The sequence below is a fragment of the Taudactylus pleione genome, unplaced genomic scaffold, assembly GCF_031769625.1.
Source record: "Taudactylus pleione unplaced genomic scaffold, aTauple2 ptg000390l, whole genome shotgun sequence".
NCBI classification, from domain to species: domain Eukaryota; kingdom Metazoa; phylum Chordata; class Amphibia; order Anura; family Myobatrachidae; genus Taudactylus; species Taudactylus pleione.
The window spans coordinates 1,842,763-1,914,851 of NW_028284791.1; the positions used below are offsets into that span (position 1 = coordinate 1,842,763).

General features: G+C 47.5%; 2 protein-coding genes across 3 annotated transcripts; both read right to left on the reverse strand.

Annotated features, from left to right (window-relative positions):
- Positions 1 to 11,753: 11,753 nt before the first annotated feature.
- Positions 11,754 to 46,999, reverse strand: LOC148507640 (odorant receptor 131-2-like). Of its 2 annotated transcripts, none has more exons than XM_088445821.1 (2): positions 46,940 to 46,999; positions 11,754 to 12,833 (listed from the first exon to the last, which is right to left on the reverse strand). In XM_088445821.1, exon 2 carries the CDS (start codon positions 12,794 to 12,796, stop codon positions 11,858 to 11,860), a length of 939 nt encoding a protein of 312 aa, XP_088301947.1. In that variant the 5' UTR covers positions 12,797 to 12,833; positions 46,940 to 46,999; the 3' UTR covers positions 11,754 to 11,857. The 2 variants fall into 2 exon arrangements, with proteins under 2 accessions (XP_088301947.1, XP_088301949.1); XM_088445823.1 differs by having other exon boundaries at positions 46,947 to 46,987.
- A 23,503-nt stretch (positions 47,000 to 70,502) lies between these two features.
- Positions 70,503 to 71,441, reverse strand: LOC148507641 (odorant receptor 131-2-like). The gene has a single exon (XM_088445811.1). It carries the CDS (start codon positions 71,439 to 71,441, stop codon positions 70,503 to 70,505), a length of 939 nt encoding a protein of 312 aa, XP_088301937.1.
- Between the last annotated feature and the right edge of the window lie 648 nt (positions 71,442 to 72,089).

A 72,089-nucleotide genomic window follows, 5' to 3' on the forward strand; every position in this document is an offset into this window, starting at 1 on the left:
ACCCAAAACACGGAAGGGTGGTTTTGGCAAAACCAATCCAGATCCAAAACACGAAGAAAGATCCAGATCCAAAACCAAAACACAAAACACGAAAAGTGGCCGGTGCACACCCCTACTATGCAGTGTGGAAGCTTCGGTGCCGGCAGGTGACGATACTCAAGATGGTAAATGGTGAGAATCCACAAAGTAGCAGATAGAGTCACAGAGGACATGATCACAGGACACAGGAGTAAGCCTGGAAACTAGAACCATCCTGGGTAGAATGATGTTTTTCAACCAACAGGTTGCTCACAAGAACTGGCTTAAATAGGAGGTAGCCAATAGCCATTGTTCTAGCTGACCAGGTGAGCACACAGGTGCATTAGTTAATCACAGGGAGGCATCACTGGGATGTCTTGAAAACTGAAATAAATGCCTTCCTGTGTCTGAAAGGATTGCTAAGACCATGACTTGTTACATGGGGAAGCTGATGTCACCCCCTAGAGCAGCTCTGAATGATTAGTTCTTGTGCTAACCGAGGTCTGCTGTTACCCCAGACAAACTTCCCCACCAGACTCTGCAATTCTCCATGATAGGGTGTGTTTGAAGCAGATAAAGTACTTTTGGAAATACACTAATACCACTTTTCCAGCAAAATTCCGGGTCTGACCCAGAGTTGGAACAGGGTTCCTATCCGGATCAGACCCGGAATTCTGCCGATGCCGAATCGGGATATTCCCGAGTCGGCGCCGCTCACACCGCAGTCGGGTATGCATAGACCCGGCTTTTCCGGTGTGTAAGTGGTCGTTTGGAGATGACGTCATCTCCAAGCGTCACTGATGCCGGACCAATCGGTCGGCTAGCAGTGCACTCCAGGTCATCGTGACCCAGAGTGCGCTGTTCTCATAGCAGGGTTTCACGGGCTACGCCCGTGTTAAACCCTGCTAGTTACCTGGGTTGGATTGCCGGGTCACTCGACCCGGCAATCCAACCCTCTCCCCTTTTACACCAAGGAGCTGCTCGGGTTAACCCTTCAATAACCCGGGTTTTAACAGTGTTCATCCTGCCTAATCATGAGAGGCGTAATGACAACCACTTCTTAATGTCAGCTTGAAACTTATTTTTCAAGGGGGAAAAACGAAAGCTGAAAAAGGTTAGAGATACTGTAGTATTGCACAAAATGACCCTGAGGTATTTAAACTGGGTGCCAGTGAAACGGAAATGTCCCCTGAAGCCCTGTCACTACATGATCAGGTGTCCAGATATTTAAAGCCACTGATTTGGTAAAGTACATCAAGAAAGTAAACCTATAGAACTTGTGCATGAGACCAGGGAGAGAGGGCTGGAAATGTAGGTGCGGAGGTCATTGGCAAATAATATCAATTTATGTTCAGGATCTCCTACCTGAAACCCTTTAATGACTTCATTTTCCTGGATCGCCCTTGCCAAAGCCTCTATACAGAGTACAAATATTAGAGGGGACAGCGGGGAGCTTTGTCTGGTGCCACTTTGCACTTTTCATCTGTTCACATTGAGGGATTTATCACCTAATAGATATACTGGCTGCTGGTGTAGGAATTGAGCTATTTTGTGCACACACACACAGACAAAAATATTTTCAGAACTAACACTGTCGCTGTGGTCATTTTATTTTATTTTTAATATTTTTTTTTCATTTTTTTCCATTATATCTCATATAGATTTGTATGTGGATTATGGTCCTGATTCAGAGCCAGACGCTCTGACATAGCGTTCGCTCTGAATCAGGGCAGTCCCTCTGTTTTTTTTTAGCGGCCTCCTGGCCGCTCGCATAGCTGTGGGTGACCACCCACAGCTATAGCGAGTGGCCAAAAAAATGGTCGCGATGGTCACGACCATCACGACCATCGGGCTTGCGACGAGACCCTTGTGGTAGTGTCTCGTTACCGCAAGCCCTGGAGTGCTTTCGGCTCTATCAGAGCCGAGAGCACTCCCACTGACATCACTTGTGATGTCAGTGGGGCCGGCCCCAGACGGTAGGCGATCCCTCCATCTGGGCAGCCAAGCCCCCGGCACGGCCACCAAAGGGGGCGTGCTGTCACTCACCTTCGACAGCACGCCCCCTTTGTAGCGAGACCCGGAGCGACGGCTTGGCCGTCGCTATCCGGGTCTCGCGCATGCACACGACAGAGCCGGCTCCCTCGTGCGCATGCGCACTGGGCCAACATCGACCCGCTTGCGAGCATTCAGCGCTCGCGAGCAGGTCTGAATCAGGCCCAATGTTTAACAGTAGATGTGATATATATCTACATGTATTTTAGAAGTACAAGTGCCAGAATACAATTATATGTATAATAAATGTTATTTATTTATCATATGTATTTGGGCATATTTTCAGGTTATCTATGATTAGTATTTTATTCTTTACCTCATCAGCGCTGTTCATTTAGTTAATTTCTGTAGATCTTCGGATATCACCCTAGTATGAAGATTGTTGCAGAGATACCTCTGTTGTCTAGGGGACTGATTTAGAGATTGACGGTAATCACCCGAGTGTAGGGACGCCCACTGCTGCCTTCCAGCTATCATTCTAACTCCCTGCTACATGCTCCTTCCTCCCCATCTACCCCATCTGTGTCACACCTGTTTGTCTTCCCCTCCCTTTTAGAATGTAAGCTCTCATGAGCAGGGCCATCTACCCTCTTGTGCTTCTCCCTACTTTAGTTTCATCTACTTTTTCCTCACCACTAGGGCACCTAACACTTGGTTGCTTATGCTCTGTTGCTTATCTGGGTGACATGGTCACTAATGTAGCAATATATATTATCCATGTCCTGTATTGTATTGTTCTATAAGTCGGTTGTCTACAATTTGCTTATGTACTTTGTAAGGTGCTGCGGAACACTTTGGTACGGGTTTCGTACCAAATGGGGCATGATGTCGAGTGACAGCACGCCCCCTTTGGTGGGCGGGCCGGGGGCGTGGCTGCCCAGACAGAGGTGTTTCCATGGGAACACCTGCCATCTGGGGCCGGCCCCACTGACATCACAAGTGATGTCAGTGGGAGTGCTTTCGGCTCTGTTAGAGCCGAAAGCACTCTGGGGGTTGCGGCAACGAGACCCTACCACAAGGGTCTCATCGCAAGCCCGACGGTCGTGATTGTCTAGACCATTGTGACCATCTTCCTGGCCGCTCGCTATAGCTGTGGGTGGTCACCCACAGCTATGCGAGCGACCAGGAGGCCGCTCTAAAAAAACAGAAGGACGGCCCTGATTTAGAGCAAGCGCTGGAAGTCTAGTGGCAACCCTGTGCAAATGTGTAGCGCTGACCGCACTCACTGAGGTCGGCGCTACACTGGATAACTAGGGTGGGCCGGTACCATGGCCGGCAGCGCCTCCCCCCCCGCGCTGCCGGTCTCACACGCCCTGCCCTAGTTATGCCACTGCCTGCAGCGTCACAGTGCTTATATGGATACACTGGGATATGGCCTGCCGCATCACAGTACTTATATGGATACACTGGGGTATGGCCTGCAGCGTCACAGTGCTTATATGTATACACTGGGGTACGGCCTGCAGCGTCACAGTGCTTATATGTATACACTGGGGTATGGCCTGCAGCATCACAGTGCTTATATGGATACACTGGGGTATTGCCTGCAGCATCACAGTGCTTATATGTATACACTGGGGTATGGCCTGCAGCATCACAGTGCTTATATGGATACACTGGGGTACAGCCTGCAGCATCACAGTGCTTATATGTATACATGGGGGTACTGCCTGCAGCGTCACAGTGCTTATATGTATACACTGGGGTACGGCCTGCAGCATCACAGTGCTTATATGGATACACTGGGGTACGGCCTGCAGCGTCACAGTGCTTATATGGATACACTGGGGTACGGCCTGCAGCGTCACAGTACTTATATGGATACACTGGGGTATGGCCTGCAGCGTCACAGTGCTTATATGGATACATTGGGGTACGGCCTGCAGCATCACAGTGCTTATACGGATACACTGGGGTACGGCCTGCAGCGTCACAGTGCTTATACGGATACACTGGGGTACGGCCTGCAGCATCACAGTGCTTATACGGATACACTGGGGTACGGCCTGCAGCGTCACAGTGCTTATACGGATACACTGGGGTACAGCCTGCAGCATCACAGTGCTTATATGGATACACTGGGGTATGGCCTGCAGCATCACAGTGCTTATATGGATACACTGGGGTACGGCCTACAACATCACAGTGCTTATATGGATACACTGGGGTATGGCCTGCAGCATCACAGTGCTTATATGGATACACTGGGGTACGGCCTGCAGCATCACAGTGCTTATATGGATACACTGGGGTACGGCCTGCAGCATCACAGTGCTTATATGGATACACTGGGGTACGGCCTGCAGCGTCACAGTGCTTATATGGATACACTGGGGTACGGCCTGCAGCATCACCGTGCTTATATGGATACACTGGGGTACAGCCTGCAGCGTCACAGTGCTTATATAGATACACTGGGGTACGGCCTGCAGCGTCACTGTGCTTATATGGATACACTGGGGTACGGCCTGCAGCATCACAGTGCTTATATGGATACACTGGGGTACGGCCTGCAGCATCACAGTACTTGTATGGGTACACTGGGGTACGGCCTGCAGCGTCACAGTGCTTATATAGATACACTGGGGTACGGCCTGCAGCGTCACAGTGCTTATATGGATACACTGGGGTACGGCCTGCAGCGTCACAGTGCTTATATGGATACACTGGGGTACGGCCTGCAGCATCACAGTGCTTATATGGATAGACTGTGGTACGGCCTGCAGCATCACAGAGCTTATATGGATACACGGGCGTTCGGCCTGCAGCATCACAGTGCTTATATGTATACACTGGGGTACGGCCTGCAGCATCACAGTGCATATATGTATACACTGGGGTACGGCCTGCAGCATCACAGTGCATATATGTATACACTGGGGTACGGCCTGCAGCATCACAGTGCTTATATGGATACACTGGGGTATGGCCTGCAGCATCACAGTGCTTATATGGATACACTGGGGTAGGGCCTGCAGCATCACAGTACTTATATGGATACACTGGGGTATGGCCTGCAGCATCACACTGCTTATATGTATACACTGGGGTATGGCCTGCAACGTCACAGTGCTTATATGGATACACTGGGGTAAGGCCTGCAGCATCACAGTGCTTATATGGATACACTGGGGTATGGCCTGCAGCATCACAGTGCTTATGTGTATACACTGGGGTACGGCCTGCAGCATCACAGTGCTTATATGGATACACTGGGGTAGGGCCTGCAGCATCACAGTGCTTATATGTATACACTGGGGTATGGCCTGCAGCATCACAGTGCTTATATGGATTCACTGGGGTAGGGCCTGCAGCATCACAGTGCTTATATGGATACACTGGGGTAGGGCCTGCAGCATCACAGTGCTTATATGGATACATTGGGGTATGGCCTGCAGCTTCACAGTACTTATATGGATACACTGGGGTACGGCCTGCAATATCACAGTGCTTATATGTATACACTGGGGTAGGGCCTGCAGCATCACAGTGCTTATATGGATACACTGGGGTACGGCCTGCAGCGTCACAATGCTTATATGTATACACTGGGGTAGGGCCTGCAGCATCACAGTGCTTATATGGATTCACTGGGGTACGGCCTGCAGCGTCACAGTGCTTATATGTATACACTGGGGTACGGCCTGCAGCATCACAGTGCTTATATGTATACACTGGGGTACGGCCTGCAGCGTCACAGTGCTTATATGGATACACTGGGGTACGGCCTGCAGCGTCACAGTGCTTATATGGATACACTGGGGTAGGGCATGCAGCATCACAGTGCTTATATGGATACACTGGGGTACGGCCTGCAGCATCACAGTGCTTATATGTATACACTGGGGTACGGACTGCAGCATCACAGTGCATATATGGATACACTGGGGTATGGCCTGCAGCGTCAGAGTGCTTATATGTATACACTGGGGTACGGCCTGCAGCATCACAGTGCTTATATGGATACACTGGGGTACTGCATGCAGCGTCACAGTGCTTATATGGATACACTGGGGTAGGGCCTGCAGCATCACAGTGCTTATATGGATACACTGGGGTAGGGCCTGCAGCATCACAGTGCTTATATGGATACACTGGGGTATGGCCTGCAGCGTCACAATGCTTATATGGATACACTGGGGTATGGCCTGCAGCGTCACAATGCTTATATGTATACACTGGGGTACTGCCTGCAGCATCACTGTGCTTATATGGATATACTGGGGTACGGCCTGCATCATCACTGTGCTTATATGGATATACTGGGGTACGGCCTGCAGCGTCACAGTGCTTATATGTATACACTGGGGTATGGCCTGCAGCATCACAGTGCTTATATGTATACACTGGGGTATGGCCTGCAACGTCACAGTGCTTATATGGATACACTGGGGTAAGGCCTGCAGCATCACAGTGCTTATATGGATACACTGGGGTATGGCCTGCAGCGTCAGAGTGCTTATGTGTATACACTGGGGTACGGCCTGCAGCATCACAGTGCTTATATGGATACACTGGGGTATGGCCTGCAGCGTCACTGTGCTTATATGTATACACTGGGGTACGGACTGCAGCATCACAGTGCTTATATGGATACACTGGGGTACGGCCTGCAGCATCACAGTGCTTATATGTATACATGTGGGTATGGCCTGCAGTGTCACAGTGCTTATATGTATACACTGGGGTACGGCCTGCAGCATCACAGTACTTATATGGATACACTGGGGTATGGCCTGCAGCATCACAGTGCTTATATGGATACACTGGGGTATGGCCTGCAGCATCACAGTGCTTATATGGATACACTGGGGTACGGCCTGCAGCATCACATTGCTTATATGTATACACTGGGGTACGGCCTGCAGCGTCACAGTGCTTATATGTATACACTGGGGTACGGCCTGCAGCATCACAGTGCTTATATGGATACACTGGGGTACGGCCTGCAGCATCACAGTGCTTATATGGATACACTGGGGTACGGCCTGCAGCATCACAGTACTTATATGGATACACTGGGGTACGGCCTGCAGCGTCACAGTGTTTATATGGATATACTGGGGTAGGGCCTGCAGCATCACAGTGCTTATATGGATACACTGGGGTAGGGCCTGCAGCATCACAGTGCTTATATGGATACACTGGGGTAGGGCCTGCAGCATCACAGTGCTTATATGGATACATTGGGGTATGGCCTGCAGCATCACAGTACTTATATGGATACACTGGGGTATGGCCTGCAGCATCACAGTGCTTATATGGATACACTGGGGTACGGCCTGCAGCATCACAGTGCTTATATGTATACACTGGGGTAGGGCCTGCAGCATCACAGTGCTTATATGGATACACTGGGGTACGGCCTGCAGCGTCACAGTGCTTATATGGATACACTGGGGTATGGCCTGCAGCATCACAGTGCTTATATGGATACACTGGGGTACGGCCTGCAGCATCACAGTGCTTATATGTATACACTGGGGAAGGGCCTGCAGCATCACAGTGCTTATATGGATATACTGAGGTACGGCCTGCAGCATCACAGTGCTTATATGGATATACTGAGGTACGGCCTGCAGCATCACAGTGCTTATATGGATTCACTGGGGTACAGCCTGCAGCGTCACAGTGCTTATATGTATACACTGGGGTATGGCCATGCAGCATCACAGTGCTTATATGGATACACTGGGGTACGGCCTGCAGTGTCACAGTGCTTATATGGATACACTGGGGTATGGCCTGCAGCGTCACTGTGCTTATATGTATACACTGGGGTACGGACTGCAGCATCACAGTGCTTATATGGATACACTGGGGTACGGCCTGCAGCATCACAGTGCTTATATGTATACATGTGGGTATGGCCTGCAGTGTCACAGTGCTTATATGTATACACTGGGGTACGGCCTGCAGCATCACAGTACTTATATGGATACACTGGGGTATGGCCTGCAGCATCACAGTGCTTATATGGATACACTGGGGTATGGGCTGCAGCATCACAGTGCTTATATGGATACACTGGGGTACGGCCTGCAGCATCACATTGCTTATATGTATACACTGGGGTACGGCCTGCAGCGTCACAGTGCTTATATGTATACACTGGGGTACGGCCTGCAGCATCACAGTGCTTATATGGATACACTGGGGTACGGCCTGCAGCATCACAGTGCTTATATGGATACACTGGGGTACGGCCTGCAGCATCACAGTACTTATATGGATACACTGGGGTACGGCCTGCAGCGTCACAGTGTTTATATGGATATACTGGGGTAGGGCCTGCAGCATCACAGTGCTTATATGGATACACTGGGGTAGGGCCTGCAGCATCACAGTGCTTATATGGATACACTGGGGTAGGGCCTGCAGCATCACAGTGCTTATATGGATACATTGGGGTATGGCCTGCAGCATCACAGTACTTATATGGATACACTGGGGTATGGCCTGCAGCATCACAGTGCTTATATGGATACACTGGGGTACGGCCTGCAGCATCACAGTGCTTATATGTATACACTGGGGTAGGGCCTGCAGCATCACAGTGCTTATATGGATACACTGGGGTACGGCCTGCAGCGTCACAGTGCTTATATGGATACACTGGGGTATGGCCTGCAGCATCACAGTGCTTATATGGATACACTGGGGTACGGCCTGCAGCGTCACAGTGCTTATATGTATACACTGGGGAAGGGCCTGCAGCATCACAGTGCTTATATGGATATACTGAGGTACGGCCTGCAGCATCACAGTGCTTATATGGATATACTGAGGTACGGCCTGCAGCATCACAGTACTTATATGTATACACTGGGGTACGGCCTGCAGCGTCACAGTGCTGATATGGATACATTGGGGTACGGCCTGCAGCATCACAGTACTTATATGGATACACTGGGGTATGGCCTGCAGCGTCACAATGCTTATATGTATACACTGGGGTACGGCCTGCAGCATCACAGTGCTTATATGGATATACTGGGGTACGGCCTGCAGCATCACTGTGCTTATATGGATATACTGGGGTACGGCCTGCAGCGTCACAGTGCTTATATGTATACACTGGGGTATGGCCTGCAGCATCACAGTGCTTATATGTATACACTGGGGTACGGCCTGCAGCATCACAGTGCTTATATGGATTCACTGGGGTACGGCCTGCAGCCTCACAGTGCTTATATGTATACACTGGGGTATGGCCTGCAGCATCACAGTGCTTATATGGATACACTGGGGTAAGGCCTGCAGTGTCACAGTGCTTATATGGATACACTGGGGTATGGCCTGCAGCGTCACAGTGCTTATATGGATACACTGGGGTACGGCCTGCAGCGTCACTGTGCTTATATGGATACACTGGGGTACGGCCTGCAGCAATCACAGTGCTTATATGTATACACTGGGGTACGGCCTGCAGCATCACAGTGCTTATATGGATACACTGGGGTACGGTCTGCAGCATCACAGTGCTTATATGGATACACTGGGGTACGGCCTGCAGCATCACAGTGCTTATATGGATACCCTGGGGTACGGCCTGCAGCATCACAGTGCTTATATGTATACATGTGGGTACGGCCTGCAGTGTCACAGTGCTTATATGGATACACTGGGGTACGGCCAGCAGCGTCATAGTGCTTATATGTATACACTGGGGTACAGCCTGCAGCATCACAGTGCTTATATGTATACACTGGGGTACAGCCTGCAGCATCACAGTACTTACTGTAGGCGAAAACTCGGATAGGTAAATGAAGTGAATAGCAAAACTAGTCAAAAGTACAGCAAATTTTTGGAAATCAGGCTGTACCCCATAACAACCCTAACTGACCCTGGGAATCAATATAGAATAGTAGTAGTAGTAGTAGCCCTAATAAAAGTATTTAGTGATCTTATATTGAGTCAAAGCACTGTTATATGCATATTTGCATAAGTGTGGAAAAATGATATAAAGCAATGTTTTTTTGAGAAAAATAAGTACCGTAGTTGAATTTGGGGTACATGTAAATGGGTGCTACTATATTTTGGTGTCTCTAAAGAGAAGATTTAGAAAATCAAAAAAATACACCTGCTGCAGCCTCCTGTAATCCTAAAAACTCCTGTCTCAACCTTATAGTCTCCCAAAGTACCCGGCCCACTACTTTTTACCCATTTTCTAACATTTTTTTACATTTTTCACCCCAATAATGACAAGCCGTTTTAGGGTGTTTTAAGTTTTCTGTTTTTCTTTCTTGCCTTATTAGTCATTAGAGGAGGGGGTGCCCAAAGGGTTCTGAATCAAGTCCCCACATTTGTACCCCAAAATAGAGATTTTGCACCTAATTTCGCCTGCCTCTGGGTGGAGAAACTTATTCGCCTGTTTCTGCCTATGGAGTTTTCGCGCAGGCGAAAATGTCCTGGAATTGAATAGGGCGATACTTCGGAAACAGGCGAAGAGAACAAATCGGTGAAAACTTTTCGCCCATCGCTGCTTTTTGCCTCTAATTGAATACGGCCCTAACCTCCTGGATTTTAATAAGATGAGACAAGAGCTGTATAAGCTTGAGGCTATATGAGTCCTTACTTCTTTGTAATTGGTCAGAATGTTGTCCACTGTTGCTAGGTAGATTATTTTATTTATTTATTTTTTCTGGTTGGTTGGTTTTGGCTAAGGGTGCCCACACACATAGCAATATTTTATTCCGACGCATTGGAACGACAGATCATGTAAAGTATGGCCAAATTGTGAGAAATTCGTGAGTCCCCACTCTTGATCACAATGCGTTGCGCATCCCCGCTGGTCGTACATCGCATCATCAGATCTCCCGTGCTGTAGGGCAGATCTGCCAATCTGGGACCCAATGCACTGGAGAAAAGTCTGAATGCACGATAGATCGTTTGAAGATTGGACACTTCAAACACCAAATCGTGTGCAGGACTGCTGAGGAGAGTTTTCAAGGGAAATCGTGCACAATGTTGGATCGTGAGCACATCGCTGTGTGTGTGGGCATCTTAACACAGAGCTCTAGGGAGTTGCTATATGAGGGCCCCATTTACAAACAAAGGGAAATACCAGCGGGAATTTTCGTTTAGTATCACAGTGATACAAATGAAAATTCCACTGGTATTTAGTAATACTTACCCCTCTTGCGAGGTCCCGCGAAGTCCAGCGGAATCCTCGTCCTCAACGAGGTCCTCTGCTGGGCTGCTGGCAGCCTAACGCTGCCAGCAACGGGGCTCCAGGGTCATGCGCATGCGCGATGGTCCATCTGCGCATGTGCATGACAGGGAGACCCGGCAGTGCCTTGAAGGCTTCGTTGACACCGCCGGGTCTCCATTGCCGGAATCAGATAATACCTGGAATCTGATTGGTTGCTATGGGCAACATCAATTCTTAATAGAATTCCCATCTTAGTAAATTTACCCCTTGGTGTTGTTCCCCTATTCAAATTTTGGACTGCGCTGGAGGCACCACTGTACGCAGGTGCATCGCAAATGTTTCAGGCCAATGTTTTTCAGCCTTAGAAAATTGCAGCCATTTTGTTTCAGATATGCAGCAATAAAAATGACACTTCACCACAATAAACATTATATTGATAAATTCAGATTATTTACACCCAAAGCATATAAAACTGTTCCAGTATATTTTATTTTTAACAAATATAAAAAAAGAGGTGCATACCCCTGAATACCACCACCCCCTCCAAAAAAAAAACCATTGAATACATTTCGTCATTATTCACTTTTTGTATACATTCTAAATCCTGAGATGTTTTTGAGAGTTCCAATGGCCTTATGCTATCACTACATTTGGGATTGTCCTAAGGCGTTTACACAGCACTAATCTCCTTATGTATCTACCGAAGACTTCTTCTCTTATTCCATAAATTAAGGGACTAATGCACCGTGGAAGACACATGAAGAAGAAAAAGTTGATTAAGGGTAACATGTAGAGGTATTTGCGGAGGTACGCTTCTGTCAGGGGGTAGGTGAACGCGGTCAGGCACAGGAGGAGCTGTAGTACATGGAGCATGACGGTTCTCCCAGCCTTGGAAGCAGAGGACTTTCCTGAGTCCACCTTCACAGCCACCAGCATGATCTTGATGTAGGTGAACACGATGATCAGCCCCACCAGGGAAAACGTTAAGACATGGACCAGTGCCCACAAGGTGCTTTGTGCTTGGCTGATTATAAACACGGATTTTAAACAAAGACAATGAAAATAAAAAAAGTCTTGTTTCACCGAAGAGGACAAAATAATGAAATCTGCAACATTAGGCATCAACCCGATTATCCAAATTACTGCAATGGCCAAATACGATTTCTGTCTGGTGCAAAGCGCCCCGTGCCTTAGCGGGAAACAGATGGCAACGTACCGCTCCAGGCACATGACCGCCAGGTTACAAGGAGTCACCGCTAAACCTAAAGAGGTCATCATGACCAGTATGTAGCAAACGGGAGCAGGGAAATAAATTAAATACGCTGACCCGAAGAATAATAAGATTACTAGTACGAGATACACGGTGTCATTGATGAGCATGTGGATAAATAGGATGTAGCGAGCTTCCTCCTGCATGTGAGAAGAGCTGAAGTAGACACTTAAGATTATCACCTTTAAGAAGATGAAAATGCAGAAACAGAGCAGTATCAGGCTTAACAGGACCAGGTAGAGTGGGTCTGAGTGCAGGAAAGCAGCCTTCAGTGCAGTGGTAATCACCGTATAATTCACCATAACTGAGCGCGCTGCAGCTGGATTTTAGTTTTTGAGACTAAAATAAAGAAACATATTTTTATTAAGGATTATTACACTACACAAAGCAATTAGTATAAAGAGCAATTCATCATACATAGTGATTACAAAACATTTTGTTTTTCACAACAATTATTTTCACACCAGGTAAAGGACAATTTGTACTTACAGTGAATCTGCTGTAGAATTATTTGATCAAATATATGAGGAGTTTAAGTAGAGGGGGGCAGGTGGGGCATGTGCCCTGGGTGGTGAAGGGAGGGGGCACCAGTGTGGGAGTTGTAGGCAGCTGTGATTCGAGGAGCAGGGGGAGCAGAGAGGGCGGTCAGCATGTAGTTACCCCCTGCCAAGGACTGTGCTCTGCAGCAATAGGCTGCACAGCCCCTGTCTCCCCGTCTGTCTCTGCTTGGCCCCTCCTCCTCCTCATTGTAAGACGCTTCGATGGGAACAGGACTGTTATGGTAGAACTGAAGACCATTATGTATTGCCGAGAAGCAAACTGGGTGTGGCTGAGAATTTTTAAGTGACATTGTGTTGGATAATGTGGTGCAGTCAAAGGATTTATATGCTTATGTTTATTTAGAGGGAAATTAGTGTTCTCTGGGCCTGATTCAGCACGGATTGCAATTGCAATCGCAGCTGCGTAATCGCACTCAATGAAACTGCAAAAATATGCTAATGTCTGCCACCGCTCAGCCAGCATAGAGACGCCCACAGCTGCTTTCTCACATCCGCCTGTGTTAAACTCCCTATGGTAGATATGTGCACTATACCTTACAGACTTAACACAACTAAAAACTTATCTAAAAATAAACACATGGACAGCAGGAGTTGGATTTAAAATTAAAGGTCAAATTTATTTGACATTAGATTATTAATAATTAATTAATAATTAATAAAATATTAAATTTGGGTTATCGAATTAGATAATTAGAAGTTGCCAATTGAAACTGATAGTGAGTTTAAAGTTAGTATGGTGACGGACAGCAAAGAACGGACACTCCAACAAAACACACGCAGACCAATCACATCACTTGTTGGTGTTCAACTCTCCAGCATAAAGCACGCCCGGACGGGCTGTGTCATCTCCCTGTAGGGACGTTTCTGGCCTATCATTGAACCAGGAGAGCGCACCCATCTAATTGGTAGAACTAAAAGCACATTACCGTTCTTTCCACCACAACACACATAACAAACAACACACCACAAACAGGGAGGGAGGGTGGGATTTCCAGAAACAAAGAGGCTGAGCCTTTGGATAACAGACCTAATATACCAGCAAGGCCAAACCCCCAAGGCACCCTATAGGCTAAGACTAATGATTGACACCAACATCAAAGTTCTTAAAGGTATACTGCTCCCACTACCACGGGGTTTAACCTGGCTCAGTAAGATTGCACCTGCCTTACGCTGTCCTTCTCTGACCACTCCCCCGTCACCCCAAACGCTCACAGCCTGTCACTCACTCTGCGATGGATTCCTGTCTGTGTGCGTAATTGCAGTGCGATCACAGTACGCGCGCAATGCAGTGCATACGCATGTGCAGTACGCAACAATCGACCTGTCTCCGTACGCGGTTGCAATTGTGATCCATGATGAATCAGGCCTTCTGTGCTGAGTACTAGTTGTATAAAGGTATAATGTTGCATATGAGGAGTAAAAATTGTTAGAGAGGAGCACTCAGAGCAGCCTCTGTCGGCAGCCCTGGAGCCACGAGGCACTAGGACCCAGTGGCTCTCTCTCCCCAGAGGTCTGACCTCTGCTATGCGCTTCTCAGCATATGCAGTTACGCCACACATTTTTCTTCTGTGGCGTCCTATCTGTTTGGATGTGCCCCAGAGCTTCTCTTTTACATGGAGGACATGCAAGACCCCACAGTGACCCATTTCCCTGTAGGACCGCCACTCAGTACAGAGGGCCTGATTCACTACCGTTTGCAACTGCGATTGTAATAGCAATTACACACACAGTCTCACTGCGATAATATGCTAATCCATTGGGATCGCTATGCCGTCACAGCACAACATAAGGATGCCCACTTTACCTTACACACATCCATAATGTTTAGCAAGACTGTGAAACCATCGGTACAATCAAGCACCATCGCAGCCTCACGCACACTTGCACAAGCTCTGACCTTACCCAGAAATTGCTAACCTCATCGCACGCTACTATGCGTTAGGCATCACAGTGGATAATTTTATGCACGCCCCTGCAACGACATTCAAATGCACTGGGACACCTGCTTTTCACCGACCCGCCCTCTCTGACACCAACCACAAAAGGTCCTTCCTGGCAATCACCCTGCGATGGGTCTGCATAGTCACTGCGATCGCAGTCCCGATCGCAGTGGCCGGTTCATGCACACGTAGTGCGATGCATATGAATGCGCAGTACGCACCAATCGGATGTTTGCGTGCGTATTAGTAGTTGTGGTCCTTGCTGAATCAGGCCCAGAGAGCTTCCTACTATAATCCTGCAGGGTGTATGTGCACATACACCTGGTGCACCACAATGCCCAGCAGGGTGTGGTACTCCCAAGTTTGTTCCCAAATAGGGGTCCCCCAATATTTTTTTTATGTATGTACACATAGATATACTGCAGCCCCATTCCACATAATAGGCAGGTATAGTGAAATTTGACTGACCTTGCTCTCCCTGAACCCCACTGAGCATGTGCAGACAGGGAGGTAGAAAGTGCCCCTTGGTCGGCGACCCATTTTAGGAGGGAAAATCCTGCCCCATGGATTGGTAGCTTGGGTGTCCAGGCAGAGATCCCTGTAGGCAGACTGTTTCTGAGTCCCCCCTGTCCACTCATAGATGCCGGACCGACAGGGAGGAGAGTGAGGGAGAGGTTATAAATTACCTTCCTCTAGGCTGTCAGTGCTGAGTCTGGGAGGAATTTCTGTAGAAAGAGTCTGTGGAAGAATATCTGGAAAAGGAGTCAGGGAGGATTTGTCTGTGGAGTGCCCCTGGATTTATAAGATAGGGGTACAGAAACCCCTCTCCTTTAAACTGTATTACAAATACTGCACCTGGTATGCTGTCTGTAATGAGTTGCTGTGGAGTGTACATGGATCTGTACAAATAGGGGTGCAGTAACCCCTCTCATTTACCCTGGATTACAAATACTGCACCTAGTATGCTGTCTGTAATGAGTTGCTGTGGACTGCCCTTGGAGCTGTAAAACTAAGGATGCTATAACTTTTCTGTTTGCCCTGGATTACAATTACCAGACTTCATATTAGCCCGGAAGGCTACCTATCCAATCTGCCAGGGGAGGTGCTCTGATGCTGGATGTGGGTCCCTGGAGGAAGCTTGCCTGGGGATTTGCATAGAGCACCCTGCTTTGGAAGAAGCCGCCTCTGAATAAAGGACTGCCTCCCTAAGTGCCTGTTATCAGGAGTCACTGCGCATGCTGGGAGAGAAGAAGAGCTGCCTGGGAAGGAGGTCTCATCGCTCCATCATCGCGGATGAAACCCCAGCTGAGGAAAAGGTCCCACCAGTGACGAAAACCCTGCTGGCACCCGCACAGGCAGAAGAAAAGACAGCCCCAGAGGAAGAGTGCTTCAGGACCCCTCCTGCTGCTGTGTGTGTTTGCTGGACAGAGCCCCTGTGGAAAGGGATTTTCACCTGTTGCTCCTTGTAAAATACCTGCCGGAGGTCTGCAGCTGGGAGCTCTGGTGCGGTGCTGTGCATCCCGGAGTTGCCCTGGACATCGGAGGAGGCTGAATAGCCACTGCCAGGGGTGAGATCATACCAGAACCTCCCTATACTCTGTCCCTCCACAGCTCCTCTCTTCCCTCCATTAAGGCCCTGCCCCTCTGTACACCTATCCTATCTGGGTCCCCTGGGTCTATTGCATTATCCTTTACCTTGTGGCTAAACATGATTAGACTGGGAGACTAGGTTTTGTGTAAAAGCTGGGACTGGGGGTTAGTCTCCCACACAACTGGGTGTAGAAAGGAGTAATAGTGTTTTAAATTAGGTAAAGTGTGTGTGTAGTGATGAAATAGGGGGGAAGTATAAAGATAGGTCACCCCCTCTTTTCCCCAAGAGTTGCATTGGTGGTCATTTACTTTCCTGTGAACCTCTGGCTCATGTCCAGGAGGGGACCTGCCTTATGGGTGTCGGCTCATGTCCGATGCCACTGTGCTTGCAGCTAATTATTTTGCATAGACTATTTGTTGTTACAGCTGGTGCACTACAAGAACCTATCCAACCTACATGTGTATAATCCTGCTTGGAGCTAATTATTTTGCATAGACTATTTGTTGTTACAGCTGGTGCACTTCAAGAACCTATCCAACCGGCAGGTGCATAACCCTGCTTGCAGCTAATTATTTTGCATAGACTATTTGTTGTTACAGCTGGCTCTCTACAAGAACCTATCCAACCTGCATGTGTTTTCCCACGTTTTTCTCAGCAAAAAGGGAGTGTTAACCCAGACTGTATTTCACAGCTATAGACTGCCGGAGCACCTTTGATTCAAGCTAGACCAGCAGGTTTCATTTTTAGGTCTCTCATTTGTTTTTTTGGTAAAGCAAAATTCTGCAGGAATTGTGGTTCTTGTTGGTTTCACATTGCTTGCCAGCTGGGGTCACCGGTAGATGACGGGGAGGTAATAAATAAATACCTTGTCATTGAATAGTGTAATTAATTTAATTCCATCTGTATGTGGTTAAAATCTCCTGTCGTTTGTTGTTAAATATTAACAAATAATAAAATTGAGTTGCACCTTCCCTCCTGACTGGTCATTGTGTCTGCAAAAGGCGAATTCAGGCTTGTCTCTCTGTCACAGTGTGTCCTATCTGAACACGGGGAAATCGGCCACCGAAGCAATCCGAACACACCTGAACCTGGTGCTAGTGGTGCAGCAATGTACAAACCAGTCAGTACATCACATAAATTTTTGGCGTCAACGAACAGGATACGGAGATTCCACACAAGCCTACCCTTACAGATACAATGGAGACCAAACAGTCATCTCCAAGCAGCAGTTCCCAGGAGGGGACCAGCCTTACCCCTATCACTATGCCTTACTACTTTGGGGCCCCATGGCTGCCATGTTATTCCGGTGAAGTGGGAGATAAAGGAACAGGGAGTCTGAAAGACTTCAAAGCAAAACTAAGGTCCATGTTCAGATTATACTCGCTGACTGAAGCACAGAAAGTGGAAGTCCTGATAGGACAATTAAAAGGGTCAGCTTAAGAGAAGTCACATCCTGGCCAAATCGTGAAAAGAACACAGTCGAACAGATATTCGAGAGGCTAACAACAACCTTTGCAAAGAAAACTATGTCAGAGCTGAAGATGCGGTTCTATGCCAGGACACAGCAACATGGAGAATCACTCCGTGATTATGCCCTTAGTCTTCAGGAGGCGTTGAAGGCCATTCAGCAAGTGGATGAAGACGAAGTGAGAGATGCTGATAAAACCCTAATTGAACAGTTCACAGAAGGCGTGAGGGGAGAACCCATGAAAATCCAGCTACGATTATTGCGGCGGCAAGATCCAGAAGCGACCTTCTTGGACTTTAAAGAAACGGCCATCCTTGTTGTAGGTGAAATTACCAGATCAAGAAATGGGGAACGGGACCCAGTAACAGGGTCAGCGGCCCAAAGCAATCAGCAATCTAAAATGGATCCATTAGTATCCTTAAGCAAACAAGTACCTGAAATTGCTAAGGAAATACAGTCCTTAAAAGCCGACCAGCAGGAAGATTCGATCGGATGGAGAGCCGAGAGGAGGCCATACAGAGAATACTGGAGAAACCCAGGACAAAGGCCCATGGATCAGTTTGACCAACAGGGGCGCCCTATCTGTCGGCGATGTCATCAAAGCGGACACCTGGAATGTGAATGCTACGCGGAGGCGTTAAACTCTGAAGTCCTGAGGCCGAGGACCAACCCTCAGGAAGAACAGAGACAATAGGTCCACTCTTAGCAGAAGAGCAACCCAGAACTATGAATCCACGCAATACTACATCCACAAGCATAAGAAGAATGCTGGGTCAGGTGGTGTGGTTTAACGTACAACGCGGATATGGTTTTATAAACCCAAATAACCTCACGTCGGATGTGTTTGTGCACTTCACGGCCATTAAGAAGAACAACCCCAGGAACTACCTGCGCAGTGTGGGAGATGGAGAGATGGTGGAGTTTGAAATTGCAATTGGAGAGAAAGGTGCTAAAGCCATAAATGTGACTGGTCCTGGAGGTCTTCCCATACAAGGCAGCCGATATGCAGCTCGTCGCAACAGGCGTCATTCTAATAACAGAATGCATCGCAAACGGCGGTCATACAGAAGAAACCACAATGTTCCAACTCAGTCACAGGAACATCCACCACAAGTTCCCAGTGTGTCCACTCCCAGTGAAAGGAAGGAAGTTAAGAAGATAGACAAAGGAGTAGGAACAAACATTGTGTGGTCAGGGATAGAAGACTTGGTGAACAACCAAGATACGGAACTGTCTGCACACAAAGAGATTGTACTTAACCCAGGAAAAAGGCAGCACATGAGACAGATCGCCTGCTTCCCTGTCAAGAGCCAATGCATGAGAGCCAACTGAGGGTGAAAGACAGAGATGCTGGTATGGCCTCATGCAAACAACCAGAGTTGCTGACCACAAATCAAGGAGGAGGTCCAGATCAGGTAGCTGACTCATTTGTGACAAAGAGGTCAAGTGTCCCTGCAGACCCGACCATTAGCAATCCAATGGATGTGCTACTGCTCACAGACTTTCCAGTAACATGGAAGAACGTCAACACTCCGGGCCCCAAAGAAACAATTCCTGAAGCCGTGACAGGAGAAGAGGGACTCAGATGTTCTGAGAGAAGCACAAAAGGGGTCTTACCTCTTAGATATAGAGACTGAATCTAGTGTTACGTGAATATAATTTGTTACGTGAAAACTGCATTGTTACTTTGCAAAGCAAACATCCTTACTAGAGGTAATATTGTGTAAGACACAAATTGCTACTGAATATTGTTTGAAATTGTGAAGGTCAATATGTGAGGACACGTATAATTTTAGGGGGGAAGTATGTGGTACCCCCAAGTTTGTTCCCAAATAGGGGTCCCCCAATATTTTTTTTATGTATGTACACATAGATATACTGCAGCCCCATTCCTTATTATAGGCAGGTATAGTGAACTTTGACTGACCTTGCTCTCCCTGAACCCCACTGAGCATGTGCAGACAGGGAGGTAGAAAGTGCCCCTTGGTCAGCGACCCATTTTAGGAGGGAAAATCCTGCCCCATTGATTGGTAGCCTGGGTGTCCAGGCAGAGATCCCTGTAGGTGGACTGTTGCTGAGTCCCCTCTGTCCACTCATAGATGCCAGACCGACAGGGAGGAGAGTGAGGGAGAGGTTATAAATTACCTTCCTCTAGGCTGTCAGTGCTGAGTCTGGGAGGAATTTCTGTAGAAAGAGTCTGTGGAAGAATATCTGGAAAAGGAGTCAGGGAGGATTTGTCTGTGGAGTGCCCCTGGATTTATAAAATAGGGGTACAGAAACCCCTCTCCTTTAAACTGTATTACAAATACTGCACCTGGTATGCTGTCTGTAATGAGTTGCTGTGGAGTGTACATGGATCTGTACAAATAGGGGTGCAGTAACCCCTCTCATTTACCCTGGATTACAAATACTGCACCTAGTATGCTGTCTGTAATGAGTTGCTGTGGACTGCCCTTGGAGCTGTAAAACTAAGGATGCTATAACTTTTGTGTTTGCCCTGGATTACAATTACCAGACTTCATATTAGCCCGGAAGGCTACCTATCCAATCTGCCAGGGGAGGTGCTCTGATGCTGGATGTGGGTCCCTGGAGGAAGCTTGCCTGGGGATTTGCATAGAGCACCCTGCTTTGGAAGAAGCCCCCTCTGAATAAAGGACTGCCTCCCTAAGTGCCTGTTATCAGGAGTCACTGCGCATGCTGGGAGAGAAGAAGAGCTGTCTGGGAAGGAGGTCTCATTGCTCCATCATCGCGGATGAAACCCTAGCTGAGGAAAAGGCCCCGCAAGTGACGAAAACCCTGCTGGCACCCGCACAGGCAGAAGAAAAGACAGCCCCAGCGGAAGAGTGCTTCAGGACCCCTCCTGCTGCTGTGTGTGTTTGCTGGACAGAGCCCCTGTGGAAAGGGATTTTCACCTGTTGCTCCTTGTAAAATACCTGCCGGAGGTCTGCAGCTGGGAGCTCTGGTGCGGTGCTGTGCATCCCGGAGTTGCCCTGGACATCGGAGGAGGCTGAATAGCCACTGCCAGGGGTGAGATCATACCAGAACCTCCCTATACTCTGTCCCTCCACAGCTCCTCTCTTCCCTCCATTAAGGCCCTGCCCCTCTGTACACCTATCCTATCTGGGTCCCCTGGGTCTATTGCATTATCCTTTACCTTGTGGCTAAACATGATTAGACTGGGAGACTAGGTTTTGTGTAAAAGCTGGGACTGGGGGTTAGTCTCCCACACAACTGGGTGTAGAAAGGAGTAATAGTGTTTTAAATTAGGTAAAGTGTGTGTGTAGTGATGAAATAGGGGGGAAGTATAAAGATAGGTCACCCCCTCTTTTCCCCAAGAGTTGCATTGGTGGTCATTTACTTTCCTGTGAACCTCTGGCTCATGTCCAGGAGGGGACCTGCCTTATGGGTGTCGGCTCATGTCCGATGCCACTGTGCTTGCAGCTAATTATTTTGCATAGACTATTTGTTGTTACAGCTGGTGCACTACAAGAACCTATCCAACCTACATGTGTATAATCCTGCTTGGAGCTAATTATTTTGCATAGACTATTTGTTGTTACAGCTGGTGCACTTCAAGAACCTATCCAACCGGCAGGTGCATAACCCTGCTTGCAGCTAATTATTTTGCATAGACTATTTGTTGTTACAGCTGGCTCTCTACAAGAACCTATCCAACCTGCATGTGTTTTCCCACGTTTTTCTCAGCAAAAAGGGAGCATTAACCCAGACTGTATTTCACAGCTATAGACTGCTGGAGCACCTTTGATTCAAGCTAGACCAGCAGGTTTCATTTTTAGGTCTCTCATTTGTTTTTTTGGTAAAGCAAAATTCTGCAGGAATTGTGGTTCTTGTTGGTTTCACATTGCTTGCCAGCTGGGGTCACCGGTAGATGACGGGGAGGTAATATATAAATACCTTGTCATTGAATAGTGTAATTAATTTAATTCCATCTGTATGTGGTTAATATCTCCTGTCGTTTGTTGTTAAATATTAACAAATAATAAAATTGAGTTGCACCTTCCCTCCTGACTGGTCATTGTGTCTGCAAAAGGCGAATTCAGGCTTGTCTCTCTGTCACGGTGTGTCCTATCTGAACACGGGGAAATCGGCCACCGAAGCAATCCGAACACACCTGAACCTGGTGCTAGTGGTGCAGCAATGTACAAACCAGTCAGTACATCACATAAATTTTTGGCGTCAACGAACAGGATACGGAGATTCCACACAAGCCTACCCTTACAGATACAATGGAGACCAAACAGTCATCTCCAAGCAGCAGTTCCCAGGAGGGGACCAGCCTTACCCCTATCACTATGCCTTACCACTTTGGGGCCCCATGGCTGCCATGTTATTCCAGTGAAGTGGGAGATAAAGGAACAGGGAGTCTGAAAGACTTCAAAGCAAAACTAAGGTCCATGTTCAGATTATACTCGCTGACTGAAGCACAGAAAGTGGAAGTCCTGATAGGACAATTAAAAGGGTCAGCTTAAGAGAAGTCACATCCTGGCCAAATCGTGAAAAGAACACAGTCGAACAGATATTCGAAAGGCTAACAACAACCTTTGCAAAGAAAACTATGTCAGAGCTGAAGATGCGGTTCTATGCCAGGACACAGCAACATGGAGAATCACTCCGTGATTATGCCCTTAGTCTTCAGGAGGCGTTGAAGGCCATTCAGCAAGTGGATGAAGACGAAGTGAGAGATGCTGATAAAACCCTAATTGAACAGTTCACAGAAGGCGTGAGGGGAGAACCCATGAAAATCCAGCTACGATTATTGCGGCGGCAAGATCCAGAAGCGACCTTCTTGGACTTTAAAGAAACGGCCATCCTTGTTGTAGGTGAAATTACCAGATCAAGAAATGGGGAACGGGACCCAGTAACAGGGTCAGCGGCCCAAAGCAATCAGCAATCTAAAATGGATCCATTAGTATCCTTAAGCAAACAAGTACCTGAAATTGCTAAGGAAATACAGTCCTTAAAAGCCGACCAGCAGGAAGATTCGATCGGATGGAGAGCCGAGAGGAGGCCATAAAGAGAATACTGGAGAAACCCAGGACAAAGGCCCATGGATCAGTTTGACCAACAGGGGCGCCCTATCTGTCGGCGATGTCATCAAAGCGGACACCTGGAATGTGAATGCTACGCGGAGGCGTTAAACTCTGAAGTCCTGAGGCCGAGGACTAACCCTCAGGAAGAACAGAGACAATAGGTCCACTCTTAGCAGAAGAGCAACCCAGAACTATGAATCCACGCAATACTACATCCACAAGCATAAGAAGAATGCTGGGTCAGGTGGTGTGGTTTAACGTACAATGCGGATATGGTTTTATAAACCCAAATAACCTCACGTTGGATGTGTTTGTGCACTTCACGGCCATTAAGAAGAACAACCCCAGGAACTACCTGCGCAGTGTGGGAGATGGAGAGATGGTGGAGTTTGAAATTGCAATTGGAGAGAAAGGTGCTAAAGCCATAAATGTGACTGGTCCTGGAGGTCTTCCCATACAAGGCAGCCGATATGCAGCTCGTCGCAACAGGCGTCATTCTAATAACAGAATGCATCGCAAACGGCGGTCATACAGAAGAAACCACAATGTTCCAACTCAGTCACAGGAACATCCACCACAAGTTCCCAGTGTGTCCACTCCCAGTGAAAGGAAGGAAGTTAAGAAGATAGACAAAGGAGTAGGAACAAACATTGTGTGGTCAGGGATAGAAGACTTGGTGAACAACCAAGATACGGAACTGTCTGCACACAAAGAGATTGTACTTAACCCAGGAAAAAGGCAGCACATGAGACAGATCGCCTGCTTCCCTGTCAAGAGCCAATGCATGAGAGCCAACTGAGGGTGAAAGACAGAGATGCTGGTATGGCCTCATGCAAACAACCAGAGTTGCTGACCACAAATCAAGGAGGAGGTCCAGATCAGGTAGCTGACTCATTTGTGACAAAGAGGTCAAGTGTCCCTGCAGACCCGACCATTAGCAATCCAATGGATGTGCTACTGCTCACAGACTTTCCAGTAACATGGAAGAACGTCAACACTCCGGGCCCCAAAGAAACAATTCCTGAAGCCGTGACAGGAGAAGAGGGACTCAGATGTTCTGAGAGAAGCACAAAAGGGGTCTTACCTCTTAGATATAGAGACTGAATCTAGTGTTACGTGAATATAATTTGTTACGTGAAAACTGCATTGTTACTTTGCAAAGCAAACATCCTTACTAGAGGTAATATTGTGTAAGACACAAATTGCTACTGAATATTGTTTGAAATTGTGAAGGTCAATATGTGAGGACACGTATAATTTTAGGGGGGAAGTATGTGGTACCCCCAAGTTTGTTCCCAAATAGGGGTCCCCCAATATTTTTTTTATGTATGTACACATAGATATACTGCAGCCCCATTCCTTATTATAGGCAGGTATAGTGAACTTTGACTGACCTTGCTCTCCCTGAACCCCACTGAGCATGTGCAGACAGGGAGGTAGAAAGTGCCCCTTGGTCAGCAACCCATTTTAGGAGGGAAAATCCTGCCCCATTGATTGGTAGCCTGGGTGTCCAGGCAGAGATCCCTGTAGGTGGACTGTTGCTGAGTCCCCTCTGTCCACTCATAGATGCCAGACCGACAGGGAGGAGAGTGAGGGAGAGGTTATAAATTACCTTCCTCTAGGCTGTCAGTGCTGAGTCTGGGAGGAATTTCTGTAGAAAGAGTCTGTGGAAGAATATCTGGAAAAGGAGTCAGGGAGGATTTGTCTGTGGAGTGCCCCTGGATTTATAAAATAGGGGTACAGAAACCCCTCTCCTTTAAACTGTATTACAAATACTGCACCTGGTATGCTGTCTGTAATGAGTTGCTGTGGAGTGTACATGGATCTGTACAAATAGGGGTGCAGTAACCCCTCTCATTTACCCTGGATTACAAATACTGCACCTAGTATGCTGTCTGTAATGAGTTGCTGTGGACTGCCCTTGGAGCTGTAAAACTAAGGATGCTATAACTTTTGTGTTTGCCCTGGATTACAATTACCAGACTTCATATTAGCCCAGAAGGCTACCTATCCAATCTGCCAGGGGAGGTGCTCTGATGCTGGATGTGGGTCCCTGGAGGAAGCTTGCCTGGGGATTTGCATAGAGCACCCTGCTTTGGAAGAAGCCCCCTCTGAATAAAGGACTGCCTCCCTAAGTGCCTGTTATCAGGAGTCACTGCGCATGCTGGGAGAGAAGAAGAGCTGTCTGGGAAGGAGGTCTCATTGCTCCATCATCGCGGATGAAACCCTAGCTGAGGAAAAGGTCCCGCAAGTGACGAAAACCCTGCTGGCACCCGCACAGGCAGAAGAAAAGACAGCCCCAGCGGAAGAGTGCTTCAGGACCCCTCCTGCTGCTGTGTGTGTTTGCTGGACAGAGCCCCTGTGGAAAGGGATTTTCACCTGTTGCTCCTTGTAAAATACCTGCCGGAGGTCTGCAGCTGGGAGCTCTGGTGCGGTGCTGTGCATCCCGGAGTTGCCCTGGACATCGGAGGAGGCTGAATAGCCACTGCCAGGGGTGAGATCATACCAGAACCTCCCTATACTCTGTCCCTCCACAGCTCCTCTCTTCCCTCCATTAAGGCCCTGCCCCTCTGTACACCTATCCTATCTGGGTCCCCTGGGTCTATTGCATTATCCTTTACCTTGTGGCTAAACATGATTAGACTGGGAGACTAGGTTTTGTGTAAAAGCTGGGACTGGGGGTTAGTCTCCCACACAACTGGGTGTAGAAAGGAGTAATAGTGTTTTAAATTAGGTAAAGTGTGTGTGTAGTGATGAAATAGGGGGGAAGTATAAAGATAGGTCACCCCCTCTTTTCCCCAAGAGTTGCATTGGTGGTCATTTACTTTCCTGTGAACCTCTGGCTCATGTCCAGGAGGGGACCTGCCTTATGGGTGTCGGCTCATGTCCGATGCCACTGTGCTTGCAGCTAATTATTTTGCATAGACTATTTGTTGTTACAGCTGGTGCACTACAAGAACCTATCCAACCTACATGTGTATAATCCTGCTTGGAGCTAATTATTTTGCATAGACTATTTGTTGTTACAGCTGGTGCACTTCAAGAACCTATCCAACCGGCAGGTGCATAACCCTGCTTGCAGCTAATTATTTTGCATAGACTATTTGTTGTTACAGCTGGCTCTCTACAAGAACCTATCCAACCTGCATGTGTTTTCCCACGTTTTTCTCAGCAAAAAGGGAGCATTAACCCAGACTGTATTTCACAGCTATAGACTGCTGGAGCACCTTTGATTCAAGCTAGACCAGCAGGTTTCATTTTTAGGTCTCTCATTTGTTTTTTTGGTAAAGCAAAATTCTGCAGGAATTGTGGTTCTTGTTGGTTTCACATTGCTTGCCAGCTGGGGTCACCGGTAGATGACGGGGAGGTAATATATAAATACCTTGTCATTGAATAGTGTAATTAATTTAATTCCATCTGTATGTGGTTAATATCTCCTGTCGTTTGTTGTTAAATATTAACAAATAATAAAATTGAGTTGCACCTTCCCTCCTGACTGGTCATTGTGTCTGCAAAAGGCGAATTCAGGCTTGTCTCTCTGTCACGGTGTGTCCTATCTGAACACGGGGAAATCGGCCACCGAAGCAATCCGAACACACCTGAACCTGGTGCTAGTGGTGCAGCAATGTACAAACCAGTCAGTACATCACATAAATTTTTGGCGTCAACGAACAGGATACGGAGATTCCACACAAGCCTACCCTTACAGATACAATGGAGACCAAACAGTCATCTCCAAGCAGCAGTTCCCAGGAGGGGACCAGCCTTACCCCTATCACTATGCCTTACTACTTTGGGGCCCCATGGCTGCCATGTTATTCCGGTGAAGTGGGAGATAAAGGAACAGGGAGTCTGAAAGACTTCAAAGCAAAACTAAGGTCCATGTTCAGATTATACTCGCTGACTGAAGCACAGAAAGTGGAAGTCCTGATAGGACAATTAAAAGGGTCAGCTTAAGAGAAGTCACATCCTGGCCAAATCGTGAAAAGAACACAGTCGAACAGATATTCGAAAGGCTAACAACAACCTTTGCAAAGAAAACTATGTCAGAGCTGAAGATGCGGTTCTATGCCAGGACACAGCAACATGGAGAATCACTCCGTGATTATGCCCTTAGTCTTCAGGAGGCGTTGAAGGCCATTCAGCAAGTGGATGAAGACGAAGTGAGAGATGCTGATAAAACCCTAATTGAACAGTTCACAGAAGGCGTGAGGGGAGAACCCATGAAAATCCAGCTACGATTATTGCGGCGGCAAGATCCAGAAGCGACCTTCTTGGACTTTAAAGAAACGGCCATCCTTGTTGTAGGTGAAATTACCAGATCAAGAAATGGGGAATGGGACCCAGTAACAGGGTCAGCGGCCCAAAGCAATCAGCAATCTAAAATGGATCCATTAGTATCCTTAAGCAAACAAGTACCTGAAATTGCTAAGGAAATACAGTCCTTAAAAGCCGACCAGCAGGAAGATTCGATCGGATGGAGAGCCGAGAGGAGGCCATACAGAGAATACTGGAGAAACCCAGGACAAAGGCCCATGGATCAGTTTGACCAACAGGGGCGCCCTATCTGTCGGCGATGTCATCAAAGCAGACACCTGGAATGTGAATGCTACGCGGAGGCGTTAAACTCTGAAGTCCTGAGGCCGAGGACCAACCCTCAGGAAGAACAGAGACAATAGGTCCACTCTTAGCAGAAGAGCAACCCAGAACTATGAATCCACGCAATACTACATCCACAAGCATAAGAAGAATGCTGGGTCAGGTGGTGTGGTTTAACGTACAACGCGGATATGGTTTTATAAACCCAAATAACCTCACGTTGGATGTGTTTGTGCACTTCACGGCCATTAAGAAGAACAACCCCAGGAACTACCTGCGCAGTGTGGGAGATGGAGAGATGGTGGAGTTTGAAATTGCAATTGGAGAGAAAGGTGCTAAAGCCATAAATGTGACTGGTCCTGGAGGTCTTCCCATACAAGGCAGCCAATATGCAGCTCGTCGCAACAGGCGTCATTCTAATAACAGAATGCATCGCAAACGGCGGTCATACAGAAGAAACCACAATGTTCCAACTCAGTCACAGGAACATCCACCACAAGTTCCCAGTGTGTCCACTCCCAGTGAAAGGAAGGAAGTTAAGAAGATAGACAAAGGAGTAGGAACAAACATTGTGTGGTCAGGGATAGAAGACTTGGTGAACAACCAAGATACGGAACTGTCTGCACACAAAGAGATGGTACTTAACCCAGGAAAAAGGCAGCACATGAGACAGATCGCCTGCTTCCCTGCTTCTCAAGAGCCAATGCATGAGAGCCAACTGAGGGTGAAAGACAGAGGTGCTGGTATGGCCTCATGCAAACAACCAGAGTTGCTGACCACAAATCAAGGAGAAGGTCCAGATCAGGTAGCTGACTCATTTGTGACAAAGAGGTCAAGTGTCCCTGCAGACCCGACCATTAGCAATCCAATGGATGTGCTACTGCTCACAGACTTTCCAGTAACATGGAAGAACGTCAACACTCCGGGCCCCAAAGAAACAATTCCTGAAGCCGTGACAGGAGAAGAGGGACTCAGACGTTCTGAGAGAAGCACAAAAGGGGTCTTACCTCTTAGATATAGAGACTGAATCTAGTGTTACGTGAATATAATTTGTTACGTGAAAACTGCATTGTTACTTTGCAAAGCAAACATCCTTACTAGAGGTAATATTGTGTAAGACACAAATTGCTACTGAATATTGTTTGAAATTGTGAAGGTCAATATGTGAGGACACGTATAATTTTAGGGGGGAAGTATGTGGTACCCCCAAGTTTGTTCCCAAATAGGGGTCCCCCAATATTTTTTTTATGTATGTACACATAGATATACTGCAGCCCCATTCCTTATTATAGGCAGGTATAGTGAACTTTGACTGACCTTGCTCTCCCTGAACCTCACTGAGCATGTGCAGACAGGGAGGTAGAAAGTGCCCCTTGGTCAGCGACCCATTTTAGGAGGGAAAATCCTGCCCCATTGATTGGTAGCCTGGGTGTCCAGGCAGAGATCCCTGTAGGTGGACTGTTGCTGAGTCCCCTCTGTCCACTCATAGATGCCGGACCGACAGGGAGGAGAGTGAGGGAGAGGTTATAAATTACCTTCCTCTAGGCTGTCAGTGCTGAGTCTGGGAGGAATTTCTGTAGAAAGAGTCTGTGGAAGAATATCTGGAAAAGGAGTCAGGGAGGATTTGTCTGTGGAGTGCCCCTGGATTTATAAAATAGGGGTACAGAAACCCCTCTCCTTTAAACTGTATTACAAATACTGCACCTGGTATGCTGTCTGTAATGAGTTGCTGTGGAGTGTTCCTGGATCTGTACAAATAGGGGTGCAGTAACCCCTCTAATTTACCTTGGATTACAAATACTGCATCTGGCATGCTGTGTGTAATGAATTGCAGTGGACTGCCCTTGGAGCTGTAAAACCAAGGATGCCCTGGATTACAATTACCAGACTTCATATTAGACCGGAAGGCTACCTATCCAATCTGCCAGGGGAGGTGCTCTGATGCTGAATGTGAGTCCCTGGAGGAAGCTTGCCTGGGGATTTGCATAGAGCACCCTGCTTTGGAAGAAGCCCCCTCTGAATAAAGGACTGCCTCCCTAAGTGCCTGTTATCAGGAGTCACTGCGCATGCTGGGAGAGAAGAGGATCTGCCTGGGAAGGAGGTCTCATCGCTCCATCATCACGGATGAAGCCCCAGCTCAGGAAAAGGTCCCGCCAGTGACGAAAACCCTGCTGGCACCCGCACAGGCAGAAGAAAAGACAGCCCCAGCGGAAGAGTGTTTCAGGACCCCTCCTGCTGCTGTGTGTGTTTGCTGGACAGAGCCCCTGTGGAAAAGGATTTTGCACCTGTTGCTCCTTGTAAAATACCTGCCGGAGGTCTGCAGCTGGGAGCTCTGGTGTGGTGCTGTGCATCCCAGAGTTGCCCTGGACATCGGAGGAGGCTGAATAGCCACTGCCAGGGGTGAGATCATACCAGAACCTCCCTATACTCTGTCCCTCCACAGCTCCTATCTTCCCTCCATTAAGGCCCTGCCCCTCTGTACACCTATCCTATCTGGGTCCCCTGGGTCTATTGCATTATCCTTTACCTTGTGGCAAAACATGATTAGACTGGGAGACTAGGTTTTGTGTAAAAGCTGGGACCGGGTGTTAGTCTCCCCCCCAACTGGGTGTAGAAAGGAGTAAAAGTGTTTTAAATTAGGTAAAGTGTGTGTGTAGTGATGAAATAGGGGGGAAGTAAAAGATAGGTCACCCCCTCTTTTCCCCAAGAGTTGCATTGGTGGTCATTTACTTTCCTGTGAACCTCTGGCTCATGTCCAGGAGGGGACCTGCCTTATGAGTGCCGGCTCATGTCCGATGCCACTGTGGGTGATGTATAAAGTATTTTATGTCTAGCTTTAAAGTAAATGTAATGCCATGTGATATGTATTTGGCTCTGTTTACTGTTTGACTCATGTGTTAGCTAAAGTGGTTGATAGTGGCCCTCCGTGGCCCTTTATCTGTTAAAGTACTCTGTAAAGTCGTTCACTGCTCGCTGTGTTATTATTGTCAATTCTGATTAATATTTTGCTTACATGAAATGTTTGAATCTTTACTATATTGGGGTTAATATAAATTGTCTCTTATACACTGCTTGGCCCGGTATCCATTCAAAATCCATTCATGCTGCTGTAATTTATATTACTTGTGCTGTCATCTCATTAGCAAAAGATGTATGCTTACTGTGAATTTGTTGCTTTGTCAATTCCCGTGATGTAATGTACATTACTTGTTTATTTAGCCCTGTGTAACCCCGGCTGGCAATTCTGGTGATAGTAATTTGTGGCATAGGCAATTAGGAAGACTGTTGTCCCTATTTTCTAAAGGCTCAAGGACTGTGTTACATTATTGCAAGTGGCCGGTGAACTACTGCTACCAGCATAGCCTCAGTTGTCTTTATTTTCTCAAGGCGCAAAGACTGTGTAAGTTACTGCAAGTTGCAGGTAAACTACTGCTATCTGCATAAACTGTTAGCCGTTTTCAGCTGATAAACTGTATTTTTAAACTATTTGTTGGTACAGCTGGTGCACTACAAGAACTTATCCAACCTACATGTGCATAACTCTGCTTGCAGCTAATTATTTTGCATAGACTATTTGTTGTTACAGCTGGTGCACTACAAGAACCTATCCAACCTACATGTGTATAATCCTGCTTGGAGTTAATTATTTTGCATAGACTATTTGTTGTTACAGCTGGTGCACTACAAGAACCTATCCAACCGGCAGGTGCATAACCCTGCTTGCAGCTAATTATTTTGCATAGACTATTTGTTGTTACAGCTGGCTCTCTACAAGAACCTATCCAACCTGCATGTGTTTTCCCACGTTTTTCTCAGCAAAAAGGGAGCGTTAACCCAGACTGTATTTCACAGCTATAGACTGCCGAAGCACCTTTGATTCAAGCTAGACCAGCAGGTTTCATATTTAGGTCTCTCATTTGTTTTTTTGGTAAAGCAAAATTCTGCAGGAATTGTGGTTCTTGTTGGTTTCACATTGCTTGCCAGCTGGGGTCACCGGTAGATGACGGGGAGGTAATAAATAAATACCTTGTCATTGAATAGTGTAATTAATTTAATTCCATCTGTATGTGGTTAATATCTCCTGTCGTTTGTTGTTAAATATTAACAAATAATAAAATTGATTTGCACCTTCCCTCCTGACTGGTCATTGTGTCTGCAAAAGGCGAATTCAGGCTTGTCTCTCTGTCACGGTGTGTCCTATCTGAACACGGGGAAATCGGCCACCGAAGCAATCCGAACACACCTGAACCTGGTGCTAGTGGTGCAGCAATGTACAAACCAGTCAGTACATCACATACATTTTTGGCGTCAACGAACAGGATACGGAGATTCCACACAAGCCTACCCTTACAGATACAATGGAGACCAAACAGTCATCTCCAAGCAGTAGTTCCCAGGAGGGGACCAGCCTTACCCCTATCACTATGCCTTACTACTTTGGGGCCCCATGGCTGCCATGTTATTCCGGTGAAGTGGGAGATAAAGGAACAGGGAGTCTGAAAGACTTCAAAGCAAAACTAAGGTCCATGTTCAGATTATACTCGCTGACTGAAGCACAGAAAGTGGAAGTCCTGATAGGACAATTAAAAGGGTCAGCTTAAGAGAAGTCACATCCTGGCCAAATCGTGAGAAGAACACAGTCGAACAGATATTCGAGAGGCTAACAACAACCTTTGCAAAGAAAACTATGTCAGAGCTGAAGATGCGGTTCTATGCCAGGACACAGCAACATGGAGAATCACTCCGTGATTATGCCCTTAGTCTTCAGGAGGCGTTGAAGGCCATTCAGCAAGTGGATGAAGACGAAGTGAGAGATGCTGATAAAACCCTAATTGAACAGTTCACGGAAGGCATGAGGGGAGAACCCATGAAAATCCAGCTACGATTATTGCGGCGGCAAGATCCAGAAGCGACCTTCTTGGACTTTAAAGAAACGGCCATCCTTGTTGTAGGTGAAATTACCAGATCAAGAAATGGGGAACGGGACCCAGTAACAGGGTCAGCGGCCCAAAGCAATCAGCAATCTAAAATGGATCCATTAGTATCCTTAAGCAAACAAGTACCTGAAATTGCTAAGGAAATGCAGTCCTTAAAAGCCAACCAGCAGGAAGATTCGATCGGATGGAGAGCCGAGAGGAGGCCATACAGAGAATACTGGAGAAACCCAGGACAAAGGCCCACGGATCAGTTTGACCAACAGGGGCGCCCTATCTGTCGGCGATGTCATCAAAGCGGACACCTGGAACGTGAATGCTACGCGGAGGCGTTAAACTCTGAAGTCCTGAGGCCGAGGACCAACCCTCAGGAAGAACAGAGACAATAGGTCCACTCTTAGCAGAAGAGCAACCCAGAACTATGAATCCACGCAATACTACATCCACAAGCATAAGAAGAATGTTGGGTCAGGTGGTGTGGTTTAACGTACAACGCGGATATGGTTTTATAAACAAAAATAACCTCACGTTGGATGTGTTTGTGCACTTCACGGCCATTAAGAAGAACAACCCCAGGAACTACCTGCGCAGTGTGGGAGATGGAGAGATGGTGGAGTTTGAAATTGCAATTGGAGAGAAAGGTGCTAAAGCCATAAATGTGACTGGTCCTGGAGGTCTTCCCATACAAGGCAGCCGATATGCAGCTCGTCGCAACAGGCGTCATTCTAATAACAGAATGCATCGCAAACGGCGGTCATACAGAAGAAACCACAATGTTCCAACTCAGTCACAGGAACATCCACCACAAGTTCCCAGTGTGTCCACTCCCAGTGAAAGGAAGGAAGTTAAGAAGATAGACAAAGGAGTAGGAACAGACATTGCAGTAATAGGTCAGGGATAGAAGACTTGGTGAACAACCAAGATACGGAACTGTCTGCACACAAAGAGATGGTACTTAACCCAGGAAAAAGGCAGCACATGAGACAGATCGCCTGCTTCCCTGCTTCTCAAGAGCCAATGCATGAGAGCCAACTGAGGGTGAAAGACAGAGATGCTGGTATGGCCTCATGCAAACAACCAGAGTTGCTGACCACAAATCAAGGAGAAGGTCCAGATCAGGTAGCTGACTCATTTGTGACAGAGAGGTCAAGTGTCCCTGCAGACCCGACCATTAGCAATCCAATGGATGTGCTACTGCTCACAGACTTTCCAGTAACATGGAAGAACGTCAACACTCCGGGCCCCAAAGAAACAATTCCTGAAGCCGTGACAGGAGAAGAGGGACTCAGACGTTCTGAGAGAAGCACAAAAGGGGTCTTACCTCTTAGATATAGAGACTGAATCTAGTGTTACGTGAATATAATTTGTTACGTGAAAACTGCATTGTTACTTTGCAAAGCAAACATCCTTACTAGAGGTAATATTGTGTAAGACACAAATTGCTACTGAATATTGTTTGAAATTGTGAAGGTCAATATGTGAGGACACGTATAATTTTAGGGGGGAAGTATGTGGTACCCCCAAGTTTGTTCCCAAATAGGGGTCCCCCAATATTTTTTTTATGTATGTACACATAGATATACTGCAGCCCCATTCCTTATTATAGGCAGGTATAGTGAACTTTGACTGACCTTGCTCTCCCTGAACCCCACTGAGCATGTGCAGACAGGGAGGTAGAAAGTGCCCCTTGGTCAGCGACCCATTTTAGGAGGGAAAATCCTGCCCCATTGATTGGTAGCCTGGGTGTCCAGGCAGAGATCCCTGTAGGTGGACTGTTGCTGAGTCCCCTCTGTCCACTCATAGATGCCGGACCGACAGGGAGGAGAGTGAGGGAGAGGTTATAAATTACCTTCCTCTAGGCTGTCAGTGCTGAGTCTGGGAGGAATTTCTGTAGAAAGAGTCTGTGGAAGAATATCTGGAAAAGGAGTCAGGGAGGATTTGTCTGTGGAGTGCCCCTGGATTTATAAAATAGGGGTACAGAAACCCCTCTCCTTTAAACTGTATTACAAATACTGCACCTGGTATGCTGTCTGTAATGAGTTGCTGTGGAGTGTTCCTGGATCTGTACAAATAGGGGTGCAGTAACCCCTCTAATTTACCTTGGATTACAAATACTGCACCTGGCATGCTGTGTGTAATGAATTGCAGTGGACTGCCCTTGGAGCTGTAAAACCAAGGATGCCCTGGATTACAATTACCAGACTTCATATTAGCCCGGAAGGCTACCTATCCAATCTGCCAGGGGAGGTGCTCTGATGCTGAATGTGGGTCCCTGGAGGAAGCTTGCCTGGGGATTTGCATAGAGCACCCTGCTTTGGAAGAAGCCCCCTCTGAATAAAGGACTGCCTCCCTAAGTGCCTGTTATCAGGAGTCACTGCGCATGCTGGGAGAGAAGAGGATCTGCCTGGGAAGGAGGTCTCATCGCTCCATCATCGCGGATGAAACCCCAGCTGAGGAAAAGGTCCCGCCAGTGACGAAAACCCTGCTGGCACCCGCACAGGCAGAAGAAAAGACAGCCCCAGCGGAAGAGTGTTTCAGGACCCCTCCTGCTGTGTGTATGTTTGCTGGACAGAGCCCCTGTGGAAAGGGATTTTGCACCTCTTTCCCCTTGTAAAATACCTGCCGGAGGTCTGCAGCTGGGAGCTCTGGTGCGGTGCTGGGCATCCCAGAGTTGCCCTGGACATCGGAGGAGGCTGAATAGCCACTGCCAGGGGTGAGATCATACCAGAACCTCCCTATACTCTGTCCCTCCACAGCTCCTATCTTCCCTCCATTAAGGCCCTGCCCCTCTGTACACCTATCCTATCTGGGTCCCCTGGGTCTATTGCATTATCCTTTACCTTGTGGCAAAACATGATTAGACTGGGAGACTAGGTTTTGTGTAAAAGCTGGGACCGGGTGTTAGTCTCCCACCCAACTGGGTGTAGAAAGGAGTAAAAGTGTTTTAAATTAGGTAAAGTGTGTGTGTAGTGATGAAATAGGGGGGAAGTAAAAGATAGGTCACCCCCTCTTTTCCCCAAGAGTTGCATTGGTGGTCATTTACTTTCCTGTGAACCTCTGGCTCATGTCCAGGAGGGGACCTGCCTTATGAGTGCCGGCTCATGTCCGATGCCACTGTGGGTGATGTACAAAGTATTTTATGTCTAGCTTTAAAGTAAATGTAATGCCATGTGATATGTATTTGGCTCTGTTTACTGTTTGACTCATGTGTTATCTAAAGTGGTTGATAGTGGCCCTCCGTGGCCCTTTATCTGTTAAAGTACTCTGTAAAGTCGTTCACTGCTCGCTGTGTTATTATTGTCAATTCTGATTAATATTTTGCTTACATGAAATGTTTGAATCTTTACTATATTGGGGTTAATATAAATTGTCTCTTATACACTGCTTGGCCCGGTATCCATTCAAAGTCCATTCATGCTGCTGTAATTTATATTACTTGTGCTGTCATCTCATTAGCAAAAGATGTATGCTTACTGTGAATCTGTTGCTTTGTCAATTCCCGTGATGTAATGTACATTACTTGTTTATTTAGCCCTGTGTACCCCCGGCTGGCAATTCTGGTGATAGTAATTTGTGGCATAGGCAATTAGGAAGACTGTTGTCCCTATTTTCTCAAGGCTCAAGGACTGTGTTACATTATTGCAAGTGGCCGGTGAACTACTACTACCAGCATAGCCTCAGTTGTCCTTATTTTCTCAAGGCCCAAAGACTGTGTAAGTTACTGCAAGTTGCCGGTAAACTACTGCTATCTGCATAAACTGTTAGCCGTCTTCAGCTGATAAACTGTATTTTTAAACTATTTGTTGGTACAGCTGGTGCACTACAAGAACTTATCCAACCTACATGTGCATAACTCTGCTTGCAGCTAATTATTTTGCATAGACTATTTGTTGTTACAGCTGGTGCACTACAAGAACCTATCCAACCTACATGTGCATAATCCTGCTTGGAGCTAATTATTTTGCATAGACTATTTGTTGTTACAGCTGGTGCACTACAAGAACCTATCCAACCTACATGTGCATAATCCTGCTTGGAGCTAATTATTTTGCATAGACTATTTGTTGTTACAGCTTGTGCACTACAAGAACCTATCCAACCGGCAGGTGCATAACCCTGCTTGCAGCTAATTATTTTGCATAGATTATTTGTTGTTACAGCTGGTGCACTACAAGAACTTATCCAACCTACATGTGCATAACTCTGCTTGCAGCTAATTATTTTGCATAGACTATTTGTTGTTACAGCTAGTGCACTACAAGAACCTATCCAACCTACATGTGCATAATCCTGCTTGGAGCTAATTATTTTGCATAGACTATTTGTTGTTACAGCTGGTGCACTACAAGAACCTATCCAACCGGCAGGTGCATAACCCTGCTTGCAGCTAATTATTTTGCATAGATTATTTGTTGTTACAGCTGGCTCACTACAAGAACTTACCCAACCTGCATGTGTTTTCCCATGTTTTTCTCAGCAAAAAGGGAGCGTTAACCCAGACTGTATTTCACAGCTATAGACTGCCGGAGCACCATTGATTCAAGCTAGACCAGCAGGTTTCATATTTAGGTCTCTCATTTCTTTTTTTTGGTAAAGTAAAGTTCTGCAGGAATTGTGGTTCTTGTTGGTTTCACATGCTTGCCAGCTGGGGTCACCAGTAGATGACGGGGAGATAATAAATAAATACCTTGTCATTGAATAGTGTAATTAATTTCATTCCATCTGTATGTGGTTAATATCTCCTGTCATTTGTTGTTAAATATTAACAAATAATAAAATTGCGTTGCACCTTCCCTCCTGACTGGTCATTGTGTCTGCAAAAGTCGAATTCAGGCTTGCCTCTCTGTCACGGTGTGTCCTATCTGAACACGGGGAAATCGGCCATCGAAGCAATCCGAACACACCTGAACCTGGTGCTGGTGGTGAAGCACTGTACAAACCAGTCAGTACATCACAAGGGCACACTACAATGTCCTGCATGGGCGGTTTAAGAGAGGAGGTGGCTCGTATGCGGGCACCCTCCTCTCTGTCAGTGCTTTAGATTGCGGAAATGTCTGGAAAAATGGCCACTGTGCCATTTCCCCCGTGATTTCTGTTTGCAGCACTGGCTGATGTGGGACGCCAGAGAGGTAAGCATAATTAAATGTCTGTATCCATTATATATAGGCCAATGTCACCCAGCATAGTGTATACACTCCAGGCTGTATCTGACAAACAGGGTCAGTGAGAGGGGGGTGCGGGTACTAATTACCTGGGCCTGGACTTGTTGGAATGTCCCAATGGGGCCCCGGGTCTGACACCACCCCCTCTGTCCTCTTACCTCACAGCAGCCCAGCACATGCTGCTGTGTGCTGGGCTGCTGTGGGAGACTGCTCCATGCTTGCCGACATTTAGCTCCCTCCTTCCAGGAGGGATCTTTCGGGCTTACAGAGCTGGGGGCGTGATGCAGACAAAGGGGGCGTGGTCTTGCATATGATGCGGCATTGGGGGCAGAGCATGGGGGCGTGACAGCACAATCATGTCATCGTGGCTCCGCCCCCTCTTCACAATGCCGTGATTAATGGCATTGTGCAGCCGGGGGCGGAGCCACGATGACGCGATTCAGCGCGAATCGCGTCACCGGCCCCCCTGCTGCCGGGGTTTTTACTTATAAGCACGCGGGGGGGTGCGGACACATCGCCGGGGCCGGGAGGATTGCCTGCCTTCCCGGGAGGTCGGGAGCGGCACCTGATTTTCGGGAGGCTCCCGACCAAATCGGGAGGGTAGGCAAGTATGGACTTACCACTGCCTGTGGGGAGACGTGATCACACTGATCGTGCCCCCCCCCCTGAATTTGCACCAGGCTGAGTCGCTCACAGCGCCCCCTACCTAGCGCGTTGCAAAAAAGGTTTATAATTATTTATTTTATAAGGTGGCGTAATCCCACGATTAGGCCACACCCATTTCCCCGGGCTCGGAGCGGCTGATAAACCATCTACATCCTGTACCTGTGTGTAACACTGTGTCTCATGCAGCGCCATATCTGGGTGGCAGTGCGCCCCGTGCAGCGGCCGCACCACCCTCCCTACGGCCCTGTTCTCATGCTACCTACTTCTACCTGGCTAATAAACCAATGACCTAGTTAGGCTGTTTGGACTAAACTCCATTCACACACCCCCAGTGCACCCGTCACTGCAGCACCTCTGCTGACACAGGCTGCCATTGGCCATTAGAGTCTTGTGCTACAAAGCTATCAATAGAGAGCCTGACTCAGCATTGCACATACTGTAAGCGCACATAAGTGCAATGCTGAGTGCAGATTCCAAATTATTGCGCCTCTGTTGGCAGACAGAGATTTCCTGGCCTCTTTTGGCAATTTGCGTAGGCCGACTTGCGTGACCGCATGGTCGCTCAGCCGGTAGTGGAACAGGTGGATATTCTGATGCTGCGTCCAAGTACGCAGCTTGGATTGGTAATGCATGCAGGATGCATAACCTGCATCCGCAGCTGAATCACCCCCAGAGACTGTACGAGCCAAGCTGTTGCAGTTTCAAGAGCGCATACCTGTAGAGATTAATTCTGTTCCTCTGTAAAAAAAAAGTACATGTCGACATTCTTGCATGTCAACCTTTAGTGTGTCGACCTTTTGTCCCAGTCGACCTGTTGACTGTAAAACATCTGGCGTCCATTTAGACATTGTCAACCTTTTTTTAATGTCTATCTATAGTCCGGAACCCGTAAAAAAGAACAAAGTCCAAAAAGCCAATGTACGGTACAGATGCTTCAAATGTCATAACGTGGGATGAGCGATTGAACCAAGTGGAGCCTCAATATAAGCGTGATTCACATATACAGTATACAGTATACAGTATATATGTGAATCTATTAATATGATCTATTGATGTAGAACCTGGGTTTTCAATAGGTACCAGCAGAATGTGAAGTGAAGGTTAGTCCACACACAGAGGGCCTGATTCAGACCCGTTCTCTAGCAAACGATTGCTCGGAGCGAGTAATGTTTTCAATGTGCATAAGCGCGCACTTTGTATTGGTGCGCGAACTAGAACGAGCGATGGGGAAACTCTCGCTCACCAAGCATAGACAGCCCAGCTGAATGAGTGACAGGAGAAGCCGTTTGTAGGTGGTAACAGGGGCAGGCCACTGGAAACGGGAGAGTGGAGGTGCGAACGCAGGTGTGACTGAGAATTGTAACGCCATATCAGAGCCATTCATAATTAACAGCCAGCATCTCAGAACACGTCACTTGTTAGAAATATACACTGAAGTGCTCGCAGTGCTTGCGGCAGGGTATAGTCAACCTCAAGCGCTGCGTTCTCATCCGATGGTGCTCGATGTACCAATGGTTTCATGCACTTCCTGGAGATGATGTACGCAAGTGGGCGTATTAAGACAGGCTGCTTGGCGTCTACAAACAAACTGTGATCGCTTGCCAAAACATAGAGGGAGTGCCTATGACTTGCCCTGTGAGCGCCTGCCTTGACGCCACTTAGCTGAATTTCCATACGCTCGGAGCGAGCGATCGCATCTAGCGAACGGGTCTAAATCAGGTCCAGAGTCCTTAATCAGACTTACAGATTTATTGGTAACAAATGGTAACATCAGCTAACAGCAGTAACACCACAGTTATAACAGTGGTACACGGCGGTGATCTCTAGCGTTAGCCTCAACAGGGGAAACGCAGGGGTCAGGGGCGTAGGGAGGGCGGTTCTAGTGGAGCACAAGCTCCAGGCGCCAAAGCTGTCTAAGCTGACAGCCTGCCGGGCAGAGGCGGGCTGGGCTGGGGGTCAGGGTGCCATGTGCCCCCCGGGCCGCAGCGCCATGTGGGCCGCGGGCAACCTGTGTCTCTGTGACACAGCTGCACCGCGCGTGTAGCGCTGACCAGATGGAGTTCGGTCAGCACTAAACAGTGACTGACAAACACACAGCCGCCAGAGCCGGCATAGGGGGAGGGGACTACCACTGGGGGCACTGCATAGGGGGAGGGGACTACCACTGGGGGCACTGCATAGTGGGAGGGGACTACCACTGGGGGGACTGCATTGGGGGACCACTACTGGGGGCTCTATATAAAGGGCAATACTGGGGGTAGTGCATAGGGAGAGGGGACTACAACTGGGGCCACTATTTAATGGGCACTGTATAAGGGTTGCCACTATTGGGGGCACTGCATGGGGGGCACTAAATAAGGGGCACTACATAGGGGGTACCACTACTGGGGCACTGCATAGGGGGTACCACTACTGGGGCACTGCATAGGGGGTACCACTACTGGGGCACCATATAAGGGGCTTACTACTGGGGTCACAAGGGGCACTGCACAGGGGGGACCATTACTGGGGGCACTGCATAGGGGGGATCACTACTGGGGGCACTACTGGAGGCCTGCATAAGGGGGCCCTCTCCTGGGGCACAGGGGGCACTGCATATGGGCTCCACTACAGGGGACAGCTACTGCGCCCACTGCCGGAGCCACTCCATCTTCCAGCTCCTGCAGTGGGTAATGGGAGAGGCATTGCAGGTGCGTGCATAAATTAGCCACTGCGATACCATAGGCAACCTGAGGCCTCATAGCGTGCGCTGAAGTTAGCAATTCCTGAGTGTGGTCTGACCGCCTTACCTGCGTATGGGTAGTGAAACAGGCCCTGCATTGCGTGCCGATTAGCAGAATAGCGATCTTTGCTGAATCAGGCCCAAAGTCCTAAATGGCACAAAATTCTGAATAATTACTGTATGCTAAAGAATTAGAGATAAAACAGTTATTGCAGAAATAGAAGAAATACTATTGTTACCTGATCTAGGAATGAATCTTAGGGGTACATTTACTAAAGTGAGAATTTTTAGAAGTGAGTTTTAAAAGTGATGTTGCCCATAGCAACCAATTAGATTCTACTTAACATTTACCTAGCGCCTTGTAGAACACAGGTTTTCAAACTCAGGGCCTGATTCAGAGCCGGACGCTCTTTAAAAGCGCGCGCTCTGAATCAGGGCATTTGTTTGTTTTTTTTGTAGCGGCCTCCTGGCCGCTCACTAAATTGTGGGTGACCACTCACAGCTTTTGGGAGCGGCCAGGTGATGGTCGCGACCATTGCGACCATTGCGACCATCAGGGCTTGCGACGAGACCCTTGTGGTAGGGTCTCGTCCGTCGCAAGCCCCAGAGAGCTTCCAGCTCTAATAGAACAGGAAGCTCTCCACTGACATCACTGGTGATGTCAGTGGTGCCTCCCATAAATGGCAGGCGTTCCTTCAGGAACGCGTCTGTTTGTGTAGCCACCCCCCTCTCCCTGCCTACAAGACGGGGCGAGCTGTCAATCAACATCGACAGCCGCCTCTTTTGTAGTGAGTCCCGGAGCGAGAGAATTTCTCTCGCGCTCCGGGGCTTGCACATGCGCATGACGCGTGGCGCGTGAGCAGTACCCCACCATCGACCCTTAGGACCCCAAACAGTGCATGTTTTCCGTGTCTCCTCACAGAATCACAAGTGATATAATTAGAACCACCTGTGTATCTTTTAAAATGTGTCAGGGGTCTATTTACTAAGCAGTGTTAGGAGACAGATTGAAAAGTGATAAGAAAGTGATAAGGTGCCAGCCAATCAGCTCCCAACTGTCATCTCACAGGCTGTGTTTAAAAAATGACAGTTGGGAGCTGATTGGCTGGCACCTTATCACTTTCTTATTAGGGATGTGCGCCGGACCATTTTTGCCGGATTTGGATTTGGTTCTAATTCGTCGTCCGCCTTTGGATTTGGATTTGAATTTGCCAAACTACAGTGACAGGCTTTGGATTTGGTTTTGGATTTGGATTTTTAAACAAAAGTTGACAAAAAAAGCTAAAATCACATAAATTGGTCTTTTTTTTCTTCCTAGAGTATTATTAACCTCAATAACATTAATTTCCAGTCAATTTAGACCACATCACAGCTTATAATATTGTTTTCAACATTATTTGCCAAAGGTTGCAGTGAGCTGACTGGTTACTAAGCGACCGAGCAACGGCACAGACACCACAGTATAAAGCACATCTATGACACATTACCACACAGCAGTGGCAGAAATGAAAAGTAGTGCACCCACCCAGTGGGGTACGGCCAGCAGAATCACAGTACTTGTTTACAAAGTGGGCTTCGGCCCAAGGAGTCACAGTGCACAATCTTATTCACATTACACCACACATAGGCCCCGATTCAGACCCACTCGCAAGCGGCTGTCCGCTCGCAAGTGGGTCGATGTTGTGAACTGCGCATGCGCACGACGGCGGGAGCTCCATCGTGCCATGCGCCAGACGCGACAATCGAAGGAAAGTCCTTCGCTCGTTGTGTCTGATCAAAGGGGGCGTGCTGTCGATGTTGATTGACAACACGCCCCCTTTGGTGGGCGTGCCGGGGCGTGCCTCCCTGACGGGGGCGTTCCCAAGGAAACGCCTCCCGTCAGAAGCCGGCCCACTGACATCACTCGTGATGTCAGTGGGAGTGATTTTGGCTCTGATAGAGCCAAAATCACTCCGGGCCTTGCGTTTGAAAACCTCAACCACAGGCTCCGGCTCGCAGTTTCGATGGTCGCGATGGTCACGACCATCGCGGCCATCAAACTGCATGCTCGTATAGGCTGTGGGTGGTGACCCACAGCTATACGAGCGTCCAGGGGGACGCTCCATAGTTATGGAGGACGGCCCTCATTCAGAGCGTGCGTTCTGCTCAGAGCGTACGGCTCTGAATGAGGGCCATAGTGCCCCTGATTCACATTACACCATAAAGTAGTGTCTCTTATTTATGTTACCACACACAGTAGTGCCCCTTTTACACAATGCCCACAGTATTGACCCTTATACACAATACCCACAGTAGTGACCCTTTTACACAATGCCCACAGTAGTAATGCCCCTTATACACAATGCCCACAGTAGTGACCCTTATACACAAAGCCCACTGTAGTAATGCCCATTATACAATGCCCACAGTAGTAATGCCCATTATACAATGCCCACAGTAGTAGTGCCACTTATACAATGCCCACAGCAATAGTGTCCCTTACACAATGCCCCCAGCATTGGTGTCCCTTACACAATGCCCCCAGTAGTGGTGCCCCCTATGCAGTCCCCTTAGTAGTAGGGCCCCCTATGCAGTGCCCCCAGTAGAAGTATGTCTCTCCACTGACATCACTCGTGATGTCAGTGGGGCTGCCCCCAGATGGTAGGCGTTCTCATGGGATGCCTCCGTTTGGGCAGCCACCCATCCGGCCCGCCCACCAAAGGGGGCGAGCTGTCACTCAACATCGACAGCTCGCCCCCTTTGGTGCGAGACCCGGAGCGACGGCTTGCCCGTCGCTAGCCGGGTCTCGTGCATGTGCACGATGGAGCCGGCTCCGTCGTGCGCATGCACTGTGGGCCACCATCGACCCGGTTGCGAGCGCTCAGCGCATGCGACCGGGTCTGAATCAGGCGCTTGCGACCGGGTCTGAATCAGGCTCAGAGTCCATTTAGCAAAGGGTCAGTGTGCTATGTACAACCAGAGGGGACTGTAATTACAGCAGCAACAACCTGGTGCCAACAACTGTATTTCTTGGACACAGGGGAATGTCGTGCGAAGGCAGCTTATGGCTCCAACCAGTCAAAGGAGCCATGGCATAGAAGACGTCACTTAGGGTACAGCAATATACAGAATTTTCTAGATGACATGGTGACAGGATGCCAGTGAACAATCCTGAAAGACTAAGGGGTCTATTTACTGAGCAGTGTTAGGAGACAGAGTGAAAAGTGATAAGAAAGTGATAAGTGGCAGCCAATCAGCTCCCAACTGTCATCTCACAGGCTGTGTTTGAAAAATAACAGTTGGGAGCTGATTGGCTGGTACCTTATCACTTTCTTATCACTTTTCACTCTGTCTCCTAACACTGCTTAGTAAATAGAATGTGAAAGTTATGTGAAGTGTAAGAAAACACATTGCACCTTTCCCAAGTCAGAATCCATCACTAAAGCACCAGAGGAGTTAGTGCATACAGATCTATGCGGACCAATGGAAGCGGAATCCAAGAGTGGGAATGGATACTTCATGACAGTAATCGATGATGTGATGAGAATGACACATTTTTACTTCCTGAGAAACAAAAGTGAAGTTACAGGAAAGATCAAAGAATAGAAAAGTCTCATAGAGAAACAGATAGGCACTTGTGATCCTTGCTTAATCAGGCCCATAGATCATTCAGTACACCCAGGACAGAGGGCTCTACAGTATTTATCAATTTTTTCTTTTTACTAAAATAATGTGAAAAAGGGTGTTTTGTATTTTCATACCCTTTTCACATTATTTTCATATATTTAGGCCGCAAGGGGGGGGTGGTTGGGGTGGAGCTTGCACAGTCACCGTATTTTATGCGAACAATACCATGAGACGCGCACAAGGAGGATTCGCAGGGAGAGAAGCTTTATCACAAGCTCTGTCCCTTAGTACATCCAAATGATATTTCCTAAATTTGCTAAGTGACTATCACACTACAACAGCATTGTAAATGCAGATGGTAGTAAATAGGGGCCATGGGGTCTATGGGTCTGAGTCATTACGGATCGCTATTCTGCTTATACGCACGCAGCACAGGTGCTAATATCAGTGGTGATATGTAAATGTTTGCCTGCATTCGCCCGACCACCCCCCGTCATCACCCACAAACGGGCACTTCCTGTCAGTCGCTCTGTCATGGGTCTGCGTAGCCTCTGAGATCGCAGTCCCGATCGCAGTGCCATGTTTGTGCACACGCATTGCGATGCATACGCATGCTCAGTACGCAACAATCGGCCGATTGCGAGCGTATAAGCAACTGCGTTCCTTCCTGAATCAAGCCCTATGCACTAAGCCTTGGAGAGAGATAAAGTGGACACAGATAAAGGACCTCATTCAGAGTCGGTCATTGCGGCCGCATGGTCGTAAGGTAAAAGGGGCCGGATATGCAAATGAAGCGCTCGCAAGTTGCGTCGTTAAAATGGGTTCGTTAGCTGGACGAGCGAGGGGAGGATGCGGCCGTAAGACTAAAAATATGCCCCCTTCTCGTTCCCTTTACACGTCATCTCCGGCCATATAAGGATTAATCGAGACCATCGGGAACCATCGGAGCTGGTCGTAGTCCTTAAGGCTGACCATACCCTTTCTTGAGCACTACGATCAAGTCAGTGTAAAAACCTCCCATGTCACGTGTGCCATGACACTACTTTGTTAATTATGCACTCCCATAAAACGCCGTTTGCATAGTCAGGCACGCCTGCGTACGGATCTCCACTCCCCCGTTCACAAGCACCTTCCCCTGTTACCACCCACAAATGCCTCATCCTGTCACTCAAACTAACGACCTGGCCAAGTTGAAGGAGAGAGCAATTTCTGATCGTAGCAGCTAGTTTGCGCATTGCGAATTTTACGCATGCGCAGTTTAGCGAACATCAGTGGCGTACGACCCTGCGGCCGCAACGACCGACTCTGAATGAGGTCCAAAGTACTAACCAAACAGCTACTAACTCATTTTTCAAACACAGCCTGTAATGTAACAGGAGCTGTCACTCCATCCACTTTATCTCTCTATAAAGGTGCGTACACACGTTCAGATCAGACAACGATAAAGACATCGCTGTCTGATCGTCCTGTATGTTCTGGATGACCGATATCGATTATCCAGCACAACACCAACCCCCAAACGCCTATAACAACCTGCGATCAATGATCGTGGGTCCCTATAGTAACCTGGTTAACCTGGTCGATATCGACCAAGTTGACCAGCATGCACGGATTGATGGTCATTATCGTTATCGACCATTTGTGCCCGCGCATTGATGGTCGTTGGAAGGGGCCAAAAACTGGATGATATGAACGATATCGTTATCGCTCAAATTGTCAAGTTTAATCGTACCGGGTGTACAGACCTTTAGGCTTAGTACTGTACATTGACCCCAATATGCTTAGTATATTACCATTAGAATGTAATGCATTTGTATAATAATGCATATTAATAACACTTCAGGACAGTAATACAATGCAGGGAAATCAGCCTTTGATTCATGCTTTCATAAATCACTTGTACAATCAGTAAATAAAGTTACAGTTTAAAAAACAAATGTGCAAAAAATTTGTAATATTTTCAACCATATAAAGAGATCATATATTTTCCATGATTTGTCAATTAAAATAAAAAAATAATAATGTTGTTGTAATAATGAATATCCCCCAGCAGTTTGTGTATTTAGCTGTAATGTAACATACTAGTAGTATATAATTAGTGATATGTACAATATGTCTGTCCCATGGTGACGCGCTCGGTACTCACAGCTCACCAGCATCGCAGTTCCAGGCTGGTAATTATGTTCTGTCTTCGTCCTAACAAGTCATCTACCTCATGTTGAATGACCTTATATACGTCAGATAAAGCTATTTATGTTCCATACTCTACCTGGTGTCAGCACATACAGACCCCCCTGATAATACTCTCCTTATGGAGATGTCTATTTTTTTGGCTTTTAATTAGTTTGACATTTTCCAAATAGCCTCAGAGATTAGTTTCCAGATAATAGATTGTCCGTCGCGTCTTCTGTAAATATATTTAACCTTTTCCTGACTAGTACAAGTTTTACTCGTAGACCATACAAATATTATACTGCGTATTTAATTATTTTTGCCTACCAATGTGAATATATATTATCTTACAGGATCTCTTTTTGGTAATATATTGTAATAAATATGTAATCACTGCATGGTTATTATGTGCTACAGGATAACTAGATATATTACTTACCGTTCATTATGATCCAGATAGTTACAGTATATTACTTCCAAAACCAGTCCCATTTTGACCAAGTCAGTCTCTGTAGGGCACACAACAGGTAATAGATGAGTGTTTTACCACCAACCAAAGGTTGACCCTGGCCCAAACACGTGCTACGTGCCGAGGTGAATGACAGAATATATTTACAGCCCTGAAGGCGGGTCCAGTCCACAGCATTATAAAGTTACAGTACGTGAGTCTAAGCCAAATTCCTGTTTGGAAGCACAAGTCACTGCCCTGTTCACAAGTCTACTGTCCAAACAACTCATCACCCCACCGTTGGCTACCCAACCAGAAAGTCAGGGAGACCCCTGAAATAATAGTAGACCTCCCGTTACCCTGCAAGACTAGGCAATGTGTATATAGACTTATCAAAACTTAGGACTGCGCATGTGTGTGTCCAGTGACGAATGAGACGATGTCACCTCGTGACAAATATAAGTCATCCATATAGGAACATCACAAATAACTCTTTGCAGGCTTCAAGCAGCTTCAAGTTATCCACCTCCCCAATCAGATCCATCTGCTACCTCTCTCTCTCTCTCTCTCTCACTGCAAGCTGGACTGACCGGGGTTACTAGTAGAGGAGATGGTCCTTGTTTTCACATTTTGGAAGTTGGGGTGGTTATTCCGCTAAAGTTACTGACACAAAATGTCTCCCAATGTTGCTGGTTCGTGTTGGAACAGTTGATGAAGTAATGGCACTTTCCTCCACAGTTTTAGGACCTGCCATAGAATTGCTGCCCTACGGCGGGACACTAAGAACTTGAGGTGTGGATTAACAGATAGGGCTGAATTCAATTGTTTTCGCGGTCCGGATCTCCCATCTAAAGTGATGGGAGATCGCGGGCTGCTATTCAATTGTTCCTGCTCTCACGCTGGAGAGGGGGGCCCCTTTATTGGGGGGGTCCCCAACTCCCCAGGGATCCCCGACCTGGACTGACTAGCAGTCAGGGATAATGCTTTGGCCGGGGAAACCGGTGAAAGGTTTTCCCTGGCTGTGGCATTAACCCCCCGCTAGAAAGAGTTCGGTGCTGGTTCTGGAATTTTCAGGGGACCCCTACTCGTTTTGTCCCCTGATTTTCCAGAACCAGGACCAGCTCAACAAAGCCCTGTGCTGGTTCTTAATATACAGGGGCCCCCTATGCATTTTGGCCCCTGTATTTTTAGAACCAGAACAGGCTTTATAAAGCCTGGGGCTGGTTATGCTTTTGGGGAGGGGGTGCACATCATTTTTTTTTTATTTAAAAACATTTTACATAAGTACACACAGAAACATGTACATATCTCATGGATATGTGCATGTTTCTGTGTTAATCTGACCTGATCAGGATGTACTCGCTAGCCTGAAGCAGGTCTATTATTTGGGGACTTTTGGTAATCTTTTTTTTGCGAGCCTGAAACAGACACTCTATTACATTGGGCGAGTTGACTGTTTTCAATGTGAAAACATCTGGATGCGAGTTTGAGAATGGAGAGTTTTAGTAACTCTGAAAAATGCGAGTTTTAGTGAACAGACACCCTATTACATTGGAGAGTTGTGAAAAATTGCGAGTTTAGCACCAAACTCGCAATGTACCAAAACTGACACCCTATTACATTTGGCCCATGGTGTCTATCTAGACATTGTCAACCTTTTTACTGTCTATAGTCTGGAACCCCAGAACCTGATTAGCTGTCTTTTGAGTATTGATATTTCCTCTTTACTGTAGTGCTGTATTTTCTCCGTCCTCTAAATATTCCCTCTGTGACCTGTCACCAAAATAAATTTTGGCTGCCTGGGGCAACCTCTTCCTCCTACCAGCCACAGTATCACATCTAGGCTTTGGTACATCTTTCAAATGGAGTTTATGATGAGTATAATTCAAGAGTCTTCTAGATCCCTCTGGAAGATCTGGAAACCTTGGGCCTCTTTCCATTATGTCTAGATATCTTTTTTTTTTTACAACTTTTTGTGACAGCTCTTCTTCTGTATGTATGTTTCTGACCCCTATACACTTCACCCTCCATCCCCTTATATCCATATCCCCTTCTCATCCTCCTCTTTCTTATGTAAGTGGTTTAGGAATGGGTATGAAGTCCCAGCGGCTAAATATCCTGACAACGGATGCCCAAAGGATGAAGATGCCAACAGGGGTGGTAAGTATGCTAACCCTCCCCTCTCACCCCTCTAACACTCCCTTAGTGGTACCTAACCCTAACCTCCCCATGGGGGTTCCTAACCATAACCCCCCCTTCCCGCACCCTTAACCTAACTCTCCCAGGGGTGTGCCTCACTCTAACCTCCCCCAGGGGTGCCTAAAACTAACCCATGTCCTTATACCATGTTCATATATATATATATATATATATATATACACCCCCCCCATAAAAATCCTGCATTTGCCCCTGCAGTCTGCTGTAATCTGACTATACCACAGCTGATTACAGTTACTTAGGGGTCTATTTACTAAGCCATGGATGGAGATAAGGGGCCTGATTCAGGTTGGATCGCAATGCTGCATTCGCACGCAGATGGTCGATATTTCCTTTCTGCACATTAGCATATAATACGCAGTGAGCGTGTGTGAACCAGGCGGTGCAGTCGGGAATGCTTTCGCAGTCAGTAGGCAGATCCATCACTCAGTGATTGACAAGAAGTGCCATTTGTGGGTGGTGACGGGGGGTGGTCGTGCGAACGCAGGGGTGTCAGTGCGCTCGAATGCCGTTGCAGGGGCGTGCATAAATTATTCACAGCGAACCCATACGCAGCCTGAGTACTCACTGCATGTAGGTAGTTTAGCAACTTCTGCGGCAGGGTCATGTCAACCACAAGTGTGCGTACAGCTCCGATGTTACTCCATGTTACCGATGATTTTGCATACTTGCACAATAGTACGGATGTGAGAACAGGGTAAGGGGGCGGCATTCTGTAGTGCTGGGCGTCTGCATCTTGTGCTGCGACGGCAGTACGAATGCGTTCATTAGCATATTTTTGCAGCGGACGGTTGCGTGCGAACGCAGCATTGCGATCCAACCTGACTCAGGCCCAAAGTCCCAACCTATTGGCTCCTGTCATTTTTCAAACACAGTCTGTGACATGGCAGTTAGGAGCTGATTAGTTGGGACTTTGGGCCTGATTCAGAGTTGGGAATAGAGAGAGATCTCTCAACTAATCATCTTGGTGAAACCATTCTGCACTGCAGGGGGGGGACAGATGTAAAATGTGCAGAGAGATTTGGGAGGGAGGTGTAAAAACTGACATCTAAATTGTAGAGTAAAAATAAAGCTGTGCAGTATTTGTGGGCTACATGTAAAAGCAGCCAGTATTTACACTACATGCAAAAAAATTTATGTATTTACACCCCTTGCATTGCAACATGGTTTGTCCAGGTACACAGGTAAGTGCTGTCTCTCTCTCTATTCCCAACTGTGAATCAGGCCCTTTATCTCTGTTCAGTTGAGCAATCTGAAGAAATGTATCCTGTTGTTGCAATTAAAGCTAGATAATAAACTAGTGCTGTATTCCACATTTGCAGTTTCTTTACAATAGTAGAAAAAAGTACACCGAGAGATCAGGCTTTGCAAGGCTTAAAATGGCCCCCAGGATGTTATAAGGATTGCCTTATAATATATAGCCTTATAATTTAGGGGTCTATTTACTAAGCAGTGTTAGGAGAAGTGAAAAGTGAAGAGTGAAAAGTGATAAGGTACCAGCCAATCAGCTCCTAACTGTCATTTTTCAAACACAGCCTGTGAGATGGCAGTTGGGAGCTGACTGGCTGACACCTTATTACTTTTCACTCTTCACTTTTCACTTCTCCTAACCCTGCTTAGTAAATAGACCCCATAGTCTGATCTGTCTATTAATAGAGTATTATAATATCCCTATTGTCTATTCTCTGTTCTTTCCCAACATATCCATTCATCCCTTAAGCCGCATACACACTAGATCAGGGGTCTTCAAACTTGGCCCTCCAGCTGCTGTAGAACTACACATCCCAGCATGCACTGCCACCTTTTTGATATAACAGCATGCTAAAACTATGTGCAGTGCATGCTGGGATGTGTAGTTCCACAGCATCTGGAGGGCCAAGTTTGAAGACCCCTGCACTAGATGATATGTTGGACGATATGAACGGTAATGATATCGTTATCGTTCACCGCGCCTAATATCGTCCAGTGTGTATGTGGTAAACAACCAACGATGTGCTCTCCTGAGTATCGTTGACGCTATCGTTTATCGCCTGGACATGCAGGCCAACCTGACGATATCCATGTTCAGGGTTGAGGGAGGGTGCTGGCACTGAACGATATCGTTAACGACATTGAGCCCGGCAGTTCAGGGGATACACTAGACGATATCGCTCATGGAGCATATCGTCTAGTGTGTACGCGGCTTAAGTCTAACCAGCCACAGGAGCATTACTGTGCGGCTTTAGGATATCTCTACATTATATGACTATAGTTCATTTATTCTCTGGCTGACCTCTACTGTATTAATACTAGAGATGAGCGGGTTCAGATCTCAGAGATCCGAACCCACCCGAATTTTGCATATCCGAGTCGGATCCAAGCCGGCTTGGGTTCTCCCGCCTGACTCGGATCTCAAAGCGAGGCAAAACCATAGAGACAAAATGTTGCGGCTTGCGAGCTTTCGTCTCTATATATAAGGGACGCGGCGGCCACCATTTCTCTCTGGCTGTGGAGACTGAACAGGGAGGGTGGGTAGTGTAGGGCTGGGAGGTACTTACTTACCTGTGCTGGTGCTGGTGCTGTACTGTCTCCTGTGTCCTGGGCTGGTACTGTGCTGTCTGCCGTGTCCTGGGCTGGTGCACTGCTGATCCATCTGGGATGGTGCTGTGCTGTCTGCTGTGTCCATCTGGGCTGGTGTTGTGCTGTCTGCTGTGTCCATCTGGGCTGGTGCTGTGCTGTCTGCTGTGTCCATCTGGGCTGGTGCTGTCTGCTGCATCCATTTGGGCTGGTGCTGATCCATCTGCGATGGTGCTGTGCTGTCTGCTGCATCCATTTGGGCTGGTGCTGATCCATCTGCGATGGTGCTGTGCTGTCTGCTGTGTCCATCTGGGCTGGTGCTGATCCATCTGGGATGGTGCTGTGCTGTCTGCTGCATCCATCAGGGCTGGTGCTGTGCTGTCTGCTGTATCCATCTGGGCTGGTGCTGTTGCTGATCCATCTGGGCTGGTGCTATGCCATCTGCTGCGTCCACCTGGGCACAAGTTCTGGACCCGAAAAAAAAATATACAGTATATATATTGTCTTTTTATTTTTTTTCTCTGTGTGCGTGTTAGGCTTAGCCGCACAAGATACAGCAATGCAACCTAGTGCTGCCCGACTCCAGTCATCATCAATCTGTGCTCTGGGTCCAAGTTCTGGACCTGAAAAAAATAAAAATAAAGTGTCTTATTTTGTCTAATATTTTTCTGTGTGTGTGTGTGTGTGTGTGTGCATATTAGGCTTAGCCACACAAGATACAGCAAGTCAGCATCGCAACCTAGTGCTGCCCAACTCCAGTCACCATCAATCACTGCTCTGGGCTCAAGTTCTGGACCTGAAAAAAAAATAAAAAGAGTGTCTTTTTTTGTCTAATATTTGTCTGTGTGTGCACGACTGCATGTGTGTGAATTTTGTAACCGCAACTTGGCTACACTATTGGTGCTTGTGACACTGCTTCAAGACCGCAGAAAATATGGAGGGCTGTTACATGACAGGAGAGCAAGGCCAAGAACCACATGTTGTAGCTGCCGTCAGCAGTGCAAGGCCGTCAACTTCCTCATCCTCTATGAAAGCCCATGCCCCAGGGCTTAAGTCACGCCATCGATATGGTAAAGCTACTTTTTGTGAAGTTAAGAAAAAAAAATGTAAAGGAAATTTGCCTTTAGATAAACAAAAAATTGTCAATATGCCGAAGTGACAAGGAAAGGATAAGGCCTTGGCCTTGTTTTTATGATAACTGCTGGTTCTGATAGCCCTTCTGCTTGTAGTAGTAGTGGTGGTGGTACCATTAAAAAATTGAAAGTTGTTAAGATGAGTAAGACAGCTCCGGAAAAACCAACTGTGTGCCCTGAGAAATCGAAATCACAAATCCCAGAGGAGAGTGCAAGTGTGTCCACGGTTGCCATGTGTGAGCCAGACCTAAATACTAGTGTACTGGAGGATCCTCCAAGTTCCAACTTTTTTGTTCCCTCTGTAAATGTGGGGAAGGGCAGTCAACATCTTGCACACGTAGTCATTGAGGATGCTTCAGTGGAATTGCACATGGAGGAGGAGGATATTTTGGTAGTTGAAGGTGCTAAGGATGATGAGGATGTTGATTATGAAAATGTTGGTGATGAGGATGTTGATGCCGAGGATGTCCTTTGTGTAAGTAAGGCAACAGCTGTTGCCCATTAATTGAAAAAGCCAAAGTGCATTGTTGTCATGCCGGTGCAAAAGACAAAAAAATATTTCCACCCCAATCCGGACAACAGTTGTCAAGCCATATGTAACCATTGCCAAACAAGAGTGAGTAGAGGGAGGGACCTAAACCACCTAGGAACCTCCTCTTTGTTACGTCACTTGGATCACATTCATCAAATATCAAAGTGTATGTCGCCAAGTTCCAAAACTCAAAACGTAACAAGTCCAGTGTCACCTACCTGCTCCCTCTCTGTGGGATCCAAGCGCCTTTGATCTCCAACACCAACACCTTTATCATCAACATCCTCATTCGTCATCGGGAGTAGTCCTGCTGCATCCAATGTTGTTATTCAAAGCATGATTGACTCCTCTCCTATTCGTGATTCCTTGATGACTACGCCTGTTGCTGCTGCTGTTGCTGTGAGTGGATTTTCATCCCAGAAGTGGACAAGGAGGAAAACTACTTTTAGCGTATCCTCCAAAAAACAAATAACTGTCAAATAATCATTTGCAAGGGCAAGCAAGTATGACAGCAATCACCCAGTTGCACATCGGAGGCTCCAAGGACTATTCCATCTTGCACCTTTTTCCTTTCCATTATGTGCTGGTTGGGGCATTGCTGCCTGACATTTTAAATTAATGTTATGGTTGGTTTAGGAACCAATGATTTATTTTTAAATTAATTTATTATCAATTTTACAGCCAGGTGCTGCACCAATGAATTTCTTTTTATTAATTATTCAGCCAGGGGCTGCACCAATGAATTTTTTTTATTATTAATTATTGAGCCAGGGGTTGCACCAATGAATTGTTTTTTTAATTCATTTATTATCAATTTTACAGCCAGGGGCTGCACCAACTAGTATCAACTATCAATTCTTCAATCCTCAAGGGTATCCCAAACATCATTTTTGCACAGTTCTCAACTCTATTAATAATTATATCAATCAGTTTTGAGCCAGCAAGCTGAATGCAACCTTTTGGCCCTTTAACTAGATGAAAGAATCATCATTGTGAGCTGTGAGGTGGTCAAAATTGACTGGAAGCGAGTGGAAATAAATGTTATTGAGGTTATTAATACTGTAGGAACAAAAAAAGGCCCGTTTTATGTGATTTTAGCTGTTTTTTTTATTTTTTAAGAAAATATCCAGATCCAAAACCAAAACACGAAAACAAAACACAGAGGTGAGGTTTTGGCAAACCCAATCCAGATCCCAAACCAGGGGAGATTCAGATCCAAAACCAAAACACGGGGTCGGTGCACATCTCTAATTAATACCAAGTCTCTCCACCTGCAGCGATTACTCTCTGTACAGGATTGGAAAATGGGGGTGTGGCCTAATTACCATAGACCACTCCCCCTAAATGACATTATTTGGGAGCGTGCCCGTTACATCAGGCTAGGAGCGAGCTCTGCACTCCGTCACTACTGTAGCTGGGCTCCCGCCAGCCCTCACCCTGCACTGAATGGATGCCATGCACATGCGCAGCATCCATTCAGCTACTCCGAGGTCTGGCACCGCTGCACAGCTGTGGTGGTGAAGGAGCCCATCCTCTTGACCACTCTCGGGACATTTTGGCCCACGGGTGGAACATCGGGACAGTGCCCGAAAAGTGTGACGGTCCCGCTGAAATTGGGATGGCGCCACTGTTCGATCGCACTGGTCGAAAATGCCTCGAGCTGGCCCTGCTCTCTGCCCCTATTGCATGCTCACTGCTACGGCTCATTTAGGGTTAGAGGGCAGAAGGGCAGCAGGAGTATATGTATTCTGATTTAAGGAATATGCTGACTGTGGATTGGTGACAGGGGAGCGTCTGTGTGAGTGAGGTGTGGTGAAAACGTTACTCACTCACTGGTACAGCGCTACTGTCTCCTGGTGCCTTTCTCTCTTTGACCACCAAAATTTGCTACTCTGTAGCACTGCTCTGCCCCCAAACTAAGGCCTCTCTCTCTCTGCCACAGCCTGCAGCGGAAATAGCGATCCCCGGCTTCCTCTGCTATGGCCGCTCTCTATAGCAGCCACCGGGCCACTCTCTCCTCTGCAACCGCAGGCAACCTCCGCTCACCACAGCCGCTGGTGCCGCTCTCCCGGTCTCCTAACACTGCCCCACACTGGCCTCTCTCACTGCAACTCCCAGACGCCGCTATTGATATATCTCTAGTTCAGCGCCGGAAAGTCAGAGGAACCGGAAAAAAAACCTGCCTCCCAACTGCGGCAGCCGCTCCCTTCCTGGCCGCGTGACCCTTCAGGAATATTCTCTTGGCAACATGCTCCCCACTCCCCCTACCTTCCCTTCTTCTCTCTTATTAACTACAATGTGGGGGCACATCACATCTTCTTAACGCTCACAATAGAAATAATACATCCAGACATATTAATTTTACAAAACTATCTCCTATCAATAAATAATTCCGCAAACATACTGATCTTTATATAGTAAAAGAACAAACTTTTTAAAAGCACTATTCAATCAAATAACCCATGGTAACCTTAACCCATAGAGATAGATTGTGCCTTTAAATGACCTTTGTTTAGCCCTTATTTAGTTACCAAGGGGTATTACACAGGGAAGCAGTCGGGAAGCCGACGGACGAAATCCCTACCACCGGCTTCCCGACTGTCTAATCCCGGCAAGGTACAAATGACAGGCGTCGAAATCCCGACGCCCGTCATTAGAACTATGCCACATATGTCCTTCCACAAGGAGGATGGCATAGTGGCAGGAGAACATTGGGAATATGGGCAGATTATGGAGCATGTACACACACAGGGCCTGATTCAGAGCCGCTCGTAAGCGGCCGCTCGTTCGCTCTGTGCGATGTTCGCACATCTGCGCATGCATATGGGTTGTAATGCGCATGCGCCAACCAGTCAGTGCGGTCGGAAATCGTGTGCTCGCAAAATAGTGAATGCCTGCTAATTTGAGTGACAGGATGAGGCATTTGTGGGTGGTAACAGGGGAAGGTGTTTGAAAACGGGGAGTGGAGATCCGAACGCAGGCGCGCCAAATGGTCAAAACGGGCATTTTAAGGGTGTGCATAATTAACAAAGCAGCGTCATCGACCACGTCACTTGGTTGTCTTTTAGCCTGAACTGCTCGCAGTGATTGCGGTAGGAAAATACTACCACAAGAATAGCGAGCAGTTCATACGCCTTTCGATGTACTCGATTATTCTAATAAATAGCAGAGATGACGTATGATGCGAACGGCCAAGGGGCGTCTTTACAAAATAGCGAGCGCATGTTTCGGACGCTCGCTCAGACATAGAGGCGTCAACAGACCGCAAAGAGCGAGCGCTCAATTTAAATAGCCGGCCCCTTTTTCTGAACGAGCATCCGGCTTCTGAATCAGGCCCACAGCTCGATTTCGGAAAATTGAGGACGAGATATTCAGTCTTGTCCAATAGGTGGGATAATGGAAGGAAAAGCCTTTGTGGATGTTTTCTAACCATTTTATAAGTGAAATTCTGAAACGATCATTCATACACACTGTACAATAAATGAGGCCGATCGCCTGATTATTGGCAAATCGGCCCAATAATTGTATAGTGTGTAGCTACTGTATCTCTTTTCCAATCAGGACACCAACATTCCTGTATAAAACTAATTCATAACTGAGTTTAAGACATCAGCAGCAGCAACGTCAGGTAGTCAGAGCTGCAATAACAGGTACCAGAGAGCGGTCTAGTGACTGTAAATGGCCAGGTGTGCCCCAATCCCGCCGGCCGGGAGACTTGCCCACTCTTTCAGGAGAGTAGCAAAGTACTGTATGTAATAGGGCCTGCGATGTAATTACTGAACTGTGCATGTTCTGCAGTCTGAGAGCTGAAGGAGAGAAGTCCTCAGACACTGGCATTTACCTACAGTATCACTTTCCTCAGTGTGTGATTCCCTATCACATAGACCAGAAATGACCGGGATAAAGTAACGTTCCCACCGCACATTGCTTATGTTGGGGTGATCCGCGTCCCAAACAATGGCTCAGATTGTCATTCTAAGTGACTTCCTGCCCTATGTATATTGTTACTAACATACAACATTATCTGCCCAGCAGTTACTAATCGTGTATTTATCAGATAACCTGCATAAAGTAAATCATTGTAATCACAATAATAACTACTAATTAATTATTATTAGTATATAAGACTGTCACTCCCCGCCGTACATGTCACAGTCCCTCCATGGAGCGGGCACTGACCAGCAGGGGAAACGCCCGTCATGTACACAATACATACAGTAAATAAAGGGTGACCCTATTAGTAATTAACTATCCCAAATAGTAATTATGAAATAACATGATATTATTATTATTATTATTATTATTATTATTATTATTATTATTTTGGCCTCACAACCTGACCCTAACAGCCCCAGCCAGGTCCCAGCTGTACCTACAGATGCGCTGATCATGCCACAAATGTGTGCATGCATTGCGACATGCGGTTCCCCGCACCTGCATACGCTACGCTATGGTGCGCACTGCGATCGCCCCTTGCATCACTATGGAGGCACGTCCGCACATCTTCTCGCGGGAGCGCATCTCACGCTGTGCGTGCCATGATTCACCACGCCAGCGGCAACAATATAGCTGGGCATATCTGTATGATGTCATTATGATACCGCAGACTGTGCCATAATGGAGCCTGGGCTCAGGGTGGTATAAGGGGCCTTACCAGGCTGTGTCTGGTGATAGATGCAAGAGGAGAAGCAGCAAGACAAAGGATGGGAGCCGAGCATGTGCCTACAGGTGGTAAGTGCCTGCAGGTGGTAAGTGGTTACAGGTGGTAAGTACCTGCAGGTGGTAAGTGGTTACAGGTGGTAAGTGCCTGCAGGTGGTAAGTGGTTACAGGTGGTAAGTACCTGCAGGTGGTAAGTGGTTACAGGTGGTAAGTGCCTGCAGGTGGTAAGTGGTTACAGGTGGTAAGTGCCTGCAGTTGGTAAGTGCCTACAGGTGGTAAGTGCCTGCAGGTGGTAAGTGGTTACAGGTGGTAAGTGGTTACAGGTGGTAAGTGCCTGCAGGTGGTAAGTGGTTACAGGTGGTAAGTGGTTACAGGTGGTAAGTGCCTGCAGGTGGTAAGTGGTTACAGGTGGTAAGTGGTTACAGGTGGTAAGTGCCTAGAGGTGGTAAGTGGTTACAGGTGGTAAGTGCCTGCAGGTGGTGACTACAGGTGGTAAGTGCCTACAGGTGGTAAGTGCGTACAGGTGGTAAGTGGTTACAGGTGGTAAGTGCCTACAGGTGGTAAGTGACTACAGGTGGTGACTACAGGTGGTAAGTGCCTACAGGTGGTAAGTGCGTACAGGTGGTAAGTGTGTACAGGTGGTAAGTGCGTACAGGTGGTAAGTGCCCTTCAGGTGTTTAGTTTTACTAAGCAGATAACAAAAGTTTTCTATTATTTGTGTAAATAGAGACATAGAGGGATATGTAATAGATTCTGAGATAAGGGAACCATCAGCCAGGCGGCTTTACTTACTTTTTATTACCCTTGTATATGACACAGATCTCTTTGTATTGGATACAATTGTAACTACATAACTCTTCTGTATCCAATAATGAAGCTCATAAATATTGGACCTCATTCAAAGCCGCTCACAAAAAGCGAGCGCTCGCTCTGAATGAGGACGGCCGCTTTTTTTTAAAAGCCGGCCTCCCACAGCTTTTGCGATCGGCCAGGTGATGGTCGCGATGGTCGCTACCATCGTGCTTGCGACGAGACCCTTGTGGTAGGGTCTCATCTGCTGCAAGCCCCAGTGAGCTTTCGGCTCTAATAGAGCCGGAAGCTCACTACTGACATCACTGGTGATGTCAGTAGGGCCGCCCACAAACGGCAGGCGTTCCTTTTGTCCAGCCACCCCCCCAACCCCGCCTACACCCCATTTGTAGCGAGCCCTGAAGCGAGTGAATTTTTAACTCGCTACGGGACTTGCGCACGCGCATTGCGCACGCCGCCCGTGCGCAATGCACAAACATCGATCCGCTTGCGAGCTCATAGCGCTCGCAAGCGGGTCTGAATGAGACACATTGTCTGGGTGAAGACACATTGTCGTGCGCATGCACACTGGGCCACCATCGACCCGCTCGCGAGCGCACAGCGCTCGCGAGCGGGTCTGAATCAGGCCCTCTGCTCCACCCTTCACCAACAACCTCAGATACATAAGGAAAAATGCTTAAAATGAGGCAACAGCAAATACAGACATTTGTAAATAATAAAAAAATGTGTGTTCTCATTCTTGACTGATGGTATAATACTTCATGGTATAATGCTCAAACAAGAGTTTTCTACTCAAAGACACTGAAAATAGAAAATAACAGGCACAGTGGTATTGTAGGCTCCGTTCATTACATGGGTTATACTATTATAGGATTGAGTGATTTATATTGTTACCCTCTGCACTGACACATATCATGCTGACATCAGGGGGACCTCTGTGTGAGAAACTGGTGCGTGCCCCTACATTACCAGGGACAGTCTACTTATTGTTAAATACCTTTTAGGTTGCTGAAGGACTCGGGGCCTCATTCAGAGGCGGTCGTAGAATGCAAGCGGTCGCTCAGGAATTGGGCGGCCGCTTGCATCCTGACCGGCCGCCTCTGTTTTGGTCGTTAGGCTGTGGGTTTACACCCACAGCTCTAACGACCGCATCGGTAACATGGAAGTACATTGGAGCCACTGGCACATTTAAGGCCGGTCTGATCCTACCACTAAATTGCTAACTTTCCTGCACGCAGTGCGAGCTCAGGCTGTGTATGCCATCGCAGTGCCTAATTTATACACGCCCCTGCTACGGCGTTCAAACACACTGACACACCTGCATTTCTTCGACCACCCCCGTCCTCGCATCACCACCTCCAAACCGTACTTCCTGTCAATCACTCTGCGATGGTTCTGCATAGTCACTGCGATCACAGTCCCGATCGCAGTGGTGCCTTCACGCATGAGCACTGCGATGCATAAGCATGCACAGTGGCAAACAATCGACCGTCTGTGTGCGCTTAAGCAGTTGCGATCCTTGCTGAATCAGGCCCTAACTCACACACTATGCACCATTCAGAAGCTCTGATATAGAGGCAAATGTACTAAGCTCTGGAAAGTGATACATTGGAGAGTGATGAACTACCAGCCACTCAGCTCCTAACTGTCATTTTTCAAACACTGGGCCTGATTCAGACCCAGTCGATGGTGGCCCAGTGCTCACTCGCTCCGGGACTCACTACAAAAGGGGCGGCTGTCAATGTTGATCGACAGCCCGCCCCATTTTGTAGGCGTGGCAGGGGGGTGGCTTCACAAACGGAGGCGTTCCCATGTGAACACCTGCCGTTTGTGGGCGGCCCCACTTACATCACCAGTGATGTCAGTAGGAGAGCTTCCGGCTCTATTTCAGCCAGAAGCTGTCTGGGGATTGCGGCCACGAGACCCTACCACAAGGGTCTCGTCGCAAGCCCGATGGTCGTGATGGTCTTGACCATTGCGACCATCATCATGGCCGCTCGCTATAGCTGTGGGTGGTCACTCCTAAAAAAAACAGCGCCCGCCCTGATTCAGAGGGAGCGCTCGCTTTTTGCGAGCACTTCTGAATCAGGCCCACAGCCTGTAACATGACAGTTAGGAGCTAAGTGATTGGTAGGTTATCACTCTCCACATCTCTTTCCAGAGCTTAGTACATCTCCCCATTTGCTCATTCAGCTTAATGTTTACTCTTATCAGCTGGTCGTGAGTATGGAATTTAAAGGTAAAATTACAACTCTCATCGCACGCAGTAAGCTGCGTTTGCCGTCACAGTGGGTAATTTATGCACGCCCAAGTAACGGCGTTCAAACGGACTGGCACGTCTGCGTTTCTTTGACCACCCCCAAGTCACCTCCAAATGCTGAGGACTCGTCACTGTATCTGTGATGGCTTTCTTTCTGCATGCGTGATCGCAGGGCGGTCACAATGCCGTCTCATGCACGTGCACTGCAATGCATACACATGCGCTGTACGCACCATCGACTGATCTGCGTACACGGTTGCAATTGCGATCCGTGCTGAATCAGGCCCAGAGTACAATATTGCAAGTGACTGTGAACCTGGACAGACCATATTGCAATGCAAGGGGAGCAAATACATACATTTTATTTGCATGCAGGGTAAATACTGGCTGCTTTTGCATGTAGCCCACAAATGCTGGACAGTTTTATTGTCACACTGCAAATTTAGATTTCATTTCGGATACCCCCCTCCCAAATCTAAATGTTACTGCGCATTTTAAATCTGCCCCACCTGCAGTGCTGCGTGGTGTTACCAAGATTCACAGTTACTTACAATATCGTACTCAGGGCTGGATTCAGACCCACTCGCTAGATGCGTTCGCACGCAGCCGTCAGCTGCTAAATTATGCAAATCCTGCGATCGTACGGCAAGACATTAGTACGCCTACTATGTCTTAGCGTGCGACTGTGGTCTTTATTAAAGACGCCCACCAGCCAGTCATAAGATGCCCACTTTCCCTTAGTAACACGCGTCATCTCCAGGAAGTGTATGCAACTTTCAGTAACATCGAGTAACATCGGACCCATACGCAGCACTTGTGGCTGACCATACCCTACCGCAAGCACTGCGATCGCTGCAGTGTGTAATACAGCCAGGTGAGGTGTACTATGACGCTGCATCTAAAGTATGCATGCCCCAGCAACGGCGCTATAACGCTCAGGCACGCCTGCGTTCGCACCACCACACCCCCATTTTTATTGACCTTCCCCTGTCAACACCCACAAACGGCGCGTCCTGTCACTCATTCTAGCGAGCCGTGTGAATTGAACGTTCGATTGCTTCCCGATCACAGTGACTGGTTCGCGCACTGCGCCTTTTACGCATGCGCAGATGTTGTAAATCGGCCAGCACCGTGCAAACGCTGCCTAGCGAGCAGGTCTGAATCGGGCCCTGTATTCCCAAAGCTGAATCAGGCCCTTTGTTTGTACCAATTGTCCCTCCTTACTATGCCATGTTTTCTGTATGTCTTTTGTGTAGACTTTCTGTATGGTGAAGGGTTACACATTTCATGATGTCAGAGGACTTCCTGAGCGGTGGGACCTCCGGCATTTGTTCTCAGAGTGATTGCTATATGTACACTTTTGTATCTTGTATAACCTGATGAAAGAGCCCAAGTAGAGCATTCTGAAACGTTGATAGGATAACATTGGGTCCTGAGTGATTGGTCCATAGTCACCCGAGTGCCGCCCATCTGCTGTTATGGTTATGGATTCCGTTCCCCAGGTGGGAATCGGTAATTAAGGTAGGCACCGGTGCATTAGGGAGAAAGGGAGTGCCGGCTACAACATTCTGTCTAAATATAATTGTGTATATAAAAATTTATATATTCTTCATTATTTACTCATATCATACATTGGTTACATTATCACAATCAGGCAACTTTGCCTTTTGGGAATGAGACTAAGCAATTCTGCCTTGTCACCAACCTACACAGCTAATCTCCCCCCCTTATCTCTATACCCATATGGGTCTAAGGTCTCCCATCCTCACTGAAGATCTGCACCTGGCTCTGCTTTTGTAGGGTCGGAACCCAGCGCTCACCAACCATCATGTGGGACTTCCCCTGGTCCTGGGATCAGATGGCAGTCACCCACGTAGGGCATCTTAAGCCCTGAATTCACACAAATACGATGGGATAGCAGAACCAAAAAAAGGGTTTTATTAAAACATTTTATTACAAATCAATGTAGACATAGTAGCTGTAATATAGTCTTCTGTGTCTTAACATTGTTACCATTTTCAGCCAACCATACAGTAGGTGGTTACTTTACTCTAAGGGGGATATGTACTAAGGGCCTGATTCAGCAAGGATCGCGGTAGCAATCGCGCACGCAGTTCAGCTGTGAAAGTATGTTAATATGTGCAATCGCAAAGCTCTCTCACGGACAACATGCAGGCGCTCCCACTTCCCCTCTCGCACATCCGTAATACGTTGCAATACAGCCAAAACATCGGTAACATCGAAGTACACCGGAACCACTCGCACATTTATGGCAGGTCTGACCCTACCACTAAACTGCTAACTTTCCTGCACGCAGTGAGAGCTCAGGCTACATAAGGCATCGCAGTGCCGAATTTATGCAGGCCCCCTGTAACGGCGTTCAAATGCACTGACACACCTGCGTTTCTCTGAAACCACGTCACCCCCCCCAAACAGTTCTTCCTGTCAATCACTCTGCGATGGGTCTGCGTAGTCACTGCAATCACAGGGCCTAATTCAGACCCGCTCGCGAGCGCTGAGTGCTCGCAAGTGGGTCGATGTTAGCCCAGTGCGCATGCGCGAGACCCGGATAGCGACGCTAAGGGTCTCGCTACAAAGGGGACGTGCTGTCGATGGTGAGTGATAGCACGCCACCTTTGGTGGGCGTGCTGGGGGCGTGGCTGCCCAGACGGAGGCATTCCCATGGGAATGCCTACCGTCTGGGGCCGGCCCCACTGACATCACAAGTGATGTCAGTGGGAGTGCTCTCGGCTCTGATACCACAAGGGTCTCGTTGCAAGCCCGATGGTTGCGATGGTCTTGACCATCGCGACCATCTTTTTGGCCGCTCGCTATAGCTGTGGGTGGTCACCCACAGTTATGCGAGCGGCCAGGAGGCCACTCTAAAATTAGGAAGGACGGCCCTGATTCAGAGCGAGCGCTCTGTCAGAGCATCCGGCTCTGAATCAGGGCCACAGTCCCGATCACAGTGAGCCATTAGCACACACGCACTGCGATGCATATGCATGCGCAGTACACAACAATTGACCGTCTGCGGACGCTTTAGCAGTTGCAATCCTTGCTGAATCAGGCCCTACACCTAGGAGAGTGATAAAGTACCAACCATTCAGCTCCTGTCAGTTTGCAGTTTGAAAAATGTCAGTTGTGTTTGAAAAATGACAGTTAGGGGCTGATTGGTTGGTACTTTATTTTCAGCCACTTTATCTTAGTACATAGATCCCTAGATCACATGGAAACTAAAACACCACATTTACAGTAATACCATATTGGCTTAAATACTTAGGGGAGTATTCAATTTGGAGCAAAAAGTCTGGGCTTTTCACATGCCGGACTTTTCGCGCCACATCGGAGCTTTTGACTGGGATAAAGTATCCCCGTATTCAAATCCAGAAGCTGCGGAATCGGGACCCAGCAGAAAGGTAAGTATGGAAAAAATCGGGGAATTTTCGGGAAATCATCCAGGGACCCCCTAATGATGTCCTGGCATGTGGGATCACTATGGGTGCCCCCGTTTTGGTCTGCTGAAGGAAGTCGGGGTTTTTAATAGCCGCGGCAGGTGCATAAATGCGGCTTTTAGAAGAAGGGGTGAAGAATAGCATTTAGATTTTTTTTTTTTTTAAATAACTATTTCCATCAAATTTGGGGTACATGAAAATGGGTGCAAGCATTTTTTTAAGTCCCTAAAGTTATTTTTAAAAATTCTTCAAAAATGCACCTGCCGCTACCACCCGCAATGAAGAAAACACCTGCCGCATACTTGGGAACCCCTCTGGAATCTATTTAGCTACTTTAGGTTTTTGTCCCCCATATTTTTTATTTTACCCCAAAATTAAACTTAATTTTTTGGGGTGTCCCGATTTTTTTTTGTTACTTTGTTTGACATACATTACTTTTAGGGGTGCAGGCTATTTTTTTTATAAGCCTGCACCCTTAAACCCCTATTCTGCACCTTTTTTTTTCGCACCAGCAAAAAGTCTTTGAAATTGAATACGGGGATAATTAAAACAGGTGAAAATGATCGCCGATAACGGGTTTTTGCCTGAAATTGATTACTGCCCTTAATCAGATTGTTCCCAAGTGAGCTTATTCCAACTGCAAAATACACATTTCTGTCTTTACCTATTAATATAATTTTATTTGAATTGTCTTTTCCAGAATATTTGCGTCAACCATTCTTAAGTCATGTTGTAAATTTTGCTTTAGATTTAAATATATCATTAAAGTTATGTTTTATTGTTACAAACTTTGAAACTCCTACATCCACCTACAGTGATGCTCCCTTAACTTCTCCTCTTCAAATAACATTTGCCTTTTTTTTCTTTTCTGCATGTTTAAATGAAAAAGGTCTCTAGCCTATTTTGGGGATTTTTGTCTATTTGAAACCATTCATCCCCTTCATGCACCCCTTTGTCCCTTCTTCTACTTGGGGTACCAAAATACAGAGGCGCATACCGGTTTTGAGACTGTGAATGGCTGAATGCCACATGGGTGAGATCTCTTTCCATGTTGAACAGAGAAGAAGATTGAGAAGCTGAACTGAATTTCCCCTTTGGATATTGCATCACTGTTAGAAGCGAATAGGTTATCACACAAAAAGGTCTATGGGCCTAATTCAGACCCGCTCGCGATGGTGCCCAAGTGAACATGCGCACAATGGAGGGAGCTCCATCGTGCGCATGCGCGAGACCCGAATAACGACGGCCAAGCCGTCGTTATGGGTCTCGCACCAAAGGGGGCGTGCTGTTGATAGTGAGTGACAGCACGCCCCCTTTGGTGGGCGTGCCGGGGGCGTGGCTGCCCAGACGGAGGCGTTCCCATGGGAAAGCCTACCGTCTGGGTCCGGCCCCACTGACATCACTAGTGATGTCAGTGGGAGTGTTTTTGGCTCTGATAGAGCCAAAAGCACTCCCGGGCTTGCGGCAGCGAGACCCTACAACAGGGTCTCTTCGCTAGTCCGATGGTCCCGATGGTCTTGACCATCGCGACCATCTTTTTGGCCGCTCGCATAAGCTGTGGGTGGTCACCCACAGCTATGCGAGTGGCCAGGAGGCCGCACCATTTTCAGGTCGGACGGCCCTGATTCAGAGCGAGCGCTCTTGTCAGAGCGTCCGGCTCTGAATCAGGCCCTATATCCACGATATTTTCAAAATTAGTTCTTATTAGGGGAGGCCAGGCAACATTACACAAAATTGAACAGCAAAAAATAAAAGAGGAGTAGCTCTGATTTGTTGCTAAAAAGATGTTTCAGAAATTGATACTTGAGAATATTTAAAAAAAAAACGTTAAAAATTATAAATAAAATATATACCTACTGTATGACTGCAGGCATCCAATAATGCATACAAGAAGTGTAGTGCCTAATTCCCCTTTTCCACCAAAATCCCGGTTTTTACCCGGCATTTTCTGGGGTTGTGCCAGGCTTAGACCATGTTTCCACTGCACCCTCGGCCAGGGTTTTTCCCCATCACCTCCGTTTCCACTGAATCCGGGTAAGCCCAGCAAAACCTGTGGATGTCATTAAAAATGGCCTTTATTCAGGTCATTTTTAATAACATCCATATTTAATGAAATTTTTTAATGACATACTTTATTATTTCTTCTTATTATTAATTTTTTTATTATTATTATTTATTTCATTTAATTCTTATTATTTATTTTATTTATTTATAATTTATTTAATTATTATTATTTATTCATGTAATTTAATGACATTATTTATTCAGGCGTCTCCTCTGGTCTCTGGGTGATTACATCAGCAGCCAGCCCCCCGGAAGGACCAATCAGTCGGGTAAGTACTGTTTCCACTGCAGTGTTACCAGGTTTTACCCGCTAAAAACCATCCTCGATACCCAGGAAGAAATCCTGGGTCAGTATACCCAGGATTTTTTCCTTGGAGCCATTTCCACTGAGCTGAGTCCCGGCACGGGTAGACAATTAACCAGATTTTTTAGGCACTAGGTGGAGGGTTAGAGATAGGCACTAGGGAGTGGGTTAGGGTTAGGCACTAAGGGGGAGGGTTAACTTAAGGGTGTGGGAGGAAGTTAGGTTTAGGCAGTAGGGTGGAGGGTTAGGTTTAGGTTGTGGTTTAGGGTGTGGGAGGAAGTTAGGTTTAGGCACTAGGGGGAGGGTTAGGCTTAGGGTGTGGGAGGAAGTTAGGTTTAGGCACTAGGGGGAGGGTTAGGCTTAGGGTGTGGGAGGAAGTTAGGTTTAGGCACTAGGGGGAGGTTAGGTTTAGGTTGTGGTTTAGGGTGTGGGAGGAAGTTAGGTTTAGGCACTAGGGGGAGGTTAGGCTTAGGGTGTGGGAGGAAGTTAGGTTTAGGCACTAGGGGGAGGGTTAGGCTTAGGGTGTGGGAGGAAGTAAGGTTTAGGCACTAGGGGGAGGGTTAGGCTTAGGGTGGGGGAGGAAGTTAGGTTCAGGCACTAGGGGGAGGGTTAGGCTTACGGTGGGGGAGGAAGTTAGGTTTAGGCACTAGGGGGAGGGTTAGGCTTAGGGTGTGGGAGGAAGTAAGGTTTAGGCACTAGGGGGAGGTTAGGCTTAGGGTGTGGGAGGAAGTAAGGTTTAGGCACTAGGGGGAGGGTTAGGCTTAGGGTGTGGGAGGACGTTAGGTTTAGGCACTAGGGGGGGATTAGTCTTAGGGTGTGGGAGGAAGTTAGGTTTAGGCACTAGGGGGAGGTTAGGTTTAGGTTGTGGTTTAGGGTGTGGGAGGAAGTTAGGTTTAGGCACTAGGGGGGGATTAGGTTTAGGGTGTGGGAGGAAGTTAGGTTTAGGCACTAGGGGGAGGTTAGGTTTAGGGTGTGGGAGGAAGTTAGGTTTAGGCACTAGGGGGAGGATTAGGTTTAGGGTGTGGGAGGAAGTTAGGTTTAGGCACTAGGGGGAGGAATAAGCTTAGGGTGTGGGAGGAAGTTAGGTTTAGGCACTAGGAGGAGGGTTAGGCTTAGGGTGGGGGAGGAAGTTAGGTTTAGGCACTAGGGGGAGGGTTAGGCTTAGGGTGTGGGAGGAAGTAAGGTTTAGGCACTAGGGGGAGGGTTAGGCTTAGGGTGTGGGAGGAAGTAAGGTTTAGGCACTAGGGGGAGGGTTAGGCTTAGGGTGTGGGAGGAAGTTAGGTTTAGGCACTAGGGGGGGGATTAGGCTTAGGGTGTGGGAGGAAGTTAGGTTTAGGCACTAGGGGGGATTAGGCTTAGGGTGTGGGAGGAAGTTAGGTTTAGGCACTAGGGGGAGGTTAGGTTTAGGTTGTGGTTTAGGGTGTGGGAGGAAGTTAGGTTTAGGCACTAGGGGGGGATTAGGTTTAGGGTGTGGGAGGAATTTAGGTTTAGGCACTAGGGGGAGGTTAGGTTTAGGCACTAGGGGGAGGATTAGGCTTAGGGTGTGGGAGGAAGTTAGGTTTAGGCACTAGGGGGAGGGTTAGGCTTAGGGTGTGGGAGGAAGTTAGGTTTAGGCACTAGGGGGAGGGTTAGGCTTAGGGTGTGGGAGGAAGTTAGGTTTAGGCACTAAGGGGAGGGTTAGGTTTAGGGTGTGGGAGGAAGTTAGGTTTAGGCACTAGGGGGAGGTTAGGCTTAGGGTGTGGGAGGAAGTTAGGTTTAGGCACTAGGGGGAGGTTAGGTTTAGGGTGTGGGAGGAAGTTAGGTTTAGGCACTAGGGGGAGGTTAGGTTTCGGCAGCATAGAGAAAGGGTTAGGGATAGGGAGAGGGGATGCCAGAGTCCGGATTCTGACCCCCGGCATCCCGTACCAAACCCTGCCACATTGTGTGCTCAGATATAATTGTGAATACCCACCTGTTTTCAGAGTTAGTGCCCCCAACCATCTGCTTGTGAAAGCAGCCAACATCACTAGCATGCACAATGCCATTGCTCGTATAGAGGGTGCCATGTGCTCGCCTCACACCCTGAACATGTGATGTCATGATGTCACGATAAGGGGGCAGGGCCATCAGCACTAGGGGGAGAAGCTAAGCTTCCGGAGTGTCCTCAGGATGCTCTGGATGCCGAAGGTCACCCCAGGTGTCAGTCCAGGCATCCGCGATGCCAAATACAAGGGCCATTGGGCAGCATCTGTGTCGCCCAGTGGGCCCTGTGCCCTGGGTGGCGACATTGTTCACCCAGCCCTGAGCAAACATTTACACCACCATCTTTGCTAACATCTGAGTAACCCACATTTCCGTCTATATGACAATGACATTTCCATGACACTACTGCTAAGTGTGAGTGCTGCAACGCCGCCCAGTTACCCCCACCAGGCCATAAGTGGAGATGTGGCTGAGATGCCAACAACTATGAATAACCTGTAGTGGCACAAGGTTGTATTTACAGTCTCTGACAAATGCACAGTCACAGCATCAACCCGCAGAGCGGACTTGCGTGTAACTCAAGCCACGCTCCCAGCCTCAGTCATGATCCGGGCAGCCAATCACGCTTAGCAGAGCAGACCTTGGTCCTCCAGCGCGATAAGTAACCCGTCACCTTGTCAGTATCATTGGACATGGCAGCCATGAATCGCTCAGCTACCACGGTGATGACAGACAGCGACATTACAGTAATTACAGTAATTAGTATCAGAAATGCAGTGATAAAAATGACACTTTGCCCCAACTAACGTCATTATGATAAATCTGGCCTCCTATGAGATGAGAGAGGCTTCGGGTGATGTGACACTACAGCATTGAGAAATATTTATCCTCCATATTGTCAGATATCGCAGGCCGGAATGGTTATGCGAGTGGGAACCAAATTAAATTTTTTGCCGCAAGTCTTCTGCTAATAAACCATGAACCTGTGACGTATAATTGATATTCAAATATAAAATTGACCTAATTCTTCTAAACAAATCTTACAGATGGGACAAATCTCCACACATACTGTATATCATTAATCTCCTTTTATATATACTGTAAATCTTGAGATGTTTTTGAGAGTTCCAAAGTCCTTATGCTGCCACTAGAATAGGGATTGTCTTATGGCGTTTACAAAGCACTAATCTCTTTATGTATTTACCAAACACTTCATCTCTTATTCCATAAATTAAGGGACTAATGAACCGTGGAAGACACATGAAGAAGAAAAAGTTGATTAAGGGCAACATGTAGAGGTATTTGCGGAGGTACGCTTCTGTCAGGGTGTAGGTGAAAGCCGTCAGGCACAGCAGGAGCTGAAACACGTGGAGTATAATGGTTCTCCCAGCCTTGGAAGCAGAGGACTTTCCTAAGTCGACCTTCACAGCCACCAGCATGATCTTGATGTAGGTGAATACGATGATCAGCCCCACCAGGGAAAACGTGAAGACATAGGCAAAAGACCACAGGGTGCTTTGTACTTGGCTGATTATAAACGCGGATTTTCCACAAAGACAATAAAAGGAAAAAAAGTCTTGTTTCACCGAAAAGCACAAAATAATGAAATCTGCAAAATTAGGCATCAACCCGATTATCCAAATCGCTGCAATGGCCAAATACGATTTCTGTCTGGTGCAAAGCGCCCCGTGCCTTAGCGGGAAACAGATGGCAACGTACCGCTCCAGGCACATGACCGCCAGGTTGTACGGAGTCACCACCAATCCCGAAGAGGACACCGTGACCAGTATGTAGCAAACAGGAGCTGGGAAATAAATTAAATACGCTGACACCAAGAAGACGAAGAGTCCTAGTATGAGATACATGGTGTCACTGATGAGCATGTGGATAAATAGGATGTAGCGAGCTTCCTCCTGCATGTGAGAAGAGCTGAAGTAGACACTTAAGATTATCACCATGAAGAAGTTGAAAATGCAGAAACAGATCAGTATCAGGCTTAACAGGGCCAGGTAGATTGGGTCTGAGTGCAGAAAAGCAGCCTTCAGTGCAGTGGTAATCACCGTAGAATTCACCATAACTGAGCGCGCTGCAGCTGGATTTTAGTTTGTGAGACATAAAATAAAGAAACACAGTTTTTATAAGGGATTATTACACTGCACAAAGCAATTAGTATAAAGAGCAATTGATCATGCAAAACTGATTTATGTGATTGCACTTTGTACAACAATTATTTGTAAGGGGCGGTTTCAGAAAGGAGGGTGGCCCTGTGCTGGTTCTGTGTGGGCCCCTCCCCTGTGCAGGCTCTGTGTGGGCCCCTCCCCTGTGCAAGCTTTGTGTGGGCCCCTCCCCTGTGCAGGCTCTGTGTGGGCCCCTCCCCTGTGCAGGCTCTGTGTGGGCCCCTCCCCTGTGCAGGCTTTGTGTGGGCCCCTCCCCTGTGCAGGCTCTGTGTGTGGGCCCCTTCCCTGGGCAGGCTCTGGGTGGGCTCCTCCCCTGTGCAGGCTCTGTGTGGGCCCCTCCCCTGTGCAGGCTCTGTGTGGGCCCCTCCCCTGTGCAGGCTCTGTGTGGGCCCCTCCTGTAACAAGCAAATAAAGAGTTAAAAGTTAAAAACAATTTACGTGAGGTCCACCCGCAAAACACAACAAGCCCCAGACTTTTTAAACCCAGTCCTGGTTGACTAAGTACAGGGTAAAAATTGTGTAGGGTCTCCCTGTACTTAGTTCGAC

Coding starts and splice junctions, on each gene's coding strand:
- LOC148507641 (XM_088445811.1), bottom strand. CDS start 71,441: ATGGTGAATTCTACGGTGATTACCACTGCACTGAAGGCTGCTTTTCTG.
- LOC148507640 (XM_088445821.1), bottom strand. CDS start 12,796: ATGGTGAATTATACGGTGATTACCACTGCACTGAAGGCTGCTTTCCTG.